General features: G+C 38.4%; 1 protein-coding gene across 1 annotated transcript; it reads left to right on the forward strand.

The window, feature by feature from the left end:
- The first annotated feature begins 8,192 nt into the window (after positions 1–8,192).
- On the forward strand, positions 8,193–32,981 carry LOC131248890 (hydroxycinnamoyltransferase-like). Its single transcript, XM_058249394.1, has 2 exons — positions 8,193–8,694; positions 31,807–32,981. Exons 1-2 carry the CDS (start codon positions 8,275–8,277, stop codon positions 32,722–32,724), a joined length of 1,338 nt encoding a protein of 445 aa, XP_058105377.1. The 5' UTR covers positions 8,193–8,274; the 3' UTR covers positions 32,725–32,981.
- Positions 32,982–72,089: the final 39,108 nt, after the last annotated feature.

Consider the following 72,089-nt stretch of genomic DNA (forward strand, 5'->3'; position numbering starts at 1 on the left):
CGGCTGCAATGGACCAGGGGGTCTCTGATGATTGGCCTTGACACGCTAGCATGTGTCACACTCGGTAACAAAACTGACATTCTAATGCTTCAACCCCACCCAAAAATACTATCTCCTCATATCACGATACATCTTCGTCGAGCCAGGGTGGATTGAAAACCGCGATCGATGTGCCTCAGTCATAAGATCTCTGTGCAACTCAGGAATATCCAGGACACACAGTCGGCCTCTGAAGCGTAGTCCACCATCAGAACCAATCTGCCAATCTGTCTGACTCTCAGATGCTGCCTTTGCTCGGTAATCCTGTAACGAATCATCTGTCCGTTGAGCCTCGATCATCCTTGCAACAAGAGAGGGTTGAATCGATAAGCTCGATAGCTGAACGATAGAAGACTGCGGACTAAAATTGAAGTCATACTCTGCTATATCCTTGAGAATCCTCTACTCCTGAATCATCATGTGTGCCACCAGGCCCCGTGGCTGACGACTGAGGGCATCCGCCACCACGTTTTCCTTGCATGGGAGGTACTAGAGGTAAAAATTATAGTCATTCAGGAGCTCCATCTAACTCCTCTGCCTCATGTTCAACTCAGACTGAGAGAATAGGTACTTCAAGCTCTTGTTGTCGGAGAAGAGCTCGAACCTAACTCCATAGAGGTAGTGCCTCCACATCTTCAATGCAAAGACGACTGATGCCAGCTCCAAATCATGCATGGGGTAGTATTCCTCTCGAACCTAACATACCTTTTCTTTTTATTCATGTTACATCTATCCTAAGAACCATAATTTGGATATTTTAACCTCAATTACTTATGTCGTGCATGTAATTTTCTGTAATTTTTAAGTGGTTGGATATCATCCATAACACCTACTCGAGATCAAAAGTTTTTAATATTGGTCCTCGAATTTGGTTACATGGAACTGTACGAGGGTTGTGATGGCGTCATAACTGATTGGGTCTGATTCAAACCATGACCACTAACCTCCGGCGTTGAGAAAAAGTGAGCTTCAGTTGTGGCTTGACCATTCATCTATTCAGCCAATTGTTGTGCACTTGTTACTTAAGCGATTGGAAAAGGTTAATGCTCTTCCTCCAAATGAGATCTTTTTTACCTTAGAGATCCAAGGACTTGCGAAGGTGCAACAATTGTATAGTTGAAACGAAAAGAAGAAAAGATGGATATAATGAGAAGGTGAGAATAAATTACCACTATGAAAGGATTGCCCATTTGGCAGAGAGCAATAGAGTGCTTTCGAGAGTAGTCTGCTGATGAGTGAAGCAAATGCAATAAAAAAATTACAACTATGGTCAGCCCAGCATAAGAGTGCAGGAAGATGGGTTCCTAAGCTATTATCTTACTTTAGATCTGGCACACAAGCGCGGATGGAAGAGAATTATAACGACTCATTAAAATCTAAGCTAGTGCAGCGCGTGCACAAGGACAGACTACACCTAATTCTCTGTTAAGGGTCTGCTGCTACTGAGCAAGGAGAGACTAAATCTAGATACATAGCATTGCACTGGATTGATAGTTGTGTTTGTTGTTGGGTTCGGAGGACTCTTCTTAGATCTGTTTGTGATATTTATTAGATTCAAAACAAAAGATGGGAGAATAATCGTCCATCCACGTAGCTTCATCATGTGTAAACATCTAGAAAAAGAGCGATTTCACTTTGTCGACAATGATTTCATTTATGAGGATGCACTTTGAAGCTGACGTGGCTAGAGCAACCGTTCATTTTTATCCGGGAGAACTAAAATGTTAAATTTGCCAAAAGTCGAGCCAATCCTTGAATCCATGCTATCTATCTTTTGAATATCTTTTATGTTACGTGGCAACATTAGTGCCATCTATCTGATACGTACGGATTTTGGTACAAATATTGCCCCCTCATATTTAAGGCTATTTGACAAAGAATAGCAAAAAATGTGGTCATGTATTGATTTTTGTGATACATGTCAGATTTTCTTCTTATAAAAATATTAGATGGCGTCGCCATCCCATCATTCTTTTTGTTATTAAGCTTCACACGTAATGTAGAGAATATATTTCCATTTCTACACTAGAACTTTCATTTCAGAATTCACTCCAATCATCATGTAATAATTAATGCTTCACATGCGGAAGCATTATATACACCATCTCTTCTTCTTTGCTAGTTTCTTTTCTAAAGCTCTAAATCTCATTTTCTTATCCCTTGCGGCTATGGTTCCAAAGACCGCGAATCTCTTTAAATAAAGTCAACCTGCAACAATCTCTTTACCTCTTCCTTGATTTTGAGGGTGACTTCCATAGTCATCCTCCGTGGGGGATGCCTAATTGGTCATAATCCTTCTTTAATCATCAATGAATGTTTGACCAACTTTCGGCTCAAAACCAGACATTTCATGATAATCTCATGCAAAGCAATCATTAGAATTTTGAAGAAGTTCGACCATTGCCATATGTTTATCTAAAGATAAACAATCACTAATGTATGTCGGTTGATAACAGTGGCATTTCCTAAATTAACTTCAACCAACAGATCTTGTACGTCTACTTATGAATCATTGAGCTTTACAGGAGCAACTATTCTTCAAAACTTATACCATTTTCAAAAATTTCATCATATTCTAGCAAACATTTGGCTATGCTATCCAAGTAACCATTACCCAATATTCTTCTCTACTTGAGCTCATTTACTTTTGGAGAATTAGGCCGCAACCTCAGCCTAGCTATATTCCTTTTTTTTTTGTTAAGGTCGTATTCATGAGGACTCGTCAACGATATAAGACTGCCCTGGCCAGAGCACAACTATTGTTCCTGGCGTAGTTATCTCCTTCTTCGCAAATGAACTTATGTCCCTTACCTTAATCATGGGATTCTTTGATAATGATGTCCCAGTCAAAATGCCAAATCGATTGCATCCAACGAAAGTCACAGGCCCGACATCTTCTTTACACAAGTATGTATCCACTGCGTTAGATCCAACATGAAAATTTTTAATGTTGGATGAAACTATTTCAATTTTTCTCTTATTCTAAAAGATCAAGGACTAATAATGAGATGAATGGATACATAAATTTGCATGAATCCAATCACGACCCGGGAGTGCATTATAATTAAAAGATGAAGGCACAACGAAAAAAGCCATCAACGCTCTCTTGCTTCCGACTATTAAAATGATTAATAAAATTTCTTTTGCATTTGTTACCCCACCGGTGAAGTCTGTAACAATTTCGGTAGGAATTAGATCGAAATAAATTTTTCTCAATTTTCTTAGCATAGTTATTGGCAAGATATTCACGACTACCCCATTATCTACCCATGTATGGGGAATAAGGCGTCCGTTTATATGAGCTGAAATAACCAATAGTTTGAGATGTTGTAATATTATCAAAGAAAGTTGATCAAAATTTACTTTCTCATCATCTACGCAGGTTCAATGGTGATAGAATACGACTCTTCGCATCGTTACTTCTTGTTGTTACTTGTTTCTTCTTTAATCTGTGTTACTCTTGCCTTCTCAACATCTCCTTCGATACTATTTAGCTAGTCTAGCTTATCCAAGAAGTTGAGAGGGAGAATAAACGCCATCTTACAATTCACCCTTATTAGGGGTAAGGTTCTAAATGTAATGGTCGTTCGTTTCTACCCAGAATCTTCTTCACTGTTCTTTGGATTTGTTTCTTACTGAAAATCGATGTCTACTTATAGAAACTTCGTGTTCGCCAATAATTCTTTGATCATCATTTTTTCCTTTACGAAATCATATTGATTCGAATCTTCTTCAGACATATCACTTAGCTTCCTACCTACAAGATTTTATTCATCCTGAACTATTTGCTGGCTTTCATGCAAATTGATTTTTTTCTACCTTATGCCTTTTGTTTAAACTATTCACCAATGTTCAATTACGACTATTATTTATTCGATCGTGCGCCGATGACCATTTATGTCGAATATGTGTAGATTTTGTTCTTCCAAGTTTCTGTAGGCTGCTCGTTACCATTACCAACGACGTTTCTACATCCTCGTCATTTCCATCATATATTGTGGAAATTTAAGATGAAGGACCCTAATCTAATGATTAATAGTATATATCATTGGTTTAACCATTCACGACCATTTTACATCATATCTGCTTTGAAATTTGTGTTGTTTTGCACTTGAATTAGCGCTCAAAGGATGAATAGCCTAGGTCCTTCGAACATTATTATAATTACCATACCTATTGCCTTGTCTTATCAGCGGATGAAATTCTTTTGTCAATCGATGTTGCTAAATATCTTCATAGCATCTTTTACACAAATGATTCTCTTTGATCACCGATTTATTACCTGAAGAACACTGCTCCTAGTGTTCCCTCTGTGATTGTTTCTTTTATCGGCATCATTCGACCGATGAACATATCGCTCTTTTGCCAGTTCAAAATCTTTTCTTTGTTTTGAGGTGTTCAAATTTCTCAGATCTACCATAGCCATGTTGATTCTCAAAGTTGGTGTGAACGGATCGACGTCAACCAACATAGCCTCATTCTCTTTATCTAGGAATTTGAGCATTCCTGAATCTATGTTATCTTGAATTATGTTCCTAAAAGTAATACAATTCCTCATGTAATGAGAACATGAGTTATGTCATTTGTAGTATTTTATCTTTTTAAATTTTCTACCAAGTCATTTGCAGTATTTTATCTTTTTAAATTTTCTACCAAATGAATTCTTTGCTTTGGTAGAAGTTTGATCAATTTAGCCGTCAGTATGAGATCAAATATCTCCCCAGCCTTCGTGATGTTAAAAGAATATTGTTTATTTTGTTTAATAATTCCTTTGAATATATCAGAACCTTGTAGAGATTGTTCATCATCATTGGTAGTTAATACCTTATAAACAAAAGGTTTATTCAGGCCGATTTCTATTAAAACAATCTCGTAATTTGGATTGCAATAATAGGTCCTTGAAGATAAGGTTTTTTTTTTTTTGGTTTTATTCTTTAAGCAACCATTCATATATGGTCGCTTGATCTGATAGATCCACCAGATCTTCAAAATTCATTCCTTTGAATTTCTTCTAGAGCTCCATATATAAACCTTTCATGGCTAGTTTTACAAATTGAGCTTCTAAAAGAAATACCCAACACCTATTTTTAGCCTTTTTAAACCAAGTGATATAATTTTCAGATGCTTCTTCAGGCAACTGTATTAGCCAAGAGAAATCGGCTACGGAAAACTTCAGTTTCAATCCGATAAAACTAAGCATGAAACACTTCTTCCATATCTTGTTAAGATTACACCGAATTCACAGGAAAATTTATATACCATGTAAATGTTGTTTCTTTCAGTGAATTCACAAACCATTTCAATTTTACATATTCATTGGTCAAAAACTCACTACATTGTACAGTGAAATGACCAATATGCACTACTATAGATTAATTTGTGTCTCCAAAAAAACAATGAAAATTCTAGTATTTTTGTTCCCCTTGGTACTCAACAAATCGATCAACCCAATCAGAGTATGGTTTACGATAAACAGGACGATTAGTACGTCGACCGTAACATTGGTCAGTTACTTCGTTTATCAAATTAATAATTTCTTCCTTGCCCGCGGGTAAAAGTATGGGGTTCACTATTGGAGGTATCTGTAAACCATGAACGTGTTGTAAAGAAGGCAGTCGCCCCGCAAGTGCATCATTATTCGGCATAAATGGCCCCACGACAAGCATGTCGTGATTAAAATCATTTTTATTGGGCCCGTTGAATAATCCATTTTGTCCATTTCTCCTAATGCCTACCGATGGTGGCATATTTTGGCCTCCCATATTTGGGTCTGGCTGCACATTACATGGAGATATCATCGGCATTTTTGGTAAGCATTGCTGAATGTATGAATTTCTTGGTTAGGTTGACAGTAATCTGATAACCTCTCATTAAGGAAAGTCACAAGCCCATTTATAACTTTGGTTTTTGTCCAAGAATATTCAGCTTATATCTTACCTTGTTCAGTTAATTCTCATAAGCTAATATTCACACTTCCCATAACTCAATTAGAGTCCACAAAGTTAGTCTGGATGTTGACCATACTTCCAGAATAGTTGGAAGTGGTGGATTAGGGACATCTGGTTTGCCTTGTATTGCAAATGCTTCAACGGCCTGATTGAGGTCCTGTTCTTCAATATTTTCACTAACTCAAGTAGATCATCTACTCATATTTTTTAAAAGTTTCAATTAACAATTGCACACTAGTCACACCGGGCACGCCAAAACGGTGTTGGTCCTTGAATTTTGCCATATGGAACATCTGTGAATGTTGCGTGCGTGCCAAAGCTATTGGCTTCGATTCAAACTATGATCACTGACCCCAGAGTTGAGATAGAGTGAGGTTTGGTCGTGACTCTACTGTTCGTCTATTCAGCTAATTATAGTGCGCTTGTTACTCAGACGACTAGCGAAGGTCAAGGCTCTTCCTCCAAATGAGCTCTTTTTTGCCTTGGAAATCCAATGACTTGTGAAGGTGCGATAATTGCATAGTTAAATGAAATGGAAAAAAGATAGATACAGTGAGAAGATGCGAAAAAATTACCACTATGAAAGGATTGTCCACCTGGTTGAGAGCAACGGGATATTTATGACAGTAGTATGTGGATAAGCGAAGCAAAAGGCAATACCGCCTAGTGTAGGAGCGTAGGTGGACGGGCTCCCGAGCAATGATAGACTGAAACTAATTCTATGGTAAGAGTCCGTTGGTGCTTAATAGGAAGAGACTAAACCTAAATACACGGTATTGTGCTACGTTGATAGTTGTGTTTATTAATGAATTCCGAGGAGACTCTTCATGTATCTTCTTATGATATTTTTAGGCTCGGGGAAAAAAGATGGGAGAATAACAGTCGATGGATGTGGATCCACGTGGCTTCCCATTTAGGAAAAGAGGAAATACACTTTATCATGGGTGATTTCATTAACGAAAATGTACTTTGAAACTGCCATGGTTGTACCAACCGTTCTACTTAGAGAATTAAAATATTAAAAATGTCTCAAGCAAACCAAGAATATATATATCTTTTGTACTACTTGAATACATAAATACAAGGTTTTTGGTAAACATTTATTTTTTTAAAAAAATGATGGTCATTAACTGAATATTTAAGCCTATGGCACACATGTTAGAGATCCCGTCAATTCATCAGGCAGAGAAAACTTTAAGCGAGCAATATATATTAAAAAAATCACGGTAGGACCATCATCATCTGAGCTTCACATGCATGTACGTTGAATTTGGATTATTGGCTTCTGTTCTAGCTGTTCAGCGGACCAACATCATTTAATGGTCGATGATACCACCGTCCCAGACATTCGCCATCCATCTAAATTCTGACCATTCACCCACTTGCATTAGGCTAGGCCTGTTTGGCCAATGGTATTAAGTTGTATTAAATGGGATTGTATTACTAATCTCAACTCAGGATTGGAAATGACATGTTTAGGAGTGTAAGATGGGATTAAAATTAATTTTATATGCTTTGAAAAATAAGAATTGTGTTGGAAAGTGTGAAAAGGAATTTACAAATTCCATGATGATAAATTTCTAAGTATAATTTGAAAGGAAGTCTCAATATTTACTTTTAATTGCATACATTCCAAACATGGTATTGAAAAATATGAGATACACCTCAATCTGGAGATAATACCTTACACATATATTTAATAAATGTTACTTTTACAGTTCGATCCACCTTAATCCAACCTAATGCAGTTGACCAAACGGCCCGTTATCCAATCGCCGCCCACAAATGAATATGAATTGACATAACTAAGCGTGACCGATGGCCTACGTGCAAAGTGCCCTAACTTGAGTACGGGGCCATCCTTCGTGCGACATGCCATTCGTGTACAACACATCAAGTTTGTGGAAATAGTAAAGTCGACCGTGAAGATCACCTGTGAAGAATTGGGCTAATTCACTGATTAGATGGGCCATACTGTTGGAATCAATATACAACCACTCATCTTATCAACATCTAGGTGTGGCCCACTACATAATCAGATTAGACAAATTTCCAAAGAAAAATGACCTTCATGGTGGGGACTATATTTTCCATGGTACTGATTTCTTAGAGAAGTGTAATGTTGGCGGTAAAGATAATACGGTACAAAAAGTTCCAGTACAGTAGTCTGTAGGTGATTTGTTCTCTAAATAAATTCAAAGCCGTCTTAACATTCGCACCATCCTTCGTCGGAAAAGCCTCTCTCTCTCTCTCTCTCTCCGGCCAACGCTAGAGTTTCTCAGCGAGGATGTCAGACGCCAACAACACGCGCGTCGCAGTACGAGCGCTGATGACGGCCGTATCCACCACACCGGTGCGGCCAGGAAAGACGCATCCGCTGTCCGCAATGGATCACCTGATGGGGGTCCACCACCTCCGGATGGTATACTACTACCGGTCCGACGCGTCGGTCGAGATGGAGAAGCTGAAGGAGTCTCTGTCGGACATGCTGTCGCACTACCCAGTCCTCACGGGCCGTTTGAGGAGAGCCGAGGGCGGAAACTGGGAGGTGAAGTGCTCTGATGCTGGGGTCAGGTTCCTGGAAGCTACGGTGGATGCCACCCTTGATGAGTGGCTGAGATCGGCACACGCGTCCGAGGAGAAAGACCTGACGCACTGGGAAAAGATGCCTGAGGATCCGTACATCTGGTCTCCCTTCCATATCAAGGTGCGGTTACCACATCTCCCATCATCTTATATCCGTTGGCGGGAATCTTGTCGTGCATTTTGAAATGGGGTTTTGAGAATTTCATTTGGAGATGGTTGTTAGATTCCCGCCAGCTATCTACGTCCGTGAAGGCGGGGAAATGAAAAACTTTGATACTCTAGGAGAGTGTGATGGTTGATAGACAGGCGTTTAAAAGATAACTTTAAAATTGCACGTGTGGCAAACAGGTAATTTAAACTAAACCGTCCAAAAACAAGATTTGGGGCATCCTGTATAATCGAGATTAGGTCTAATCTGGAATTTGGCGGGCCACATATGCCGTCCACGCACGGTTCATAATCTCTGCAGTCTGGTGAATCGTGCGCGAGGGTATGGTACGCGACACTCCAGTGCCCCGTCCAAATGTGGTGCCTGTAGTCGGAAGCTATATCAGGCCCATATAGATGCTCGCGACAAATCAACTCCGTCCATCAGTTTTGCAAGACCATAAAAGGACAGGATTCCAAAAATCAGGCAGATCCAATACTCAGGTTGGCAACACCACACGAAACAGTAGGGATTGAATGCCTATCATAGGAAACCTTGTAGGAGCCACAGAAGTTTTGTATCAGGATGATACATCTGAGTACAGTTTATCCGAGTGCTAATAATCCCATGGTTTGGATGGTATATGAACATAATGGTAGGCTTATGAAGGTTGGCCCACCTGAGTTTTGGATCTGCCTTATTTTTGGATTACTATCTATTATAGTCTTTTAAAACTAATGGACGGAGTGGATTTGTCACAGACATTTCTATTGCCCCCACATGGATTCTGACCATAAGAATTCCTGTGGCGGAGGGCCGCAGGCAAGTCTGGTCGAGCATGGGCGGATAAAATTAGGATTATCCTTAATTTGATTGGCACCATGGACTGGGATAGTGTTTGGCACCATAAAGTAGATCACCCCTGTTTCTAATTCACGGGGTTTTATAGGGTTAGAAATCTCAAAGGGAAAGCTTGGATTATATCTAAAATCCTTCTAAAGAGTGGTATATGTAACATGTGCGTCGGTAGGTTATTAATTTATTAGGCATATAGCTCACTAATGACATTCCAAAAGAATTAGATTATCAATTGCATCATTATAATTGCTTTAACATGATGATCTACACCGTCCAAATATTGTTCATGTAAATCAAGGGTTAAAAATAATTGGTTAATCACCTGTATGTGATCTTGTGCTTATGACCCATCTGAGACTTAGAATTTCATCATTTTCGCGCAAAATATATTTCAGTGGGCTTAATTTAACCATTGTATCAAACATTATATACATACACTAATTAAAGATTAAGTTAATTTATAAATAAAATTTAAATCCTTGTAAATATATTATACGTAGCTACTTTTGAATTACAAGAGATTCTATTAAAGGTGACACGAAACAGAAAATTTGAAATCCAAGGGTTCCAAATCCACGCTCCCAGAGAGGCCCAAGATTGTTCATAGAATCTGGTCTTTGGATGGTTACTTAAGACAGTGGGTTACGCATTTTATTTATTCAATTTAAGTTACTGTATGCGGGGTGTATTATTTTTAAATGCCTGGCGCGTCCAAATCAACTAACTCCTGGTGGGGAAGTTATTGCGACTCTGACCCGTGAGCTGTACTCGGAGCACTTTTTATGGGGGAGCAGATTAGGTGTTGCATTCACACCTCAGCGGGTGTTACCCTTACCATGGGCAACACCTTGATGATGCGTTGTATATACATGACCCACCTTGATGATGTGTTGTATATCCATGCCGTCCATCCATTTTCCAGCCCATTTTAGGACGTTGTCCCAAAAATTAAGTAGATCTAAATCTCAGGTGAACCACACCAAAGGAAACAGTGGTCATTGAACGAACACCCACCATTAAAAACTTCGTAAGGCCCATCGCAAGCATATCTGTAATGTTTATTTCCCATCCAATCCGTTTATAAGGTCAACCAAGCCTGGATAAAGGGATGAGACAAAGATCAGCTTGATCCAAAACTTCTCTGGCCTAAAAAAGCTTTTAATCTTCAATCACAAATTTTTCCAATGGTGTGGTCCACATGAAATTTGGATCTGCTTAATTTTTTTGGACCATGTCCTAAAATGAGTTGAAAAATGGATGGGCAGCGTGGATATACAATATATTCACCAAGGTGGGCCCCACAGGCTAAGGGTAACACGCATCAAGGTTTTACACGGTAACACCTAATACGCTCCCTAATAGGGATTAGAGAGCTTTGCCAAGCTCACACGTATAAGCAATAACATCTCATGCACATATCTCACATGCGGCATATCATGCCCAATAAGTCTCAGATCCAATCCATCCATCCAAACGGCACCACTGTATTGATGCTCCAACAAAAGAATCAGGCTGATGCACTGGTCCGGATGGCCACTGTTTGAAAAACAGATAGATATCTATGAAATGCTTGGCTGAAGTTTTCTAACCTACCCAGTCGTTTCTTGTATTGGATTCCACTCAATACAGCTCATGCACACCCACACACATGTGCTAGCATCCTACGAATGTGCAAGATCCAATCCCTTCATCAAAATGGCACCACTGTATTGATGCTCTAATCCAAGAATTTGGTTGATCCACTAGTCAAGCAGGTAACAATTTACCAAACAACTATACGGCTGTGAACAACTTCGTTGAATATTTCTAACCTACCTAATTGTTTCCTGTGTCAGGCCCACCGGCTGAGTGGAATAGATTTAGTTTTAGGGAACATGTACAAGATCGGGCCAACCTGATGGATGGACCGGATGTTACACCTACGTGTCATGCTACCACATAGCTGTATTGCGTACGCGTGTGAGCTTAGCAAAAGCTTTAGATTATTAGAAACCATATCAAATTTATATGGTCGATAAAAATGTTGGTGGGATTTGTCTGTTGGTAGGACTTAAACGGACGCAGTTTGGCTAGTGACGCTGCCACTAGCCAGCTGGTGCTACGTGGGGCCTGCCATTATGCATATGTTTTATCTATGCTGTCCATCCATTCCAGGTCATTTTAGGGTTTCATTCGAAAATGAGGGATCTAAATCTCAGGTGGACCACACCATAGGAAAACAATATGATACAATGTCCATCGTTAAAAACCTCTTAGGGCCCACCGTAATGTTTATTTGACATCCAACCTGTTGATTAGGTCATACGCTTCTGGATCAAGAGAGAAAACAAACATCATCTTGATCTAAAACTTCCGTGGCTGCCAAGAAGTTTTTAATGGTGGCTGTTCAGTCAACACTTTTTCTTGTGATGTGGTCCACTTGATGTTTGGATCTACCTCATTTTTTAGAATCATGCCATAAAATGATCCAGAAGAATGAATGGACGACGTGGATGAAATACACATCATGGAGGGGCCCACAGAACACCGATCACTAGCCATTGGCTAGCAGCAGGGTCGCTAGCCAACTGCGACCAAGTTCCGTCATGTCTTGACTATAACCCAAGTCGATGCATATGTTGTATAAAAAAAATGACACAAATTCAAATATTCTATGGACCACGTCATAGGAAACAAACAACGGTGATTAACCATTAAAAACTTTTGTGGCCTCTTATGGGCGACAAAATTTTTGAATCCAGCTGACATTTGTGTTTCCCTTCATCCAAGTCTGTGTGACCTTATTAACATGTTGGGTGGCAATTAACATTAATAGTGGGCATTCAATAATTACTGTTTACTGTGGGAGGGTCCACTTGAGATTTGGATCTGCTTTATTTTTAGGCCATGCCCTAAAATGAGCTGGCAAACAGGCGGAGGACTTGGATACACAACGCATCATTGAGGTGGGCCCCACAGTTATAACTTGTCGGAACTTGGTCATGTCCTGACCTGACTGAATCTGTGCCCAATATAAATCTTCAAAACTTCATTGTCAACCGATTCAAAGGGCATATTGCTGTAGGACCCGTGAGTGCTATGGTCGATCGATCTGAGGCCAGGTTTCATAGTCCAAACCGTTCATGTAAGGTATACAGCTGATGGGGCCGTTTTGAAAATCATGGACGTGGAATTGGTACGAATGCCTTTGGCGCGGGAAGTTCCTGTGCTGGAATTGTGAGAAATCTACCCGGTTCATCCGTTTTGTGAGCTCATTTTAGGAATTGAGACTAAAAGTTAGAAGAATCCAAGACTCAAGTGGGCCACACTAAAGGAAAAGTTGGGTAAGGAAATTCCTACCGTTGAAACCTCTCTGAGGTCGACAGTGATGTTTACATGCCATCCATACCGTTCATAACATAATTCCTACTGGGATGAACTGAAAAAAAATAAAATTAGCCAGATTCAAAACTACTGTGGCCCATGAATATTTCAACTGTGTAAGTTCAATCCTCACATTTTTGGCTCACTTGAGTATGGGATCCAATTCATTTTGGCCCCATTCCTAAAATGATCTCACAGAACGGATGGATGAGGTGGATTTCTCACAAACATCACGGTGGGCTCCACCTAAGTTTTCAGCGTAGGAACTTCCTGCCAAAGGCTTGTGCAAGAAATCAGCTTCCAAAAATCATTAAGATTAGAAGTGTTTGGCTCAAATTTTATTGTGCTTGTTCTGTGTGCCATTAAGATTAGAAGTGTTTGGCCCAAATTTTATTGTGCTTGTTGTGTGCGCCGGACGTGTTAGAGCCAAAAGCCATTCCATTCGGTTCCACTTTCAATTATTGCAACCTCATTGTGGATCAGGATTCTCCATATGGGAGCATTTAGTGTAGGAGTTATTTGATACTTCGGTATAGTGTGATGGTTGATACCATAACGCATCTTGTGTTAAGGTAAAAATGGTCAAAATTGTGGCACCAAATGTAGATAGGTCTTGATCCAAAATTTGCATTGGTTGATTGATAATAACCTTTGATTAATGTGCATGTTTCTTTTTTCCCATGAGCTAACACCTTAAATATTATTCATTTCAATTGTCCATTTAATGTCCACCAATAAACGAGTTGGATGAGAAGTGGTCATTAGAGCGGGTAGTCCAACTCTTTCAGACGCGACTTGATCCGAACCAAGTGTGTGAGTCGATCCAAACTGAGTAGACTTCATTCAATCTGAACTCAAAGTGAGTCAAGTTCGGGTCACTCAGTAACTCACTCGACTCGAGCAGAAATCCAACTTGGTACTGACTCGACTCGATTTGAAACTCGACTCACACACACACATATATAGAGTCATGATCACCTTTGAACCTATGCACGTGCGTACCTTTGCACACGTGTCATGGGTGTCTAATCCAAATGGACCATGTGATGTAGAATCCCATGAAACCCTAAGGGACAAATCTTCACCATGATCTAAAATTTTGGTGGGCCATAGCAAAGAGAAATGCAAATCAAGGGATGAAATTGTTTTCATTTTTTATGGCCCACTAAAGTTTTGGATCAAAGTAAAATTGGGCCCGGAGGGTTTTATGAGGTACTGCTTCATGTGGAATGTTCAGATTTTGGAGTCACATCATGTATGATGAGTTCTCAAAAAAGTTTGCATGAGTTCCGTGCGATTGGTGCACAACTGAGCCTTCAGATATATATATATATATATATATATATATATGGAAATGGTATTATGAGGTCGACCTCATGGGAAGTTCCCATGAGGTTGAGCTGTGTGGGCCCCACTGTGATATGTGTCGAACATCAACACTGTGCATTTGATGGGTCCTCTTCAGATTATGGGATATGCCAAAAATCAGCCGTATATGAAACTCAGGTGGGCCATGCCATTTAAAACCATGTGAAGACATGCCTAAAATATATAAAAACACTTGGTGGGGTCCACCTTAGTTTTGGATGTAGTCGAAACTTAGTCTGACCCTTCATCCAAGTGGGACACGGGTTGGATTTGTGAACCACATCTCGGTGGGCATAATAAATGATTATGAATGTTTTAATGGGAGGATAACCTCTCTCAACCGTTGTATCTGGTGTGGCCGCCCAAGTCATGGATTGACTTAATTTTTAAGCCCATGGCCCACCATGGAACGGTGCATCTGAATGATGGGGTAGATATTCCTATATATATGTGTGTGTGTGTGTGTGTGTGTGTGTGTGGAAATAGTACTATGAGGTTGACCTCATGGGAAGTTCCCATGAGGTCGAGCTGTGTGGGCCCAACCATGATATGTGTTGAAAATATACCCATATGTCAGATGCACCATTCCATGGTGGGCCATGGACACGAAAATCAAGTCAATCCATGACTTGGGTGGGCCACACCACATACAACAGTTGCAAGGGGTTACCCTCCCATTAAAACACTCATAATCATTTATTGCGCCCATCGAGATGTGGTTCACAAATCCAACCCATCCATTGGGTGTGTCCCACTTGGATAAGGGTCAAACCAAGTTTCAACCGCATCCAATACTCAGGTGGGTCCCACCAAGTACTTTTATATGTTTTAGGCATGTCTTCACATGGTTTTAGATGATATGACCTACCTGAGTTCCATATACGGCTGATTTTTGGGATATCCCATAACCTGAAGGGGACCCATCAAATTCACAGTGTTGATTTTCGACACACATCACGGTGGGGCCCACATAGCTTGATCCATGAGGTCGACCTCATATTACCATTTCCCACACACACACACACACGCGCGCGCGCAGAGAGAGAGAGAGAGAGAGAGAGAGAGAGAGAGAGAGAAATTTGACGTTTCAGATTTGAAATGCCATGTAGCTGATGAAGAGGCTGCAATTGACTGGTGCACCTATGTTTTGAGTTGTGATTTCAGCCTGTTGATACCCCGCTGCACCCAACCTGACTCGGTACTTGTGTCTGGGTCAAACTCAGTTCGGATTAGTCCAGGTCAGACCTGGACTTGGATTAGGTCAGGCATGCTACACTCGGTACTGAGTAGGATCGAATTCGGGTCAAGTCTATTTCAAAACCGGATTGAGTCAGGTCAACCCTAACTCGGTCCGACTCGGCTCAATGCCCAACTCTAATGGTCATCGATGAACAGTTCATGACACTAGTTTTATGTGGGGCCCACCTTATATATACATGACAAGAATATGATGTTTTAAGAAAAGAAAGAGCGAACTAGATGGTGCCCCACATGAATTTAGAGGTTTATGGGTGATCATCAATTGTTTTCTATGATGCGACCAACCTGATGGTTGGATTAGCTTTCTTTTGTTTATTTAGTGTTCCATCTTTATGGTGAGATGATTCTATCTGACATGTTATATGGCATGAGCACACTACACTAGATCCCAAATGTAACAAGTTGAACGAGTGTATTATCTATATCTAGTTGGTGACAAAGACTCTCTTCTTTAATCTTTGGACATTTAACTCCTTTTTCCTTTTAAGCATTGATTGAACATTTTAATCATAGTTTTGTAAGTTGCTTATGTTGTTGATGTCTTAAATCTGTAAGCAATAAGGTTTGTCGATGCCATCGACAGACCACTCGATGCCATCGAGCAGAGGTCGATGGCATCGATGTTGTCAAATCGCATGCATTCAACATGTGCTATTCGCATATGCGATCGCACAATCGCATATCCCATGGCATATTTTTTTAAAATAATAAAAATTTGAAAAAAAAGGAAAAAATTAAAAAAATTCTAAAAAAAAAAGAAGGAAAAACTTGTCTAATTAGTACACATGATTGGATTGGGTTATTTTACTTATTTCATTATAGTTTGAGTGTTTCATTAAGTGATATATTTAATTACTTATACTATATTATATTATATAAACTTTAACAAAACAATCAACAAGCCACATTAAAAGATAACTAATTATTATAAACTTCGAACAAAGAAATTTTACTGATAAATGGATAACTTGAAACAACTTACAAGTTATAACTTACAACTTAATTTACAAAAAGTAAACACAACTTATAAAATGCAAAAAATAAACATAATTGAAATAATTGTAGAGAGAAAGAGGTGTAACATAGAAAGAGTAAGAGATTTAGAGCTTTGAAGTAAAGAATAGTGACAATGGAGGGGATATGAGTACCTATTTATAAGCAAAAGTTCTCCAAATTGGAAACATAAAAAATAAAAAATAATTCTTCCGCTCTTGGCTTTTGGGAAATATGTGATCGCATATGCAGTATGCAATCGCATACTCGCATATGCGATCGCATATTGGTCGCATATAAAAGTATGCCATGGCATACTTGCCAGGATCGCATGTGCCATCATGGCATATGCGATTTAATCAACAGTAAGCGCATATGCGATCGCATTTGACAACAATGGATGGCATACAAATGCTCGATGCCATCATAAAAATCCATGTTGGTTGCTGGAATGTTTTGGTATTGTTACTTGATGTCATTGAAGGTGTTTGATGCCATTGTTAGATCGTCGATGACATCAAAATCGCATCGAGCGTGCACGTGCAATATTGCGTACTTGCGGGATTTGTTTCCTATTCCAATTGTGATACTATATATATCAGGTGTAATTAGGATTTAGGAGTAGTAGAAGAGTTCTAGAGCTTTCTATTTCGTTCCTAAGGGTTTCAAGGGCATAGTTAGGGCTTGTCAAGTAGATTCAAGGCTTGTTTGAATCGGTAACACTTTATCTCTTATAATTTATGCTTTCATAATGCATACTTGTTACTTTATGCCGTGGTTTTTTCCTGAGAGGGTTTTTCCACATAAAATTTAAATTGTTTGTATTTGAACTTGGTTGTGTGATTAGTAGTACTTTGCTTGATTCGTCTTTGTGTGCTTCCGCCGTTCCCAAACAAGTGTTATTAGAGATAACATTGGGAAACAGATCAAATCTGAAAGCAAGGTATCAATGGCATCTAACTCAAAGTTCGATGTGGAAAAATATTCTAATAAAAACAATATTGAACTATGGAAAGTCAAGATGAATGGTATCCTAGTTCGGCAAGGATTGGATGAAGTTCTCCTTAAAAAGCGACTAGAATCTATGACTAAAGGTGAATGGAACAAGATGGATAAGAAAATGAGAACCTCTATCTAATTGTGCTAACGGATGAGGTCCTCTATAATATCATGAGAGAGAACTACGGCAAGTACATGGGCAAAATTAGATAATATCTATGCGAAGAAATCTCTTGAGAATCGTTTGTATTTGAAGCTACAGTTGTTCAATCTGAAGATGGCAGAGGCCGGGGGTGATGTTGAAGCCCATATTAGTAACTTCAACAGGTTGATTTGGAAATTGTTAGATGTGGAAGAAATAATGAAAGATGAGGATTAACTATGCATTCTGTTGGATTCACTCCCATCTTCTTATGAGTCATTCAAATATTCTGTGCATCGGTAAAATGACCATTAGCATCGAGTCCGCTATCTCAGCTCTTCAATCAAAGGCGATGAGAAAGAAAAGTGGTGACGTGGGTGCTTCTACAGATGCATTGGTTACAAGGGAGAGAAATTCTGAGCAGAAAAGTAGATCTTCATGATCGAGGTCCAAATCTGAGGGTAAGGGCAAAGGCAAGTTGAAGTGCTGGAATTGTGAGATGACCGGAAGCATGAAAAATGATTGTTGAAATTCTAATTAGTGAAAGAAGAATTCAGATAGTTCTTCCTGGGAAGCCAACACTGCAGAATCCAGTGATGAAGTGAATGGTAGTGACATGCTGACCACATCAAGATCTGAGTACTTCGATGAAGAATTGATTTTGGATTCGGGGGCTTCGTACCACATGGCCCCTCATCGGAGTTGGTTCACTAGTTACAGTGAGTGCAATGATGGCCAGGTGTTTATGGGCAATGATAATGCCTGTAAAGTGGTAGGTGTTGGATTGGTGTGCATCAAGATGTTTAATGACATTGAGTATATCTTGACTGAGGGGAGACACGTTCCTGATTTGAGGAAGAGTCTGATATCTCTAGGAGCGTTAAAGGCAGTTTGGGTGAAAATTCACTGGGTTTGATCATGTTCTTAAAGTTTCAAAGGGGGCACCCATAATCATGAAAGTACAAAGGAATGGAAACCTTTACAAGTTGATCGGGAGTACATCGTTGGGTGGAGTTGCAGTGTTTATAGCGGATTCCACGTCTGCACGTATATGGCATATACGCTTAGGCCACATGAGCGAGCGGGGCATAGAGGTAATTTATGACCGTTGTTTAATTTCAATTTTTAAAAGCATTGATTTTAACATATGCGAGCATTGTATATATGGTAAACAATCAAGATTGTCTTTTAAGTCTGAAAAACATGTTTGTAAGGGTGTTCTTGATTTTGTGCATTTTGATGTACAGGGGTTGTCGCCCGTGGTTTTTGGTGGAGGGTCATCATGGTTTGTCACATTCATGGACGATTATTCTAAGAAAGTGTGAGTTTATTTCATGAAAAATAAATTTGATATTTTCATCAACTTCAAACAGTGGAAAACGATGGTGGAGAAACAGTCAGGTCGAAAGGCGAAAGTGTTGAGGACATATAATGATGGAGAATTCACTTCTGAGGAGTTTAATCGGTATTGTAAAAATGAAGGGATCGTGGGGCACAATACAGTGCACCGTACATTAGAGCAGAATGGTGTGGCAGAGCGGATGAAATAACCTCTCGTAGAGAGGACCCGATACATGATTAATAATGCTGGGTTGGGCAAGGAATTGTGAACTGAGACCATTAACACTGCTTGTTACTTGGTGAATCAGTCTCCTTTTACAACCATTGAATGTAAGATTCTAGAAGAAGTGTGGAGTGGTTACCAGGTAGATTACTCGGGACTGTGTGTATTTGGTTGCGGTGCTTACTCTCATATATCGTCAATTGAGAAAGATAAGCTGAACTAAAAGGCTAAAAAGTACATCTTTGTCGACTATGGTGGTGGTATGAAGGGCTACAGGTTTTATGACCGGGTCACACGGAAAATCATCCTTAGTTGCGGCTTCAAATTTGACAAAGGATCTTGTTCCGTAAGGATGAACACAAGGAAGCGGAAAAGTTAACTATGGATATTCAAATAGATAGAGATGAGACACATGCTGATATTGAGACGCATATAAATGTATAAGAGCATGTGGAGCAGTCAATTGTGAGAAGGAATCTGCTAAGGGATCACAGGTTACCAGTAAGATATATGGATATCTTAAAATTCGCGTTTTTCCTTATTACAGATGAGGGAGATCCATGTAGTCTTCAGGAGGCTCTTGATAAGCCATATACCCAAAAGTGGAAAGCAACGATAGATGATGAGATTGACTCCTTATACAAGAATGTGACATGGGAGTTGGTAGAGCTTCTCGTCCGCTGTAAAGCGATTGGGTGCAAGTGGATCTTCAAGAAGAAACATGGTAGGTATAAGGTAAGGTTGGTAGTGATGGGATATGCTCAAAGAGAAGGTATTGAATTCGTTGAGATATTCGCACCTGTGGGGAGGCACGTATTTATTAGATTCGTGTTGGCGCTGGTTGCCTAATACGATCTTGAGTTAGAACAAATGGATGTGAAGATTGCCTTCGCATGGGGAATTTGAAGAGTAGATTTACATGAAGCAACTAGAAGGTTTTGAAATATAACAGGCAAATAATAATGTTTGCAGGTTAAAGAGGTTGTTGTATGACCTGAAATAGTCACCTAGGGAGTGGTACAAGAAATTTGATAATTTCATGGTGAGTCAAAAGTTTAACGGGAGTGAGTATGATCATTGTGCCTATTACAAGACACTAAGTAATGTGAAGTTCATTATTTTGGTATTGTATGTTGATGACATGCTTATCGTCAGTCATAGCATGTCTGAGATTGACGTACTAAAGACTCAGTTATCGGGGACATTCGAGATGAAAGATCTGGGGGCTGTAAAGAGGGTTCTCAGCAATGACATACATAAAGATAGGAAGATGAGCATGTTATGGTTATCTCAGGCGGAATACCTGGAGAAGGTATTGATGAAGTTGGGATGGGCAAGGCAAAGCCGGTCAGCATTCCCCACGGGGCTCATTTTAATCTTTCTTCTGAACAATGTCCTAAAACAATGAAGAAAGCATGTTATGTCTCGTGTTCCTTATTTGAGCATAGTTGAAAGCTTGATCTATGCCATAGTCTGTATAAGACCAGATATTTTACATGCGCTGGGTGTTGTTAGCAAATATATGTCTAACCCCAGCAAGCAATACTGGGAGGTAATGAAATGAATACTTCAATACATTCGAGGTACGTAGGACTACATCTTATCATTTGAGAAATCAGGGGACAAGCTAATAGGCTATGTGGATTCTTATTATGGGGGCAGTGTGGATAATAAAAGGTTGACTTTCAGTTAATTGTTTGTGATAGCGGGTGGAGTGATCAATTAGATGTTGAAGCTTCAATTTGTGGTGGCTCCTTTCATAACCAAACCTGAGTATATGGCGGTGACAAAAGCATTCAAGGAAGGTATTTGGTTGAGGGAGATGATAAATCAGTTAGGGCTTCAGTAGGAGGTTGTGCTGGTTAATTGTGACAACGAAAGCATGATTAATTTGGCTAAAAATTATGTTTATCACTCACGAACTAAACATATTAATATGCATCACCATTTTATCCAATAGGTACTTGAGGAAAGAGGCATGACTTTAGAGAAGATTCACATGAGCTTGAATCTAGCTGACATGCTTACTAAGGTGGTTCCCACAAAGAAGTTCAAGTTCTGTATAAATTCTCTAGGTTTAGTGAAGGCATAAATGGAAGATAGAGTGTGTATGAGAAGCGATGGTGGAGCTACGATGCAAGACAAAATTAGAGATGAGGAAAATGAGCTATGACGAATGAAGATTGAAGACATGGTGGAGATTGTTGTTGATTTCTTAAATCTGTAATAAACAGGGTCTGTTGATGCCATCGATAAACCACTTGATGCTATTGAGTAGAGGTCGATGCCATCAACAGATTCTTAATGCCATGAAAAATCCAAAAAAAATAAAATAAATCCATGTTAGTTACTGGAACGTTTTGGTGTTGTTACTCGATGTCGAAGGTGTTTGATGCCATTGACAAATTGTCAATGACATCGAAGATCCCATCAAGCGCATGCGCATAAAATTGCGTAAATGCGAGATTTGTTTTCTATTTTGATTGTGATACTATATATATATATATATAACAGGTGTAATCATGATTTGAGAGTGGTAAAAGAGTTCTAGGGCTTTCTAATTTGTTCCTAAGGGTTTTAAGGGCATAGACAGGGCTTATGAAGTGGATTCGAGGCTTCTTTGAATCGGTAACACTCTCTCTTGTAATATCTGCTTTCATAGTGCATACTCATCGCTTTATGCCATGTTTTTTTTTTTTTTTTTTTTTTTTTTCTGCAAGGGTTTTTCCACATAAAATTTGGATTATTTGTGTTTGGATTTGGTTGTGCAATTGGTAGCAGTTTGCTCGATTCGTCAGTGTGCTTCCGCAATTCCCTAACAACTTATGTCTTCTTGTTTACATCTAATTTGACATTGGCAACATAGATGGCTTAGAAGACACCATGTGACAATAATATCTCAATTAAGATGAAGATATATATATATATATATATATATATCTTACGACCGTTAAAATGACAAAATTTGCAAGAAAGACTGACGATGGACAATGGCCATCACGATCGGAAGAAGAATGAACGTTAGTGGCCATGTTGGCCATTACCATGAAACACGTGTCATACAACAAAATAGATAAGAAAAGGTAACCACCACACACACGTAGTGAAATTGAAATTAAAAATTTAAGGATGTGATCATAGTGAGTGGAGATTGTGGAATAATAAATCCAAAATCTTTAACAAAATAATAAATGTAAAGTCTTTATTAGAATAATAAATTAAAAGTAATTGTAATATACACGTGGCAGAACATGAATGGCCATAATCTACGCAATGGCCTAAGAGAGTGTGCATAATTGTTTAGATAGTTGTAGATGATATACTTAATGATACATGAAAAAATATAATTAGCCACACTTGTTAAGTGATTGGCTAATTACATGAAAATCATGTAGAGTCATCCTGAAGATAAAAATGTAATAAGTCACAGCTACTAATTTTCAAATTAATCAAGAGAAGATTATGGAGATGGATTCTGATTATAATTTTCCAACAACTGCCTTACATGCCTATAAATAAAACAAAGAATGAAGAGCTCCAGACCCATATCAATCCAACACAACTCCTCTATAAAGTTGAACACTCTTATCCCTCGTCTCCTCATGAATGCCCTTTAAATTGGGTCCAACCCCACTGCTAGCCAACCCAATGCTATAGAAAGCATGGACCGATTATATACTTATCCCTCCATTCTACATACATGAACACACCGCTGGATCACTAGGAAGATTGCTCATTCTCAAATCAAATGTTGTAGGGCTTTCCTGGTATGTACAAGTAATTCTGTTGGTTGCCTCACCATGAAGCTTAGGTCTCTCGAATTGAAGGTTGCGAGGCTTTCCTACTACGTGCTAAGTAAGCCCCACAGTCCCGAATGGAAGGCTGTGGGGCTTTCTTGCTATGTGCCAAGTAATTTTGTTGGTTGCCTCGTCATGAAGCTTAGGTCTCTCGACCAATGTGATGAAGAAATCAAATCACAACCGTCTCACCACGAGCCTGGCTCTCGCCTTGATTTCTAACAACGTGGCACCCAACGATTGTCTTACTTACAAAGTTCGATTCTTAGCAACAAACATATAGACCTTATTTATGACTGTCTTGCCACAAAGCCTAATGAAGTGACAAATTGAAGATCTGCCTTCATTAGGCGTCTCGCCACGAAGCTAGATTCCCGTCAAGTGATAAACAAATAGCCATCATGCCCTAGACAATTGCCTCACCATGAAGCTTGGCTTCCAGTCAGGTAATGAACAGATGATCGTTTGGCCAAATTTGAATATTTATGTACATACATTATCACGAACTGATCACATTTGTTATATAAACTCAAATATTGAAAAATCTCAATATATATAATAAAAAATATATATACACGTGTTAATAACAATCTAATGAGCTACTGTAGACACCCAACCGAGAATGAGGAAAACTATTCTTGGAACTTCAGAGGGACTTCAATAAAACCATCTTTGATCGACTCAGAAACTACTTAAGCTGGTAGAAGGGCAAAAGTTCTTGGCATGTCCCAGAAATAGCTCATGGATCCAACTGGTAGATTTGAAACCTAACATATCATATCTTGGCCAATTATCTAGACAACCTAGAACCTGGAATTGTACCTCACCTGGATAAAGTTTTTTTTTCTTTTGCGACTCAAGAAGCATTGAAAATCCGAGCGGTCATGTCATAAAGATCCTTACCACGTCCCAAAAATAACCAACGAACCTAATCGATAGATCCTGAATTCAACAGATCAGATCTTAGCTGAACCACCAAACCTATAAGAACTATGTATATTTGTGGAACGTGAGGAACCTGCCTTAGAAAAGGACAAACCAAATTTTAGGCCAGCAACCAACTGACAGTTCACCTAGCTTGCTTTTGATTGTCAAAGTTGTTCCAGGTAGCATCACCATTGATCAGCCACTAACCAACGGTGGACAACTATATCTACCACACAACAACTGCCATTTTGGGGATAACAAGGGTTCCCAAGGTCCAAAGGTTTGGGTACGGACCTAATCTAATTAGGACGGTGAGTGTTTGGTATGACTCCTGCCTAATGAATGGACCTGATGTTTTTCCAAACATGATATCGAAATAATTTCATATATAAAAAAGAATAAGATAAAATAGGCAGTGACAAAACGCTTTCAAATAAAATTAAAGTTTTTGAAAATAAGTTTTTAAACTTTGTTTTTCATAAAAATATACTTTTTTTTTCAACAGTGGCAACACTCTTCAGGCTCTTAGATTTTCTGCGTTAGAAAGCAAACAATTTCACTGTTCAAGGTGGGTCACCACTTACCAAGTAAATCAACAGTTATACTTTTTTCCACTTATTCATTTGTTTTTATAGCTGTTGCCTACTCGAGGTGTGAGATGGCCTGATTTTTATGCCAAAAGATCTAAACAGTTTAGATCACCTGTTAGAAATCCGGCGCTTGTCAGCCTATACTTCCACACGCATGATTACCAAACCTCGATACAAACGTGTGTTCATCCATGCGCACACGTATGGATAAAGGTGGGTTTGATGACTTACACATACCTCATACTAAAAACATTCCTTTTCCATGGTTGCATGTCAGGGCTCAAAATTTGGAAACTGAGTGTGCATCCCAATCCTGAGTTCTGCATCACGACTTGTACACTAAGTGTACTCAAACTGGTAAAAAAGCAAGCTATTCAGAGGCAATAATCACGTATTCATGCTGTAATCTCTAAGTTCCATCCATCCATCCATCTATCATTCACACACATTAAAACAAACCAACTTTCATACATTCCTAATTATCAGAACCATTTAAGGACTCACCCATTTGGGGTTATTATACAAATGTAAATATCAATCCCCAAAACTATAAATTTCATGTTCACTAAACCAAACTAACGAAATCTCAATGAACAACATGTCTCCAAGTGATGGAATAAATAAAACGAATAACCATCCCAAAAATGTAAACAAACGTTATATCCCTAAAAATCAACGAATTAAAATAGAAATCGCTCCAATAACTTAAACAGTCTAATCCTAAATAAATAAAATGAATGAAACTAAAATCAGTCTAATGCGACAAGCTCTTCTTTGGTCAAATAGGGTCACGTATCCCGTGGATCGTTTGCCTGTTCAGCTACATATTCCTGCTCTTGTGCCAACGGTTCGCCTTATGTTACATCTGCTTATTTTTCATCAATAAAGCGTAAGCTGGTCGGGCCTAGTAAAGGTTTCCATCTTGATTCGTCCACATAAAATTAAGATAGTAAAACAGACACAGAGTGCATTTAATTTTCCTTAGTCTTGTTTATTATATGAGATGTAAGAGTGCATCATATGAGATAATCGTCCATATGCTTAGGTTTAAAATATTGTCAACCTACATCCGTCACTTAAGCAGGCTTTCACCATTCGGTAGGCATAGGCATGGCTCACATTTGGAAGCAAGGCACTAGGATAAACTTTCCATCCCGGGAGGTTCCCCAAGATAAATTATGCATGTGCTGAACAGGCACAATGCATTTATTGTGATGGATGATGATTAGGTTTCACCATTTGTTAATGGTTTACAGTTACAATGCATTTCCCAGCATATACAAGTATGAAAATTAGAGTACAAATACCATAATAAATCAAACATTTATACATGTAAACAACGGTTGGTAGATAATAACTAATTCTAACTCCAATCAAATCAAACAAGCATCGCGATAGAACATTAACCAAATACAACATGTAACATGCAACTTATCTTGATCCTAATGAAGAGGAAAACAAGTTGGGATCACTTACCTCGAAATTGGGTGAGGTTGATTTTGTGAAAATAATTGAACTAGATTTAACAATATCTAAGAATTCCCTAGATGCATCATACAAACAACAATTACTTTTCAAATTTATGTGAACTCAAATGATGAGGCCTACCTTTGATTGATCAAGATCATGATCAATTTTCCAGATTTGGTTCACAATATGATCCAATATGATTCTTTCAAATCCAACCCTTAACAAAGGGTTTGAAACCAATACTATCTAATGTGGAACCCACTTGATAAATCAAATGGGTATTTATCTTATCAAAGTGCTTTGAAACCCTATATTGACTAGCCCATCAAGTATAATCAATTATTCACTACTAATTTAAATAATCTATTAAATCAGATTCTCGCTAATCATAATAATTATCCATTTCAACCTCTATTGGTTGGACTGACTGATTGTCGGTCAGATCGACTAAGCATCGATTGTCATTTCAGCCCCTTTTACCCTCTATTGGTTGGACCGACTATGACTATCGGTCGATCTAAAACGAACTGACATGCTTCCGGTTGGAACGACAGAGTGTATGCTTTGTCAAATTCTTATTTAATTCGTTCTGTCAGACGGACCGACGATGCCGCAGGTCAAACCGACAGACTTTGGACTCGACTTTGATTTTGACGAACCAAACCAAAAATTGGGGATTTTTCTTGATCCCAATTTAGGGTCCATTTTAGGCACATAAGTCAGATCGAAACCGATCATTGGCCAGTCAACAGATATTTAAAAAAAGGCTAAACAATTAGTTTGATTCGAATCTCCTGTGTCTTACATAATTTATCAATTATACATGATTTGTTTCTAAGCTAATCCGGACCTACCATTGGTAAAGTTTATCAATTATACATGATTTGTTTCTAAGCTAATCCGGACCTACCATTGGTAAACTAGAAAAAAAGGAATTATTTACGCAACATGCATTAATCATTCAACCTAACCTAGGTTAGGAGAGTCTTTACTAGTTGGCTAACATGCTTGTTTTGTTTCTTAAGGACAAAACTAAATATTTAACAAGTTTTATTAATTAGATAGTTGAAATAAGTGTGACCTGCCTAAATACGAAATTTGTAGTTGTTACAGTGCATGTCCTCTTCATAGCTCTCCACTGTGAGGCCCACATGGTGATTAGATCAACTTGATTTTAGGTCTCACTTAATATGATTGGGTGCACTTGTGATGCAGGACATGAATATTAAATATGATATTCGAGATTTTAGGCTTAAGATCACGTTAGTTCAGAAACAATTACACAAATTCCATATCCCACATGAAAGTCCAAACATTCAATTAAGGGGAATCTATGCGGGTCCAGGCCTACACATGATAGGATTGGATCAATAAAAATTATGTACCAAACGATACTTAAAGATAAGAAATAATCATCCACACATGCATAGTAATCAGTCCCTAATCCAAGGGATTCAAAAATTCCAATTTGGGAAACCCTAGGGTAAGAAAAGGGGCATAAAATTAGATATTTGAGTAATTTAGGGTTAGGTTTAGGGATTTTGGTTGAAAGCGGAGTGAAAGAGAGGAGAGAGACGAATCAGAGAAGTACTGCCCGTGTGGACAACAACAATGCCCAAACGCACGTGCTTGTGATCTCAGCCGCACGTGTGTGGAGCCCACTATTCAGAAAAAGGCCACCTTGGCCCTATTCGGCCAGAGATGGACTCCAAAACCTCAAAATCTCAGCTCGATCCGATGTACAGTTTGTACATGGGGCTCCTTCGAAGTTTTAGCCCTCCTGTAGGGCCAAATTCTGAAATTCTGCTGTGGGGAGGAGAATTGCTGCAATAGATGATTGATTCGAAGTGTAGATGATGGGGTGAGATGAGAAGAAGGGATGGTAGAAGATGGGTAGTAGAGATGACGATGGATGGGGGTGAATCGGGATAGATGTGGCTTCACACTATGGTAGTTAACCCTTCGATGAAGGGAGGGCTTCGCACCCAATTAGGCTTCACAACTTAGAGAGTAGGAAAACGCAGAATTTTTATTAATCTTCAATCAATTAAAAAAGCTACAAGGGATGCCTATTTGTAAGAAAACCCTACATCCCAAAAACTCGCACCATGTGCGCAACCTATTACTTGGCGATGAAGTAAACTAAAATAAAAATCAAACAGAGAAATCTAAAGTGTTCATGATGTTCTAAATAATAACAATAAGCAAAACCTAAAATATGAAATCAATCCGACGAGTGGGCCACGATCATGAGATCCCAGATGGACTTTTCTTGACTATCGGGCCCACTTTTTTTGAACCAAAACTTGTCTTCTAGCTAGGAGGCCCTCCCTGGACGTCGTCATCAAGCCAGATCGATGGTGGGGGCCTCCTTCTGCGATGTACATGTGTAGGGGTGGTGGTGTGAATGCGGGTGATGTCCCCATCAACTTGATGCACAGGTTGGATCGTAAACACACATCACATGAGACCCATTTCCACTTAATACTACCATCTTAACATTTCCCATGCATGCATACATACAGATACACACAGAGATGTTCACATAGCATAAACTTTCTATAATGAATAATTCAATAATATGCAAAATTGATAAGTATGGAAGATATGAAACCCCATATAAGTAAAATAGGTCCACATTTCATCTTATGTGGTTGAACTCATGTAGGGTAGAGCATAATTTATTTAATCAAGATAAAATAAAAATAAAAAATAAAATCAGTTAGATTGCGGGGAATTGGAGTTTTTTTTTTTCTTTTCATTGTGATAACTGTGATAACTCACCTAGTTAAGGTGGGATATTTCAATGGTATTAGTGTCAAATGATAGGATATCGTATGTGTACGGTACAACTATACATAGATATGAAGGTAAACCTTTGCTTAGTTGTTGTATAATCTTGTTTAATTGCATGTATTTTGCGTATACACATTTATTGCGTCTATATTTGAAGGTATTCTAAATGGAATTGATATCCTACTTTCCACGAATTGGGGCATCAAATTTTCATGGTATCAGAGCCTTAATCCACCACCTTCAAACTATACTGTTCATAAGCTTGTAATCCAGCTTTGAAATCTGCCTTTCCAACTTGATTGGAGCTCATCTCCAAACCCATTACTACTTACTCTAGTTAAACCCATCATCATTATCATCTTTAGAGTTTTTAAATGTGATGTTGATCTTATTTCAATAACGGAACTCCATCATCGCCATTGATTTTGTCATCTTCACTGCAAGCAACATGCAATCTCCAGTGGATCTTGACAGCAACTCCACCATTACAGCCTATACCCAACATCACCTATTGACAGTAGTTCTGCTCTGGCTGTTTCATCGTCTCTCTGATCTGATCTGACATCCAGTTATCATTGGACTGTCAAATCCGAATCCTGACGTACGGTGTGTCAAAACAAATATGTATGGGAAGCAGTCCCTAATTGCTATCTGCAAACCTGTTTGGCACACCTATCATTGCAGACTGAATATCTGGTCCACAGCATCTTGATCCAATTAGTTATCCATGGATTGAATTTTCTATTTATTGATCTAATTTTACCTTTTGCTGTTCTGTCCACAAATTAGATTCCTATATCATCTCTGATTCATCTACATTGGTCTTCACCATTGATGAAACTGCCATTTTACTAAATCTTATATCATGCCAGATCTATTATAGTTGTAACCTCTAGCCCTACTTGTGACCTTGTCACGATGCCTACCTGTCAAAGCCATTACCATCCATCTGCTTGCATTTGAATCTTCCTTCGTCTCTGATCTTTGGAATCATCTTTCCTGCTACTAAAGACTGCCACTGAAATTTGTTAATTTTTTTTTTAGCCTTCCAAGCTCAAGCTACACCTTCTTAGAGCACCTTGAGTCTAAGGGGATGTTAAGGGATTGAATATAGTATGTGTATAGTAACAATTGTGCATACGTAGATGGGAAAATAGATCTTTGCTTATGGTGTGTAATCTTGCTTAGTTGTGTATATATTTTGCAGTAATTTCAATTGAATTAATATGCAAGTTTTCATAGTTACTGCTCACAATTTCATTGAGTTCATGTATATAAGTTCCATCTCAGTTTTGGGATAAAATTGGAAGTGGAAGTTTGTTGTTATCTCTACTATCTATATTGAGAATTGTTGTCAGCAAAAAAATACCGACAGGTGAGAAGAGTTTTTAAACAATTAAATGGTCAACTAGGGCCTGTTTGGGTGCCACTTCAAAATGAGTACATCTTATTTTAGTTTATTGTAGTTTTGCATTAGAGATCATGGCCGTTGGTTTTTTAATCCTTACCAGAAAGAAATATGATCCGTAATGCATAATTGTTGTTGACTAAAATGAGATTGGACTCATTTTTAAGTGGCACCCAAACAGGCCCTTAGGTAATTTCAGGTGAGGCTGCCTCATACCAAAAGAAAAGTTTTGCTAAAGTATCTGATCCTCGTCCCCACGTCATTACTAGGTATTTTATATGGGACCATAGCTATTGGATTTGGGGTCATGTTCAACCATCTAAACCTTGATCTGATGGGATAAACGGCGAGTATGGTTGCCTCATAAAGTCTTCGAGATTTCAAGATGCTAACTTTTTGTTAAATTTCCCACAAAATAACAGTTGAGGCGGTGGTTCGTTTTCAAAGGAAAAGAATTAAAATGATCAAGGGATTGAAATATTCCAATCTAAGGGCTTGAATCAGCACTACATTAAAATGATCTTATTTTAAATCTGCATGAGTTGGTGAGAAAATAACTCAGCTGCTTTACTCTTAAATGGGTTAGCTAGAGACACAACCAGCCACAAAGAGGCCCATCGTATAAACAACTTGGATCTTTCAAACATGGACCAGGTCTAATGGCTTAGTCCCGACATATCCAATACCAATCCATTGAGATATATTCTAGCATATCTCCCAAAAGAAATGCACTTTTTTCCAACCACCTCTCGCTGCTCCACTACTTGCAAAACACTTCCTCGCCGTTTGGTGAACAGATGCCAATTTTACATACTAATACAGATGGACACACACATTGGAAGGAAATGGTGTGGAGCAAGGAACGTTGATGAATGGCGGATTTCTTCCACGTTTTTAAACATGGGACCTAAGAGAATCTACATTATTTTTTAGATTATCATCACCATCATTTTAGCCTCCTCCCAACATTCATTCCTGTAATTCACAGGAAGATATGATTTCTCCCTCTTACATTAGTCTATTCCTCTAGTTGATCATAGCCCACCTATGTGATAGATTATTAATTAGTGCTTAATTGTGATAAACTTGGTCTATTAAATTATGAATATGAGAGTTTTATGCTCTCATTGCCCATCTCGAGCCCGGATGGAGGGTTGAGTTGGGTTTGCTAGCTAGCATCAAACTTACCTCATAACTCTCATCATGAATCCAAACAATATGGCATTCCAAACTCATGCTAGGGCATGTTAAGACCCTGCTAGAGTGGATTGGTGGAATAGGATTCATGTAGCCTAATCTAATCAATTAGGATAAGGAGATGATGACGATGGCGGCAACGATGGCATTAATCTATTTCTATGGTTATTAGACAAAACTCCCACAGCTGCGATGTAATAGTAAATTACATAGGTTGATTTTAAAAAAAAAAAAACGAATGTGAAACTGTTGTGAATTGAAACTACATATGGTATGTTTTTTTTTTATTACGAGCTCATTAAGACTGGAACCATGTTATTCGAAATGAACAATATGCACTTTTCCATTTGCAGATCAACGAGTTTGAAGGTGGGGGGATAGCTATCGGCCTAAGCTGCACCCACATTCTTTCTGACCCCACATGTGCTACACTTCTTGTCAAGGCATGGAGTGATGTGCATCGAGGCTCCACCATCGCCTACCCTCCCTTCTTCCACCCACCAGGACTACGAGGCCGAGACGCTCCCAACACTGACACAAAATCTGCCAAGTTTTATGCATCCAAGTCAAAAGCAAAACCTCCAGCCCCAGTGAAAATGTCGACTGCAACGTTCAGGTTCTCAGATGCAATGGTCAAGAAACACCTCTCAGAGATCCATGCCGAGTGTCCCGATGCCACCCCATTCGACATGCTCGCTGCATTGTTCTGGTCACGTGTAATGCATGCGAAGTCACCTATGCACGTCGAAACTCACTCCCTCTCAATATGCATCGACTTCAGGAAGCTTATGCATGCTCCGCTTCCGCATGGCTACTTTGGCAATGCATTGCATTTTTCAGGTGTTTCCTCCACTGCGGCAGAGATGGAGGAAGGTGGACTAGGATTCGTCGCAGGGCTCATACACCGCCATGTGTCGGGCCTCGAGGAAGAAGAGTACTGGTCTGCCATCAATTGGGTGGAGTCTCAAAAGGACGAGGGTGGCAGGTTTGCACCACCCTTTACGATGTATGGGCCGGAGCTAACTTGTGCCAACATGGAGCATGTGTTTGCTTACAGTGCCATGTTTGCGAAGGATGTGAAACCGGTGCATGTGGCGTACCATGTGGGGAACGTGGAGGGAGATGGGCTGATTTTGGTGCTACCGTCGCCGGAAGAGGGGCTTGGACGGACGGTGACGGTGACATTGCCTGTGGAGCAGACGGCGAAGTTATTGAACGATGAGGCTATCTTGTGCCTGAAACCAGCCGTGCTTTTTAGCGGGAAAGCATAAACTGCTTGAATTAACTCAGCATTGAACAAGTCTATTTAAACAAGATTTCTCCTGGAATATAATGAATAGATGGTGAAAAAGTTGGAATTTCTCCTCTCCTCTCTCTTTTCTTTTCTCTTCTTCTTCTTCTTCTTCTTCTTCTCTTAAAATTCTCTCTATTTTGGCTGGCTTTCATTTGTTCTGTTTGCAGGTGACCAAAATTAATTATATCAATTTGTTATGGCTGCTTATGGTTGAAAATAATTGTGTTATATGTTCTCTCTCTCTCTCTCTCTACTACTACTACTACTACTACTACTACTACTTTTTATTTTATTTTGTGAGGTTTCACCAAATTTGGGCTGTTTGATGGATGATATAGTGAGTTGAAAAGACTTAAGTGGAAACCTCTTACGGTTGCCTCTATTAGGCACGCAGACCGGCAGATATATGAAGGACCGGACCTGATTTTAGTGGGTCAGGTCCAATCTTTTTAGCATAGGTTAAGAAATGTGGTTAGCTGGGTGTGGTTCCATCAACTTAGACCTGGTTAGAATTTTGTTGGGTTTGGGTTAGGCCGAATTAGTTTTAACAATAATAATAGCATACTATATTATATTATAGTGAATCAATGAGGTTTTTAAGCCACAAACGTGTAAGAGATCATGTTTACGCATCAATGCATGTGTCAAAGTGGCAAATGTGTGTGCAATAATCCATCCATCAGGTGGGCCCGAACATTTAAGTGATCCTATTTGACTCAAAGCCTAGATCCAAAGACATGATAGATGCCCACACTACAAGAAATGGGACTTTTAGCGGCGGTTAAAAGCTCCAAAACCCGCCGGCAGTACTATTACTGGCCCTAGACAAGCGCCGGTAGATGGGTATGGCAACAAAACCTATGCAGATGCTAAGTGACTTTTCCCGGTGCTTGTTTGAGCGCCGGTAATTGGGTACTCTTTTTCGGCGCCCACTCTCACTTCACCGACGCTTTTGGTGGCTGCTGGTAATTCTGAAAGAAGCGCCAGTAAAAGCATGGTTTTTGGACACTTTTTCTCACGGAAAAGCGCCGATACAAGTCTACACAAGTGCCGGTAATAGTTTTTATTTAGATTTGAGAGGCCCCAGCAAGCCAGTAAATTTTTTTATTATATATAATTCAACTGAAACCTGTATTTTTTAAAATATTTGAAACATAAAAAATGATGCAGTACAATTAAAACTGAATATTAAACAAAATTTATATTACTACACAATAAAAAAAATATAATATTTATTACAATAAATTGACAATGGTCTTGAATAATTAAAAAATAAAAAATCCTCCATATGGTCTAAATTTAGGCTGAAGTGATGTAAATCCTGCACACAAGGAAAAAGAAGTCAAAAAGTAGCATTCAACAAATCGATGCATGGAAAATTCCGCGGGTATATATGTGACTGTGATGGTCTAGGGTTTAGGGTCTATGATTTGGGTTTAAAACCTGACATGAATAAGACAATAATGAATATGAGATCATTTCAAAATCGTTACATTGAAGACAAAGAACTGAGAAAATGCAACAGGCAGATAATTTACCTTCATGTTATCTTTTATATAAACCGATGATGGCAACTTCTCAGCGAAGGTTTGCTCTTTCAGAAAGCTCAAAAAATGATGGTTTCTCACCCTCTTTCATATAGAGGCCAATGTCCTGTAAATAGAAGCAACACCTTACCGTGGCCTTTAAATAAAATTCAGAACATTGTCAGTTCTCTGTCTTAGACAACATAAATGTTAGTGAGGATCATATCATAGGCCATATCTCAATTTGCAACAATTAGGACAGTGACTTTGGGCATCTTGAAATCCATATGGGTGCTCAATTCCACCAAAGTAATAGTTTGCTTGTCTCATGTCCTACTTGAAACAAGCAGAACATTGATTTTCTAGCAGAAAATGAGGAAATTTGATACTGTCAAATGAGGATTCCACTTACTCACCAAACTAATAGTTCGCTTGTCTCATGTCCTACTTGAAAGAAGCAGAACATTGATTTTCTAGCAGAAAATGAGGAAATTTGATATTGTCAATTGCGGATTCCACTTACCCTGTCCCCCAAATAACCGTCCTTTCAGTTGGGGTTGCCCTCAAAACATAACAGCTAGAAATGTGATTCTAATGTGCTTCCAAACTCTCCCTAACAGATGGCCCAGAATAGAAATCAAGCCATTCAATTCATCAGGTAGGCTGCCCCTTGCCTATAGTACATTCAATGTACACATGTGGCACACATCATGAGTGGAACAGCTTGACTTTTTATGCCGGGTCATCGGCACATTTCGCGTCACCTAATGCATGAATCAAATGTCCCGTAACTCATTAATCACATGTAATTTAATAGGATGAAGATAAATTATGAAAACCTGTTTAATACAAAATCCAGGCAGGCCACACCATATGAACTTAGTGTTTTTGGATCAATTTTACATTGTTCCCATTTGTAACATATGGCCGTTCTTATATAAGGTCCAAATAAAGGTTCTCACCTGATGGACCAAGCAGATTTTACATAATAAAAACAAAAAATTGGAGAAATTGAAATTGAAAATGTGGAAAAATTACGTGATAATTTTTCAGTAAGAAGTTCTATAAAAGAGGATCACCTGAAGTGGATAAAAGTAAAAAGATCATCTGCTACTAGAAAACAAAACCATACCAAGTTCTTATGATGAACTTTACAGAGGATGTTAAGCTCTGCCAAGAACTCTTTTGACTTTATTCTTCATCTGCTTGACAGCCACTTCCTACATAAATATAAAGATACATCATCATCACCATCATTATCATCATATCCTCACAACTATTTGGGATTGGCTTTACCATTCCTGTTTCACTAATCAATACTATGTATGGCCCTATAAGTGGCAAATATACACATATACACAAACATACATACATATATTGAACACATTAATGGAATATATACTATGATGCAGAATGACTCAATGACAGAAAAATAACCAACGTACTTACAATGCCTTTTAATCTTCCAAGATAGACAGACCCATAGGATCCCTGACCAAGCTTGTGTGATGCACTAAAGTTTGAAGTGGCATCACAAACTTCATAATATTGAAAAACAGTTGCTTTATCTGAACTGAACATACTAATGGCACTATTTCCAGATTCTGTAAGGGAAAAAAAACTTGAAAATTCATTTACAATGTAAAGAATTTATAGGGCCTGAGAATAAATCTGGAAATCAAGCTCTGGTTTGTTAACTAAGAAATAAGAAGCGTCAAAATGCAATGAACCTTTGGATGAAGAATGAAGATCTTGCAGAGAAATGCTTGCACTTGTGTTGAAAATGGAAGAAGCAAAGAAAAATGGCGAGTGTTTGATTCCACCAGCAGATGCATCCGATCGTCCAGTTAATTTCCTTCCTCTTATAACAGTATAGCCAGAGAAGTAATGCAGTTAAAACAAACATGATTGCCACAACAGCTCCAATGATTACCACAACCAAATGGCTATGAGGTTTTGATGTTTTGCTGAATTTTGGATCTGGCAGTTGGGAAGGAAAAAAAAATCCATTATGCCAGTATAGCCATAGGACAGCAAGAAAAAGGGCTTTGCAAGAAAATGGAACCATACAACATAATAGGACCATTGACATAAAAAATAATCAATTAGAGGAATGTCCAGTACATCTCTGCACCACCATATTCATCCTACCGGACATGTTAATGGTCTTATTGTCATACTGGACCATCCAATCGATAGCACCTTATACTGCTCATGGCCAAAAAACAATGATGATCAGATCAGACAAATCCTAAACATACAAAGTAGAATTTATGGACTTTGAATGTGACATACATATCTTTCTTGCAGGATCTTGATTGCATAGTCATGAATTTATGATCATCTGAATAAGTCATTTTTGGACCCTGAGTAATCCATGACTGACCCGCTAGGTGGACATTCCAGTGGCATCATATCCTGCCTGTGCAAGCCATTTCAGACTTCCACTAAGATGATCTTATGATGTGGCTGGTTCTTCAACCTGCTTTATTTTAAACATGATTTTAAAGATAGAAAACTTAGAACAGGCGTAGCAGAATCTATGAATTTTAAACATGAACACAAAAATCATAGAAAACTTACTTTAAAGATACCTGCTTTATTTCAGGTCTACTTTGAATAGCCAATTCTACTAAGCTTCCTCTGCTATTGACTTTGTGACGCTCAAGCCCTTCTCCCTCCTCCTTTACCCGGGCTTGGGACCGGCAATGCAAGTAGTTGCATTGGCAGAGTTAAAAAAGGGCTTAAGATCCATTTAGTTTGATAAAAATTTATATTCATAAAGATTGATGTGATGACCAAATGGAGCTTAAGACTTATAATACTACAAATATGCACCAAGAATAACAACAACAATACTTACATAAATGTAGTTGTTCTCCTTTGTTTGGCTTCCATCATCTAACAATGCCTCAAAAAATACAATAAAAAAGGTAAACACCCTCCTATTAATGGTGTAAAGAAACATGGAAAGAACAAGAGTTGCATTGAGTTATAAAGAAAATTGATAAGAACAAGAGTACATCATGTTGTTTGACTTGTTGATTTAGTAACCCAACCTATCATATGTATTGGATCTTAAGTCAATCCAAATTGTAAAATTAGAGTCAAACACTTTCTATCCAAAACCAATCACACATCAATCCTGAACCCATGCACAAAACATAAAACATTGACAAGAGAGAGAGAGAGAGAGAGAGAGAGAGAGAGAGAGAGAGAGATCCTTTCATTTAGCTCAATCCATCTCTCCTTGAACCTGCGAAACAAAACAATAAAAAGAAATTAATTGGTACTCACAATCTTGTATAAGAAATTCTATTGTATATGGCAAAAAATAATATAAAAAAAAATCTTACCTTACACATAATAGAGGGCCAAACAATACTCGTTCCAATAACATCCCTAATTGTTTTATGTCGTCCATAGGGCCTTAGCAAAACCTCCTCCTGTACTATTGCCACCTGAATTAATACTTCCCAAAAAACCAATTCTAAGTTCATGCCCCCCTACTTTTGTGAGCGGATCCTTGCTCAAAACAACTCCTTTAGCAATAGTAAGCCCGGGTTTCATGATACTTGTAAGAAGAACTCTAGTGACAATCTACAAAATAAAATTCACTATTTGATAAACTACATTGTATTGAATAAACGCTCATCTGTATACCACATCTAATTAAGAGCACAATAACATCAAAATATAATAAAAGAACTATTCACTTGGTATAAGGAATTACCTTGGCACTAGTGCAACTCGTGGTCTTCCCCTTATTCGTCGAGTGTTTCTGCAAATGATAAATCAATATCAATCATTATATACCAACTAAACTATATATAATCTAGGACATAGTGCATATGTAAATATATACATGTATATAATATAATTACCCGAGAGGTCACCCAATGGTTTGATGATGAGGATGTTTGGTTCATGTTAGAACTAGCTACAACACCGAATACTGTGGGTGGGTTATTGTTTGCATTATTCATAGTGGTTATCAATTTCATCAAAGTTTCTTTTAAGGAAGAAATTTTAACATATCTTGCGGATGAGATTTCAACTATAGTTTCTTTAAGGGATGACATTTCACTTTTCTTAAGGATAAGAGTGCAACTATATTTTCTTTTAGAGAGACTATTTCAGCATGTAGTTCCTCATATCTTTCACCTCTCCTCTGAGCAATGGGGGCTATCCTTTGCTGGCTGGATGTTGCGTCCCACAAATCAAATAGAGATGGTCCTAACCCCATAAGTGCAGACACGGCCATGCCTATCTTCTCTCACGACTTGAGATAATAGATCATTCCTTGTCGTTCTACTTTGTGAGGCCTTGGGTTGCTGAGATATTTCTTCATTAAGTTTTGCCTACAATAATATTTATCACATGGTAACAGTTAATGCGTAAATACTATAGTTGTTGCTACACATTTATATAGAGCTCTTATTGCATGTAAAGACATTAACATACCATTACTATTGATGAGGCCTCATCCACAGGCTTTCCATCTTTGCATGTATGAGTCAATATAAACATATCTACTCGGCTCAGACCCTCCCCATTGGCCTTTTTTCTCTATTATTATGTAAACAAGTTATATAATACAAACATACTAACATTGTTGGTCAGGTTATTAATAAAATTTACCTCTTCCTTGCATATTTACGGAAAACTCTTTGAGCCTGCCACGTGGTTAATCAGTTGTTTCTTCCGATTCTCTATATTTGTTTTAGAATAAGCTTATATGTGACACACCGACAGAGTAAATTATAAGATATCAACAAAAGATTTTGTATAATTCTATAATTAAGTGAGGCATACCTTCCCCTCTTCAGAGTTCCAAAACTGAATGAGGGTCTTCCATTGATCCACTTAGACCCACTCATCAAGGTCTGCGAGCCGCTCCTCATCATTCTCATGAGAAGAGTAGTGGAGTTTCTTTAACTTACCTTTCCATTCCCTCTATTTTTTACCAATTGACTTCAACAGTCTTAGCATCTGCGTCAAACTCTAACTTGGACTGTATCACATGTTGAAAGTAGACAAACGCAAAATGAACAAAAAATAAAAACTAAAAAAAAAAAAGCACTGTAACCATTATTGTGACAAGCCCAGAAGTTGTTATTGCAGTTCTTACATGGACATAGGATCCTCCCTATATAACTTGTATTTGTAAATGCAAAGTCTATGAATTCCATAGCTCCACTTAAGTATGTATTGCTTACTCTAAATCATTCAATGCAATTGGAGGACATATCAAATAATGCATCTTAACCATTGGGCCACAACAACTGGAAGGAGAAGTTGCTGATATACCTTAACAAATGAATCCAACTCTTATCCATCACTATGTTCCTCAGCCACTTCAACAAGTTAGTTGAAATACAACGTGGGCCCAACAAAGCTTCATAGGAGAGATAAACTAGAATGGGTATAAGAGAAATTTAAGGGAGAGTATTAAAGAGATAAATTAGAATGAAACAAGCACCATTATTGCTCACCCCACAAGCAACCACAATTTAGGCATCTAATAGAATCTCTAATGGTATCTCCAATTGACTAACTAAATTAGTTACCCATGCAAGACTGGATAAATTGTAATGCTTTTATGTTCCCAATTAAATGCCCACACCGAAATTCCGACAGCATATCCCCATGTCTCTTCGGATACGTTGATCTTGCATTTGATTCTCATGTCAAGTATCCACATAATGTGAGGATATTTAACATTAGAAATAAATATAAGAAATGTAACCAGAGAGAAAAGGATAGATACAACGCAGAACTAACATGTGCATTTAAATCAGGAAACCGAAAGCATTCTAATCTATCCAACCTTGAATTGTCCAAATATAGGACAATTTGAGAATTTTTATGCCTCCAAAAGCACACTATATCTATACTTGGCCACATAAAAATTCTCAAATGGGCGTCCTATACTTAAACAATTACATAATCAATCGCAATTGGCATTCATCGTCTAGCTAAATAATAACAGAATGCATTTTAAACTAAAGAAACAAATTTTGTTTTGATAAATTAACCTAGTAATATCTACTACATACTAGTAACATACGAGCAATATTGGGGCACCATACCATAGATTACAAGAATATCATGCCCCATTAAAAAATAAATCCTCCAAGGATAACATATATATATATATATATATATATATATATATATATATATATATATATATATATATATATATATATATATAATAAGTTGTTTATTGTCATTCTCAATGACAAGTATCATTCATCATCCAATTATTAACATCATTTACAAAAATAGGAGATATCTAACCAACTCTATATAATAACTTACAACTTAACCTGCTAGGAACCGTCATACACCGTAATATCTTACGGCAGAGCGGGTTCTGAGGAGTTACAAGTTGGGCCTCTAGGAAAGCATATAAATGAAACGAAAAAAATATAAATTAAGCAAGATCAATTATTTATGGAAGAGATTAATGAATAATACTTGGTAATTTTCTTGATTTTCTTAAAGGAACAAACTTTGCACCATTCACTAACATAATTGGAGGGCTGAATATAAAGCCCCTTGCCTCAACTCCTATAAGCATACCAAATTCAATATCAAATCTATTATATTAAGTGCCTTCATAGGTATAAGCATAAAATAAGACTACCAAATAAAAACAAACAACACTGAGCCTCTCTTTTAGACTCAACAAGCAGATTTGGTAGTTTCACACTAGGACCCTTGGGTCAGCGTGAAGGCAGGCTCCAAAGGAGCTACTACTCAGAGAGCATGGCTAGAGGTGTTACCTCTTCTACCAAATGGGCTGCTTTTCAAAAGAAATTTACTGAAATTTATTCAAACTTATGTTAATTAGTTCTATTTTATAAATGCATCGGGAAGACAAAACATGGACCAAACACTTTAACCAAATCATTAATTGGCCATAAAAGCTACACAGACAGTCAATGTGTCCATTTATGCATAAAAAACCAAACACTTTAACCAAATCATTAATTGGTCATAAAAGTGACGGTTTTGATTGGCCATGGCTTCCTTTGATAACCAACAGACACGGTTAGCTTATGAAAATAACATGGACTGCTCACAAGGCTTTTGTACTCCATCTTTACAGTGTGTCATTTCACTAAAATTGGACCACACTTCAAAAGCACACAAATCAAATATTCTAATCATCCAACAAATAGCCTATAAAATGGATGGTTAGGTACTATTTAAGTCATAGCTGCACAAATAAAGGAAATTTGTCAAACTAATGAAAAACCATCCTGTTAATACCAGCCAATAATAGAAATTATACATCACTAATGCACAACATTTTCATAACAAAGCGGAAAATCTTATATCCCAAATTGTTTAGGCTTTGACTCGGAAGACTTCTTTAGTAGTACGACCCCATGCAATCTAGATTTTTATCATAACTTGCAGGTGAAGAATGCTATGGCAGATAATTTGAAATGATAGTAGAAAATTATAAGCTACATAGCACCACCGGAAACCCAACTAATTAAAAACAGACATGTAGTAAAAGTATAAAGGCTGAAAAATCTTACGCTCTTAAGTAGGAAAGGCCAAACCTCCGCCTTGATTCTTGGGTCAACACCCTGCACCAGAAATGGTAAGAATGAGGAAAAAAATAGAATTATAGCAAATCAGGGAACAAGAGAAACTTGAGAAAACATAACATGATCAAGAATGTAGCTGTATAGATTGATTTATAGACATTACATAGTTAAGAATAAACTAACAAACTCATCTGAATGGCCAAGTACTGGAACCAACTTATCTTGATTACTCTTGAACCATTTCAACATCTATGACCATGAAGATTCTCTGTTGTTTCTGGATAAGATTTCTATTTTTATTAAGATAAACATTGCAAAATTCTACAGAAAAATATGAGATAACTCATATTTCTATTACTCCCAATTTTGTGGCTAAGATAAATGCATGCATTAATCAGTAAATTCATGTACAAAAGCTTGATAGTGTGGTTATATGGGTTATGAGTTCTGCTTTGGAAAGTTTCCAAATTGAATCGGTCATTGGTTCAAAATGATGGGATCATGTATACACTCTCCAAAGTGTAACCTTCTCTAGGCCCATCTACCTAATGATGGGATCATGCACACCTAAGCTACCCAGGCAAGGTTAGGCAGAGCAGATCATGCACTCTGGTAGGCTCAAGCCCTCCTCAATAGTCATAGGTTCTGAAAATGCCACCATGGGCTAGCTTAAGCTGAGCTTAGATTGAGCCCAATGCACATTGAGCATAGGCAGTCGGCTATCCTGGACCACTTCCATCCTTATTGCTGAAGACTAATTTCTCGGATTTCAATTACCCATATGTTAAAGCCGCGTGGGGTCCACCCATAATGAATCCAAACTGTTAATCTGGTGGGGCCCCTTATTTCCACTTTACACATAAAGAATCGTCTAGATCCATAACTCAGGTGGGACATACTTTAGGGATCCATGTAAAATCATGCCAAAAACATAGATATTCACTCTTTTTCTTGTCTAAGATTAGGAATGGTTTGAGTTTCGGTGTTTCCATTCATCCTGATGAGATGAACCTAATGAATGGGTTGGATGACATATACAAAACACGTTAGACCCCACATTCCATTTGCAAATTTCTATGGTCGGCATCTCTCTTCCTAATCTCCCCCATTTTCCCCTTTGCTGTGGCCCACCTGAGTTACCAATCAGGCTGGATTTTGGCATCCAGGCCTAACATGTTGGACAGGTTGGATGACACTCAAAATTCACGGTGGGCCCCACGCCATTTGAAGCTAGTGGATAATTCCTTATTGAACTCTTTAGAAAATCCTTGCTTACGGAGGGTAGAATTTCAATGTGGTTGGTTTTGTAATTTGAGCTGCAATGAAAGAATTCCCAAATGATGAATCGTATCCACCCATTAGGGATTCAACATAGTAAATCCCTAATTAGGGTTTCAATGTTGCAAATCCCTAATTAGGGTTTCAACATTGAAGATACTTGATCTCAAGAGAGAGATTGAGCTCAAGATTGACACACAAATAGAGAGAGAGAGAGAGAGAGAGAGAGAGAGAGAGAGATACCTGAGAGAGGGAGTCCGAGAGTGATTGTGCCACGTATGGAGGTTGCTTCACCACTCGATTGAGAGAGCTCTTGCTTGGTAGAAGGGGGGGGGGGGGAGAGAGAGAGAGAGAGAGAGAGAGAGAGAGAGAGAGAGAGTCGTGATGGGTAGCTATTGGAGTTGCAGTAGAATATAGGTCGTCGAGTTGCAGAGAGAGATCAGAGAGAGAGAGAGAGTCGGCCTCTGTCGTGGAGTTGCAGAGAGAGAGAGAGAGAGAGAGAGAGAGAGAGAGAGAGAGAGTGGGGCGGGGAGAAGGAGAGTATGGGGCTGAGAATATTACAATGATCGAGTAGGGTTTTTTAAATTTCTATTTATATAGATCGTTTGCCAGCGCCTGATTTTACCTAGCACTGGCAAATGATCCTGCCAAAGCGTCGGCTATACCCATTTTTGTTGTAGTGCCAAATCTGACCAGATGGTCTTAGAGAATGAGATGCGGAGATGGAAAGACCCTAACTTAGTTGGTGCAGATACCGTACCGTACAACCCGATTAGTTAACCTTAATATGTTGAAGTCACTTTGATTGAAAGATTATCATATGATCATGTTCTACTAAATTGATGGTCTATATGGATGATAATACAAGGGCTGAATCGTTCTAGACCTTTACACTCCTGGTCCTAATTAAATTGAATCTGTGCCTTTCCAGATTCACATTGTCTGCATCATCCTAATCATTCCACCAAAGGATAGAGGGTAGGAGAAATTATGTACCAATTAATCCTAAAAAATGGCAGAAGATTGGAAATTGGTCGGACAGCTCGCTGATGGAAGGACAACCGGACAGGATGCTTATTTGCGGAAGACTGATGGCCTAACGCAGGGATGAACGTGATGAGATTGATCATCGTCTTCTTCAGGGGGGATAACTACTTTGAATCCACGAAGCTTTTGTAGACTCCTCACAGAGACTTCTCGAATCCATGAGGAAAAATAAAAACTAAAAATAATTCTAAAAAGTCAAAATAAATTTGTTGAATATTGATAGTTGAAATAAATGAGTCTATGAAACTTTAAATAGGGATACCAAGACTTGAAATAAGTTTAGGAATTAAACTATAACTAAAACTCCCTAAATTCGTAACTTATTATAAATAGTAAATTTTGTATTTATAGTAAGTGTCCTATGTGGCTTAACCTCATATTCTCCTAATTTTTCTAAACACTTTTCATGTTGGGCACAACTCCTAAAGCCGAATGGATGAAGAGTTATAATCAAACTAAAACTTACTATTTATAATAAAATCGGAATGAAACATGCAATTCGACTGTCAATATGATGGAATCTCGCAAATTCGAAATAGGTAACCCGGCATGGCCGAGTTAGCTGGCTAAAGTAGCTCGTCCTACCCCAAAACCATATATGGTATGTCGAGTAATTCATTCCAGTTTGTGAGATATGTCTGTTTTAAGGTTCTGATGGTCTTGATGACTTCTGCCTCGGATCGGGCCTTCTCTAATTCATCTTGGACATGAGAGTGTCCGCGACCTGCCCTACATCAGTCCCTTCCACTTCAAAAGAACTCGTCCTCGAGTTCTCGTGCTGCTTCGATTCTTGATACTCAATTTAGTACGCCGTAACGATACCTAAATCAAAAGTTATTATCAATTTACAGTCACCTTCTTTTGGTCTAACCATGAGAGTATCCGCGACCTGCCTTACATTAGACCCCTCAACTTAAAAAAACTCGTCCTCGAGTTACTCAAGAAACTTGGCTCATGATACTAAGATAACTTCTGATGTGGATGTTTATTAGACCTTTTCTCGTACTTGGCATTAAGATCTTGAGCTGACACAATACATGTACTCATGCTTTCCTTGACTTGACTAGTATTGATCAGTTCCTTCACTCATACCTTCAAGATCTGACATTCTTTCTAACTCGCCTGACAATGAGGGCGGTTGGGCAAGCTAGCCCCATGGATAAGGCTGTTCACAACCCTAAGTGTAGGGTCGCGATGTAGTAATAATCTCGGTAAGATCGAGGTCGAATCCACAGGGACCGATTTTGTGCGTTTCTGAAATTAACTAGAAGTAGAACTAGAAGAAGATGTAAAACTAATTCTGATGTGACTGAGAGAGTAATTGTGAATTAAATAATTAAAACTAAGAATTTAAAGGTGGGACCTATGGTGCTAATAATCTACTTGTAAAGATAAGGGAGCCCTCTTGCTTAATTTAATTAACACAATTTGAATTGGAGTCCTATCCTATCCAATTGGAAAATATATCAATAAAACCAAATCTGAACTTCCGTTGACCTAATTCTCAATAAAGGAGAACTATGATAATTGGCAGGGATTCAATCACCAAATTATGCCCAGGAGACCATGGCAAATAACAGGATTTACCAATCCCATAATCTCAAAGTAGGAGAATTGTGAAGATTAGGAAGGATTCCATCACCCTACCATGCCCAAGGGACGATGGTGAACAACAAGACTTACTAATTCCATAATCTCAAATTAGAAAAAGAAAATACTCAAAGCTATTACAAATCTACTATAATTTGAGTCACAATAAACCATTAAAAACTGAAAGTATTCCATAAATATCAAATTAAAATCCATGGAGTTCAATATAAACATGAATCAAACCAATAGAAACATCCCAACATGCTACAAGTTTCACATCTTAGCCCTAGCTAAGAGGTTTAGCCAATTATAAACATGATTGGACCAAAATCTCTTAAGAAAAACATGAAAACAACTAAGGAAGAAAAAGAAAAACTCTTGGCGATGACTTCTCCACCCTTTTGCTCCACTCCTTAAACTCTAGAAGATGCCTAGGAACATCCTAGGGAGTCCTATTTATAGTTGTGGAACTCCAACTTTCGCACCTAGTTGGAAAACTCTAAAAACCGCCTCATATTTACGTAGTTTTCTAAAATAGACTTCACTCTGCAAGTTTTTCAAAATAGACTTCACTCTGCGCAATTTTACAAAATGACCCAGAGTTTCAAAATATTCTTTTTCAGGACGATTTCAGGATTCCTTTTCTTCACTTCAAATCTTTGATTCTCTTCATTCTTCACTTGATTTTCTTAGATCTTTAGCATGTGAATTCTTCAATCTTGGTCTCCTAAGATCCATTCCTTGCCTTGATAATTCTTAAGTATAAAATCCATGCTTTTAGCACCCTTTCCAATACAAGCTCTTAAATTCACCTTGCAATACAAACATGAGTAAAATAGAACATTAAACAATATCATGTTCATAAAACCAAGATATAAATGGGGGATAATATGCAATATTTGACCGTCAACACAATCCCCAACCAGCATTTTGGTAGTCTCGAGCAAAGTATGCAAAAAATATTTTGAGAACCATGAGATAATTTCTATAAGCTCAAGTAGTTTTAAAAAAACAATCTAGATAATAGAATTTTAAAAGACATCAATGTTGTGCATTACCTTTTCCTAAACTCTAACACTCGGTAAGTTTCATAATCAAGTTCAAAGCATTAATCCTGTAATTATAACAATTCCAAACATTGAGTTCTATGGGTGTATAATGAAGTCTAGACTTATCACAATCAAAGGTTCAATTCGTCACTTTCATGATAATATTGATAATTAAAAGAGCATTCAGGATAACCTCAAAACCTAAACCAAAACTTGCCTTACAGTTCATCTTTTAGTTCACTCTTTTATTCCTCCAACTTTTGATTTTTTCCATTGATGACTTTCATGCTATGTCACCCTTTTTAAAGATCTTTAATAGGTAGCCCTTTTCAACGGCAACTATTTTTTTAGCTGGGCATTTTTTTTATCAATTCTTTTCATCGAATATGATGGACAAATTTCCTAGGTTGGTTCCTTCATGCTAAATAATCACTAAGTTCACAATTCAATGTTAACTGAAACTTTAATGTAACTGCTAGATGTAGCATGTGAAATCATGACTCAATCAATGCTTAAAACTTCTACACATGGATTAATAACTCAAACTTAACTTTGAAATCTCCAAGTAACTGAATCCAAGGGATATAAATCATCAGCATTAAGCATCTTATACTTCTATTTTTCAAAAAATTTCCAATTTTCTACAATTTTTTTTCACAATTTTTGCTTAAAGACTAGGAGAACAACTGATTAGGTAACCTAATCCCCCATCCCCAACCTAAAATCTACATTGTCCTCAATGTAAAAGAAACAAACATGTAATGTAAGAGAGGCAACCAAAAGAAAATGGAAGTGATGAAAGGATAGTACCTAAAGAAAGAATTTTAAGGCTTTTCCAATGATCTCAGTACGAAGATGGTTAACATAAAAGACTCGAACAGATAATAAGTAAACTATCTTAAATAGTGAAAACAGTAAACTTAACTACACCTTCGTCAGAGTAGGAGGTCAATCCTGGTAAATAGGATCATATAAAGGTATGGACATGTTCTCTGAATCAAAATTTTCAACAAATGGTTTTAAACAGTGTCCGTTCACTTTGAAATCATTTCTATTGTTTGGATTCTGAATCGCGATAGCCCCATAAAGCTAGACATTAGTAACAGTGAAAGGGCCGGTCCAATGAGCTCTGAGTTTACCTGGAAAGAGATGTAATCAAGAATTGTACAGAAGGACCTTCTGACCTCGTGTGAATAATTTTCGAAGAATGTGTTGGTCATGAAACACCTTCATTCTATCCTTGTAAATTTTCAAGTTCTCGTATGCATCATTCCGAATTTCCTCAAGTTCATTCAATTGAAGTTTGGGCAGCGAGCCAGCGTTGTTCAAATTAAAGTTCAAATTTTTAATTGCCCAGTAGGCCCTATGTTCTAACTCCATAGGTAAGTGGCAAGCTTTCCCATAGATAAGTGTAAAGGGAGACATTCCAATAGGAGTCTTACATGCAGTATGGTAAGCCCATAACGCATCGATCAAGCAGATTGACCAATCCTTGCGGTTAGGGTTAATCATTTTTTTCCAGTATGTGTTTAATTTTCCTATTGAAAATCTCAGCTTTCCCACTTGTTTGTGGGAGGTATGGAGTGCTCACTTTGTGAGAGATGCCATATTTCTTCATTAAATTTACGAATGGCCTATTGCAAAACTGTGATCCTCCATCACTAATGATGGCTCAAGGTGTTCCGAATCGGGAAAGGATCTTTTCTTTTAAGAATTTAATGATGGTTTGATGGTCATTGTTTCGGCATGGGATTGCTTTGACTCATTTAGTGACATAGTCTACTGCTAGTGTTTCGAACAAGAAACAAATGCATTCAATTTGGGATATTATCTTATTCAAATATAACAGAGACAAAGTTCATTAAGAACAATCATCATATTATTAATACTGAGTTCATTTACATCCTCGGATATCCCTTAATTCTAAGATAGATTATTTAGAATACAGAATTTGACAAAGTTCCAATGTCCAAGCCAGATGTCAAATTCGGCAGCACTTCGACTCTGTTTCAGTCATCTCCATAGGAGGAATGTCATGTTGATTAACTCCTTCCCTTTTTGAGCTTGTCCTTAGGGCAATAAAAGTCAAACTGGATGAATTGGAAGATTTCAGCAGCATCCCGACCCTTTTTAGAACTGGTCACATAGTGACCTGGTTACGCAACCAGCGTAACTATCTTGCCTGTTGCGCAGTCCACGCAACCAATTAGTAAGTTGCGTGGCTCGCACAAATCATCATCTCCTTTGCTCCTCATCTTCAATCTTCTTTCAGGGCTCTGCTCCTCTTCCAGAATTCTTCCCCCTCTCTAATGAGAGGAGGAGAGGGATATTTATAGGCCTCCACACGTGTCAACCCTCGATCTTCGTGCCATGGGGTCTACTTTACATCAGATCTAATCGTTCATCCTGATTGGCCTCTGTTCCTGATTACGTGACCCGCGTAACAGTAATATTGATTGTGCTGTCCATGCAATGTGCAACCAGTTGTGCGGTTTGTGTAATGATGAGATCTATTGCTTACATTTTTAGTCTATTTGCGTTACTCGCGTAACCACTTCAATTGGTTGCGCGGTCTGCGCAACCACTACTTGTTGCGCGACCCGCACAATCTGTCAAACAAAGCACTTAGCTCTTCCTCCTTTCTTCGTTCAATGTTTGATTTCTGATCTTCAATCTTCCTTCATGATTTTTTATGCCCTAACAGATGCCCCTTTGATCCGTTCTTTGCTCTCCTAGATCAAAGAATCAGGATCAATCTTCTAAAACAAATCATGCATTCATTCAGGTCGTTGCGCGACCCGCGCAACCGACACCCGAGTTTGGCACTCGACGCAAACTTCTATAAATAGCCCATCGAACTTCATTTCTTTACTGTCTCATTTTGCAGTCAAACTCTGTTTCTCTAGTTTTTTTCCTCCATGCAACCAGCACCTGTTGTGCTACCCACGCAACGTTTTTTTCATTTGCGCAAGTACTTTGGCCATCGCGCTACCCGTGCAACCTTGAACCCGTTGCGCGACCCGCACAACCGTTGCCTTTGGGTAACTTCCTAGACTTAGCCAAATTTCCCAATTTCTCTAACATGGCCCGCACTAAAAGAGCTTTCATTGCTGTCAATTCTCCCTTTGATCAACCTTCTCACCAGGAATTACCAAACCCTAAACCCTTTCAAACCGCGACATCTCAGGTAACATAATCACCATTATCTCCAGCTTAACCCCCGCGTAAGCGATTCAAAACGACTGCTAAGCGCCTCGCTTACATAAAAGAACCAGTACTCTCCACCTTTAACTTTACCAAAAGCATCGAGACACTTTCCTCCCCCGTTCATAGAGTGATCGCGATGGGCGATCTTAAAATACCCCCAAAACACAGTCGTGAATATGACTGGGAAGAATGGCTGAAGACAACAGCGCATCACCAAACAATCAGCCAAAAGCCGCCTGCCAGAGAAGATACTCCTCCCCCCTCTAGACCAAAGAAGACTCACAGAAATAAGGCTCAAGAGTTTCAAGGGAAGATTAAAGAACATAATAGGAAGAAACTTCATAATTCCTAGGAGTCGATCCGTGCTGTTCAGGGTGTCATAAAATTTGATAACCCCTATAAGCAGGGCTTCGTATATATTACAGTCAGTATCCACCGCCATCACTCCATGCTGATCTACGAGCCCAAGGATCATCTGACCGCAGAAAGATTGGCTTACATAGAGTCTTGGTCATTCAGGGAACCAAGACTATTGGAAGGTATTCTGTAGCCGCCGAAACTAAGACAGCAAATTGGCGGCATCCATTCCATGATTTTCCTCATCCTTCCTACAACCTTCATAGTCTATATCTAACCTGCTTTTATGAAATGCTCAAGTAACGTTTCAACCATCACTGCCTCATCTGGAGCCCGGAGGAATTCAGAACAAGAGGTCTTCTGACTCGTCGCAATTACTATTCTGAATGGGCTACTGCAGTTCTGGTGAAACATGCTGGGGCTTTGTCGAAGATTAACATTTTCACCACAATTGAAGCAACGTCGCATCCCTTTTACAAAGAATCTTCTATTTTGAAGGCTTTCCTTAATTACTGGTGCCCTTCCACCAATTCTTTCCATCTCCCTGAAGGCAAAATGAGCAACACACTTTGGGATATTCACAGGATTATCAGTTTGGCAATAACCAGAAAATTCTTTGATGAATTTGTCCCTACCATGAGGAACTTGCCTTCGTCTCTTCACCTAACCGCATCCCTTCTATCTCAGAATCAACCATCGAACTTTTCAGGGTAATGTTGAAATTTTCGAACATCCATAAGATTCATCCCATGCAATGGCTGGCTCACTTTAGCAGAGCTCTAAAGTAATTTCCTTCCTCTTTAATTAACTCCTTTATTACACCTCTATATATAATCTCAATTTCATTTACTTATTATTTTCCTCTTTTTTTTCTAGGTTCAATGGCAATCACTCACGAGAGCTTGAACATCTTTGGAAGGGTATAAAAGATCATGCTGAGTATTCTCTTTATGGGGAGCTCACAGCATTCATTGCTTATTGGCTAAGCATGGTGGTCTTCTCAAGCTCTAAATCAGTAGACATTCGCCCTTCATTATTTGTCGTAGTGAGTGTTATGGCTGAGGGAGCCAAGTATTCTCTTGCTCCTCTCGTCCTTTGCTCGATCTACAGAGGCTTTGGAGAAATTGCATGCCAAGTAAAAATCCCTTATGTCGGTTCTGCTTCAACTTACATGTCGTGGCATTACTTTCTTGGTTGGCTTGGTGTCTACTTCCCCTGGACTTTCGGAGTACCGAAAAAGGCTTACGTACACCCTTCCCAAGTCCCTCTCTACTTTTTCAAAAGAGATCCATGACAAAGAGATCTTACGACTAGGAAAAAGATACCATTTCCTCTGATGCCAAGTTAAACTACTTCCATTTCAGCGTACCTCGTTACATTGTATATACAGAGAAATCAGACACGAAATCGCTCTCTTTAGCAAAAAGGGGATTTTTTCTGTCAATTAGATCATGCAGTCTCCCGCTGAGGGAAGGGACCGAGTTCTGGCGAGAACCATATTTTCCTAGCAATTTTTCCCGTCAATTCGGCTTTGATCAGGCAGTGCCAGAAGATTGTGGGCTGGTTACTCGAAGAATGCGGAGCTACGGCACTGGCCCATTTAATTGGGCAATGGTTTAGAAGCAATTATTAGGTCAGGCTAATTCTTCCTTTATTTTTCCAGGTTGCCATCGCACTCCTAGGGCGTCATACAACCATATGAGATGGTGGGTGCACTAATCATACTTGGTAAGAAAAGGTCTTCTAGTGATTAGGCCCCTATGGCTTCCTCCTCCCGGGCTCAAGGGTCGCACCATTGAAGCGGGAGTCGGTTTCATCGCAGAGACCAGTCATGCTCCTTCTGCTGGTCATAATTACGTCAAGATATCCATGGACGAATTGATTCATGAGGTGAAGCCTGATAACACTCTCAAAGGATGGATAACATATGGTGATACTCTTGAATTTGAACAAATTCCTCTCCATCGTCCATGAAGAGAAGAAATTATAGGAGACGCTTCCCTTCAGCCAGAGAATATCGTCGATCCTCAAGATTAACCATCTTCTTCTACCCATCTTTAGCAATACCTGACTTCTTCTCCAATCTCTAAGATTGTTCACCCGCAATAGCGGCCAACTTCTTCTCCTGTTTCTAGGACTGTTCACCCTCAACAGCAGCCAACTTCTTCTCCGATGATGAGGTCTCGAACACGCGCCTAAGCTTCTGCCCAGGAAGGGACCACTGCTACTGCTTCTCCAGTTTTGGCTATCGTAGATACTCAACTGGAGAGTCACTAGTCTCTTCCTTCTAAAGGAAAACAAGTTGTTGTTGAAGAGTCTAGTGAAGGGAATTTGGACAGTCAAAACTCAACTTCTTCATCTGGACGGACTATTTCCGATGAAAGCGAGACATGGAGAAAATCAAGATGATGATTACGAGGGAGAAATCGATATCAACGGTGAAGATAATATAATTGCAGAAGATGATCTTGCTAATGAGGGACATATCCTTCCTACCTCCAAGTTTGTACCTGCAAAAGCTTCACTTATTACAGGGGAAGAAGAAGAAGAACCCCTGGACTACGGGGAATATGACTATTCGTCATGTAAGAGAATCTTACTGTTGTTGCTTACTTTTGTTCTTTTCTCCTTTCTTATCTTACACATTCTATTTCAGGTGATCATGCTACTAACACGGAGGCAGATAATATTTTGCCTCTAGATTTACCCCCTATTGCACTAACAGCCTCGCCGAGATTCTCCATACCTTCGCGAGCGGTGGTATGCGAAATTGCTTTCCTAGTGGAGCCAACTGATTTACCGACTCCAACCACTAGAATTCGAGTACAGAGGCCAAAGCGCCTTCTTCCACTGACATGTTAGAGGCTGGTCCTTCTATGGTTCAGGAGATTCCTCCTCCCATTAGTCATACTTCTGTGGTAGGTATATATATATATATATATATATATATATATATATATATATATATATATTGCTTGCCTTACCAAGAGCTGTATATCTTCTAACTTTCTATTACTATTTCTGAATTCTTTCATTCTTTATACTATAGAAGCCCCTCCTCGAGTGGAGCAGTAAGTTTTGAGTCCGTGGCCACTGCATCCGAACTGTTGTCCTTCACGAAGGTCCTCGCCCACAAGATGCTTTTGATGAAGAATTCTTTGTTAGCGATAGTTCACATCTTCAAAGACCCTGAGCAATGGCCAGATCTGGACATTGTTATTGAAATTCTAGAAAGTTCTGCAAGAATGGCGAAGATCAACATCTCCACTTTGCGTGATTCCCTTCTCAAGTTTCGTGATTCAATAATCTCTTTGGCCTCAGCGGAGAATGTTACAATTGCTCCTGAAATCTTGGAATATAGAAAGCAGCTGACTTTGTCCAAAGAAAAGGCTTCTCTTATTGCTTCCGTTATTTCTGAATTCGAAAAGGAACAATTAGTTCTTTAAGAATAGCTAAAGACTTATACTGATGACAAAGTGATTATTTGAGACTGCATCGTCGCTATGAAAGAGGAGATCTTGTAGCTAGAGTTGAAGGATCACGAGAAGGAATCATCCATAAAGGAGATTGAAGAAAGGATACAAGTCAATATTCGATCTGCTAATTCTGAGAAGTCCGAACTACTCAAGAGCAAAGAGGTGATTGTATCATTGGAAGATAAATTGGCTGGTATTCCTGATCAAGCAAAGATCATTCTCAAGGAAAAGTCAAAACATGCCACAGCTCAGATGCAATTAAAGGAGGACTTATAAAAATATATGGGAATAGTAGGAATTACAGAGGAACTTTAAGCATGTAATTTCTTTTGTGTATGTGCTTTTTGAACAAGTAATTTCTTTTAACTCTCAATATATGAATTCATGATAATATTTTGAGATATTTTATTCTTCTATGCATCTCTTCGTCATAGATCATTTCATACATATTTATCTATGCAGTAATCTTGATATAATATTTAATGAGGAACTCACTATAAAACATCAACATTTTATGCTTGTTAGTGCGGGATTTGTTATATGATTTTTTATTATTGGTGGTTCTAAATTTCAATTTAGTCAGTTAGACACAGTTTAAGCTCTTGAGTAGTGGAGCCCACGCAGTTTTTTAGACTCTTGAGTAGTGGAGTCGGGTCTCATGTGATAGTTTCTATAACTCTTAGGAGTTCACTGGACTTCTCACAGCCTAGTGAGTTCACAAACCGCGATCCATCAGAGGGGCCCAGTGAAGCTACCAGAGCCGTGACCTCGGTTGGAATTACGTACAAGGTAGGCCACAGTAACTCTCTAGAGTTCACGGAGCTCACAAGGCGACCTTTGGGGTACCAAATCTAGGGCTGTTAGTCCATCAATGAGTAGATTTAAGCCCTTTCTTATGATTTAGTACTGAAATTAAGCTAAAAATCTGGGGGGTCTTACACATGGTTGGCCTATTTATGGACATGGTCAAAGAGCTCACACTACGACCTGCTTTTCCTTCGTTTGCAAGGTCGAGCCCATTCACTGAGGGCATTTTCCTCCATTCCCTGTGACGCTGCCGAAAAGCTATACAAACGGCATTGGTCTTACGCGTGACTGACCATTGAGGACTTTTTGGCTTTTTAGGCTTTTAGTCACTGGCTCCATCAGCTGCCCACATGGGTATGCATATGATGGACTTCACGGGCTTTTCAGGGCCACTGGCTTCTCATTGCTACCCGAATGACGAAAATGATAGGCCTTAAGCGTAGTTGGCCATTTTAGGGCTTGACTAGGATGCCTTAAAATACCTTAGAAGACAATAGTAGGTGTGATCATCATTGCTGCGAGAATAATAGATATCTCTGATTGAGATTGATATGTCACCACTTCTGCTGATATCTTCAATGGTATCTATTTGTGTTGTTCACAATATATCAGCTTGTGTTGTTCATAATATATCCGCTTAGTGACGATACCAATTTCAATAAAATTTTACAAAGCTCGCTTGATGATGACGATGTTCACTTTCTTTTCACAATACTTGTTGGTACATAGCCTTGATATGCTTGCAAATTTCTTCTTTATTCATTCGTCTGATTGTACATAGTCGTGGTCTTGTTTATTCTTGTCCCCTTTTGATATAGAATCATTATTCTGATAATATTCTGTATCAAAATCAGTAGCATCTTTAGGGACGATATCTTTTGATGAAGCGAGCATTGAACGGTATACTGATACCTTGTCTATCTTGATCCACGACTCTGTATGCTCCATTGGAGTACACTTCTTTTATTATGAATGGCCCATCCCATTTAGGCTCGAATTTGCCCCTTGTTCAGTGGGTGACCACTATAGGTCTTTTCAACATTAGCACCATATCCTCCTTTTTGAAAGAGAGATATTTAACTCGTTTATCAAAGGCGGCTGATATCCTTGCCTGATACGATTGTAATCACTGTTGGGCTGCCGGGCATTTCTCATCAAGAAAATCTAGTTCTTTCAGTCTTATTTTTACATTTTCATCATTTGTAATAGACTGATGTACAGCCACCCTGAGTGATGCTACTTATTTTCAATCGGGATTACTGCTTCTACACCATAGACAAGCGAGTACGGTGTCGCACTTGTTACTATCCGATGGGTAGTTTTGTATGGCCATAAAGCTTCTTGTAACCTTTCATCTCAATCACGCTTGTTTCCTTGGGATCCTTTGCCGATGATTGCATGGCTGTAACCATGTTCACTAATGACTCTACCCCTAGCCCTTAAAATTTTCTTCGTTTTTCCTAACCGACCCCGATAGGAATTTGAATTCCTCTCCCATGATTCAAGCCGGTGGGTTCTTCATAATAAAAACCCATGTTTCTCATGATCTTCTTGCTTGCTAGACTATATTTGTTGAGGTCTTGCGGCGTCAACCTACTGTGGTACACATTATTCTTGGTCTCTTCTTCTGCCTTTGCTTCCACTAAGGCGTGAGATTCTATCAGCTCCGGATATATTGCGCTAGCCTTGACCTGAAATCTTCCTGGAGTAGTCGAAAATGGCTTGTGCCTTTCAACATACAGTAGTGGTACTGTATAATTAGACTGCAAAGTTTTCAACTGCTCGGGTGACAACAGGGTTAGTGGTGGTTATCCTGGTTGTCTCAAATGCTTTGGCACAAAATAGAATTTCTTCTTGGCTTTGGCGGTCCTGGATGATTCTGCCTTCTCGTTTTCTTCTTTAATCATATTTACTTGAATGTCCTTTAGGACTTTGCTTTCATCATTCTTTCTTTCTTCTTTAGCGAACCCTTCATAGTAACTGGCGTTCGTAAAGAAGGACTTAACCTCTGTATATGGCTTTGCATCGGCCATTACTTTATATTGTATTTCGTCTTTATAGTATTTGAAACATTGATGCAGAGTAGAGGGTACAATGCTGTACTGATGGATCCATGGCCTTCCTAGGAGAAGATTGTATGTCATCACTACGTTTATAACATGGCATATGACATCAGTAGTCAGTTCTCCTATTTCCAGCATCACTGTAATCTTTTCGAGTGCGCATTGCCCATCTTGATTAAAGCCCTGTATCAGCATTCCACTATGGCGTAGATCTGAACGACAATAACCCAGTTTACTCAACATTGAGAGTGGCAAGAGGTTTACTACTGACCCAATATCTATCATAATCCGCTTGACCTTCTTCCCACGGATATGGCCTTCTATCATTAGCGGCCTGTTATGCTCCACCTTACAGATCAAATCATCATTGGAGAAGGAAATGACCAGTAGGTAATTTTCTTGCTCATTGTGCTTTTCACGTCTCATCTCTGCCAGTAAGGTTTCTCTGACATTATGATTAGATAATGCTTGGACCAAGCTCTATCGAATTCCTCTAATAACTTAAGCGCATCGTAGATGCTTAACTGAGCCGGTATGCCCTTCAAATGACTTACTACATCATAAGTTACCTTTGCCGCCTCACTCTTCTTTTCTTTCCTGTCATCATTGCTCTACCTTTCAACGACTTCTTTTCCCGTAATCCCTGCCTTCTGCTTCATAGGGCTTGTCATCTTCTTTCCTGATTACAACGTAATCACTACTATTTTTTTTTGTCATCTTTCAGTCTTCTTTGTCTTTTATTTCTCGGGCCTTTTCTCGGATTGTGAGCATATTCACCATCGCCATTGTGCCCCTTTCCTTTTCTTTACCAATTACTATTTCACCCTTATCGATCATTTGCTGTATTATACATTTAAATGTATAACAATTCTCCGTCGGATGCCCCACTAGATGATGATAGCGGTAAAAATCTCTCTCTAGTTCTTGTCACATCTTCAGGGCATTTAGGTTCTAGTAGCTCTATTGTACTGGCTTTAAGCAGTTGGTTCATCATAGGAATGACATCCTCCCTATCGAATGCGAACCCTTCGTGAGAATTGAGCATCTTGGGCCTTTTTCCGCTGTATCTATTTCTTGGCCGACTCCATTCTTCTTTTCGTTCCGGCCTCTTTTCACTAGAGTCCCTTAGATCTTTGTTTCTCTTTTCATAATCGACGGTGTTTACAAACATCCTCCTAGGTGCTCTCCTAGCTGTCTCATGGTGAAATGCTGGCATCTTACGGGTCATCAATTCCAAAGCATGAGCATTAGTGGCCAGGTCATAGAAAGTTCTGATGTTGGCGTTAGTGAGTCCAAATGCGATTCTCGTTTCCATAGAGTTTAGGCACATCTTGACCTATTCCCTTTCTTCTGGCAACTGCTTACATGAGGCTCCCAATGTCTTCCATCTGTCTATAAACTTTTCTACCGGTTCTCCTTCTCTCTGCCGTACGGAAGCCAATTCTGTAATACTAACATCACGCTCTGAACAAAAGAAGTTTGACATAAAGGCATCTTGCATTTGTTCCCAAGTGCGTATCAACCCTGGGGCCAAGATGGAATACCATCGGAATGCTTTGTGTGTCAGCGACGAGCCGAACAATAGCAAGTAATATTGTGGTATTGTAGAAAAATTCCCCATGCTAGTAATGAAGTGCATTAAGTGCTCCTCTGACAATCCTTCCCCATTAAATTTTAAAAAATCTGGGTACTTGAAGTTGGTTGGAAATGGGATATCTTCTACTTCTTTTGGATACGACGTTCAGTACCTAAAACAGCTAATATTTTCGCATTCTCTTTCTACTCTGACAACCTCTTCAACAACTTGTCTCACTTTGTCTTGTGTTACGGTCTCACGGCTGGGATAGACCCTCATGATCCTGCCCCCCGTGGTTGAAAGCCTTTGGGCTAGTTTTCTCATCTTGCGTATCATTGGTGGAGCCGCTATTTGGGCTACATTGTGTGCAAGGATCGCTAAAGCCTCTCTGAGATTTCTACATTCTTCCATTAGTGTTCTTTGCGCTTTTGCCATTGCATTCATACGATCTTTTATAGTCGGCATATCGTCTTGATTTGTCTCAGCCATATGTACTGCAATTTCTTCACTCCTTGATGAAGCCGTAGTTGGAGTGGGGCAGGAATATGTTGATGTAATAGGACTTATGAAGAGAGGATAGGATGGAGTTTCATTCGACTATATGTCCTAGAGGGGGGGGGGGGGGGTGAATGGGACAATGCCAAATAAAAAAATAATAGCGGAATTAAACAATAAGATAGCCAAATGAATTACAAATAATCAAAGGAAGCAACAACCTTAAAATTCTAGTATTGAGAGGTTGATACAAATGTTGTTCTAAGGACAACCTTACACCATAAAAACTAAGGGTTTATGGCAGGACAACCTTACTAGAACGATTTGTGTATCAAAAACTCAAACTGAAGAGGAATAAAAAGGAAATAGCAATAAAGGATATCTAAGCTAATACAACATTCCCCACAATGCTGAAATGTAAAGATTACAACATTCACATCTACAAATACATCCCACAATCTTGAACCAAAAAGAATAAAGAAAGGAAACCACAAAACCACAAAACACAAAGAAGTATAGTGATTCGCCTGTGTGTACACCAATTGTTAAACAACAGTCACACAGCTACTCCACTCCTAATATCCTCACACTGTGGATATTAGTGTTCACTATGAAAATAGGTTTTTTTAGGTTCACCTAAAACCCTCACAATTGTGTCTTTCAAGTGGGCTTACACAATTCAAAAAACCCCACACTCTGAGTTTTCTGGATCACCTCAGATAACCAAAACTGAGATTTTTCTAGCTTAATCTCAATGAAAACCAAAACAAAGGAAATTACAAAACTGTAAAATACCTGGATATTCTCTTTGATGTAGCCCGAAAGAACCAAATCGGAGTAGAAGTTTAACGTAGAAGTTCAATGTCCAATACTCACATATGAAATGGTTCTAGGTTCTAAACTGATTTTAGATTTAAAGTACCTTGGGCTAACTTGATTTGATATTGATTCCAAGAAATGAGAATACCTCAATCCCTCTTTCAAATAAAATTGGAATGCGAAAATTCAAAATCAAATACAAAGAAAGCTAATAAAAGAGAATATTAAATGAGCACAATATAGCTTAAAATAATGACGAACTTATCTCTCAGAGTCTCGAATTGATTTACCTTGAATTGAATGAAAAACTTTGAAATTCGTGCTCTATTTATAGGTAAAGAAATTGCGTTCACGACTGGTCCTATGGACACTACGACTGGTCGTAGGACTAACTGATTTTTGAAATTTTGAGTGCGATTGGATAAAGCCATTTCACGACTGGTCGTAGGCCCTCCACGATTGGTCGTGAGACCTCCACGATTGGTCGTGAGACCTCCACGATTGGTCGTGACCTGCCCACGACTGGTCGTGTGGAACCTGGAATAGTTGCTAGACTTTGAGTTGTAGCTACAGGACTGGTTGTGAATGAGTCGTGCACTGTTCACACGACCGGTCGAGCAGTCTCCAGGACTGGTCGTGGTTTAACAAAAAATTTCAAAAATTTGTAACAAATTTAGGACTGGTCGTGGAATTTCTTAGACTGGTCAAGCCAGTGCTAGGACTAATCGAACAGAATCCAAGACTAGTTGAGAAATAGACCATTTATGTATAAAATGATATAATTGAATTATGTATTAAAAATGATCTACCCTAAGGTCAATCTAAGGTCATTCATACCTTTAGTCAGGAAGTATGAACATTGAAACTTCTTTTCCTTCAGTTGATAGTTGATCTTTGAAGTTCACAAAGCTTATGATCATTACATGATGAAGCTTGAACTTGAAACCTTTTGAATATTAAATTTGTAACTTTAAGATGCTTGAATTTGAAACCTCTTTAGTCTTGAGCTCGAGGTCCAAAGAAAAAGACTTTGTCTTGAATTGGAGCTTGATCTATGAATCTTGAACTTGTTGTTGTACTTGATCATGACCATGTAAACTTGCATTTCTTGAAGTCTTTGTTCTAAAGTGATGCATAGTCTTCATTATGTAGGAGTGCTATACAAGACACAGATTCCAAGAGAGGTTTTGGTACTATAAAATTTGACAATATAAGAGCTAAAAATCATAGCACTTACAATCTTCCCCTTTATCAAATTTGTGACAAAACATTCTCTAAATAAACATAAGCATTATGCGCACAAAGAATCATGCACCAATGATCAATATAAACCAGTCAACCTGGTTAAAGAATCATGCACCAGTTATATAAAAAAGAAAGCAAGCATTTTAAGCAATTTTCTACTACTCCCCCTTACTCCTATCCTCCATCCATAATCCACATGCCGTAAGCATGTCAAAATTCTCCCCCTTTTTCTCACAATATGACAAAGGAAGAACCTAATACAAGAAACAGGATGTAGATAAGCAAGGAAGAATAAGATGAGCAATGAAGAATAAAGGAGCAAAATATGAAAATTCATAAGCAAGTAAAGTTCAAGTGTCATCAAACATCATCCAAGACCAACCAAAATCAATCCCACAAACTAAAAGGAAGCAAAGTATCAGAAGAGTTATTACAATCTAAACTCAGAAAATACTTATCAGATCCTGAAGAGGGAGCAGAAATAGATGGATCAATCTGATGTAAACCCTTATTAATGCGCCTCATATATTTACGCATATAAGCAAATTTAAAATCCTGGGTTACACAAATCTGAGCCACTTGTTCCTCAAGAGAATGCAACCTCTCAGCAAAATCAGAAGGTTGATAATCAGGGTCAGCCCCAGAATTTGATTCGAGCTCATTAAAGATATCATCCATGTTAATATCATTAGGAGGAAGATTGCCTTCTTCTTCATTTACTACTTCAGCTCCACTACCACCCATATTGACATGGCCGTTGGCTAACCTCAAATTCATCTTATTTCTATTTGAGTTGTTAAAGATGAGGTGATGAATGGGTGCCTCTCCGATAAGCATAGCCACTAATATATGAGTGGCTCACACAATCATAAGATATGCAAAAGGGATATCACTATGTCCAGGATGGAGATGAAATTATATGATGGAATGACAGATTAAAGAAGGAAGACAAACTAGAATGTAAAATTCGAACCATGAAAGAGGTGAGTTTGGTTTTGTTACCATACCAAGGATAAAGATTTGAAATAAATATCCTATGAAGGACCCTGTATTTGGGTAACAAGTACTTTGAAGCAAATGCATTCCCATTTTGGCATCATTGCACATCTATATTACACAATGCTCTAGTAAGCATACGTTTTTCTGATTTAGAAGGTTTAGCTACTAGAGTGCTAATTGGAATACCTTCATTATTAATGGGTATATCCATTAGGCCAGAAATCAAATGACGATCTACTTCAAAAGGGCCTTCTTTAATTGCTATAATAAAAGTTAAATTTTTAGTTGAGAAATCAGAAATACATGCAAACATAGCCTGTGCAGTAGACCGGTATGTCAGCCCACCCCAATGTAGAATGTTATCCCATCCTACAGATTGGAGAAGAGGAAGGAGATCAAAAGGAGCAAGATGTTCAACATGCACAGGTTGCTCAACAATAACATTGCGCAATCGTAAATCCCGCACATAGGATGGATCATCTTCAGGTGACCGAATGTGGTGCCGTGTTATTGGTGTCGATCTAGATGTTAAAGGACCACGAGTATGTTTCTTTCTATTTCTAGTATCCATTTGCAAATATGAATATAAGAAATCAAGAGGTTGAAAAAGATGAAGAGTGGTTTTCTTCAAAATCAGATTTTGGAGAAGAAAACCCCAAAAACTTCAAGGAAACAAGAAATAAATCACTCCAAGTATGAAAATGAAGTGATATTGACTTGAATCTACAAGAAAAATGGAATTAATGCACTAACCTTGAAGATCTAGGAAGGTGGGTACGACCGGTCGGGCTAAGACTCGTTGGAGAAGAAGCACAAATGAGGAAGAAAAGGATTTTCCCCCCACATTAAAGTCAAACCTACGATTCCAGGACTGGTCAAGTACGTGTTCGACCAGTCGTAGCACGACTGGTCGAGCATATACTCGACTGGTCGTGCACAGCCAAAAATATGCATTTTACTTGAAATTTAACCATTTAAAATAACAAATATATACAATATGATACAAAAATGCATGAATAATCAATTCAAATTGCACATTCCAAGATCAAATTTCAATTTAAAAAACCTGCTTTTGTCGAGCGGTTTTGTGAATATGTCAGCAAGTTGAGTGTCGGTCGGAATGTATTCCAAAGAAATTGTCTTTTCTTCCACTAATTCACGAATATAATAATATCTAATGTTAATGTGCTTGGTTCGTGAATGCTAGACTGGATTTTTAGATATATTAATTGCACTTGAATTATCATAGTATAATACCATAGTCCAGTGCAATTCCGTAATCGCTAAACATTCTTTTCATCCATACAAGATGAGTGCATGCATTTCCTGTAGCAATGTATTCAGCCTCAGCGGTAGAGAGCATTATGGAACTTTGTTTCTTACTCTGCCAAGAAACTAAATAGTTCCCGCATAAAAACAACCACCACTAGTTGATTTCCTATCATTAACATTACCAGCCCAATCAACATCAGTGTACCCAGCTAATTGAACACTAGTATCATGTGGATACCAAAGACCTAAATTAGTTGTACTTGCGACATGTCATATAATCCGCTTAACAGCAATTAAATGTGACTCTTTAGGGTCAGATTGATATCTAGCGCAAATTCCTACGCTAAACACAATATCAGGTCGGCTTGCAGTTAAATACAACAAACTACCTGTCATACTATGATACAATTTAAGATCCACTTCCTTACCTGTAGAGTCCTTTGAAAGTTTTAAAGTCATACTCATAGGAGTATTAAAATTCTTATGATTCTCAAATCTGAACTTTTTAACTAAGTTCAGAGCATATTTGGTTTGGGAGATAAAGAAACCCTCAGGTTGCTATTTAAATTGTAACCCTAAGAAATAATTCAATTCCCCAACCATACTCATTTCGAACTTAGATTTCCTCAAATCTACAAATTCAATAGTCATGTTAGACAGGTAGATCTATAAATAATATCATCAACATAAATTTATACTATTAAAATGTGATCATTATGTTTCTTTACAAATAGAGTCTTATCAACACTTCCCATTAGAAAATTACGACTTAGTAAAAATTTAGTCAACTTTTCGTACCATGCCCTGAGAGCTTATTTTAAACCATAGAGAGCCTTTTTTAGAAGGTATACATGATCAGCATTCTTCGGGTCTTCAAAACCCACTGGTTGTTCAACATATACTTCTTTATGCAAATCACCATTTAAAATAGCACTTTTTACATCCATTTGATATATTTTAAATTTTTTAAAGCAAGCAATGGATATAAATAGTCTGATTGATTCAAGACGAGCTAATGGGGCAAAGGTTTCATCATAATCAATGCCTTCAATTTGAGTGTAACCTTGTACAACCAGTCTAGCCTTATTTCGAATTATATTACCAAGTTCATTAGACTTGTTTTTAAAAATCAACTTAGTTCCGATAATATGTTTATCTTTAGGTCTAGGAACTATGTACCAAACATCATTTCTAACAAATTGATTAAGCTCTTCTTGCATCGCAACTATCCAGTTTTCGTCAGTAAGAGCTTCTTTTACATTAACCGATTTTATCTGGGATGTAAAGCACACGTAATTACACATGTCTTCTAGTTGTTTACGAGTGCGTACATCAGTGAGAGGGTTTTCAAGAATCTGAGTGGTTGGATGATCTTTAACAGTCCTCAGTTCAGAGTTATTTTAACTTGATGAAGTATCAGGTTTGTCAATTAGAAGAACTTCATCATTATTTGAACTTGAAGCAGGTGTATTCAAGTGATCATCAATGACCACATTAATGGACTCTTGAATAACACCGGTTCTCGTATTCAGTACTCGATACGCTCGACTGTTCAAAGCATATCCTAAGTATATCCCTTCATCACTTTGGTGTCAAACTTACCCATATTTTCTCAGTCATGTAAAATGTAGCACTTGCTACCAAAAACTCAAAAGTATTTGATAGTAGACTTCTTATCAAATCACATTTCATAAGTCATTTTACTATTTAATTTTCTAGTGTAAACACGGTTAATTATATAACATGCAGTATTTATGGCTTTGGCCCAAAGATTTTTAGGGAGCTTCATACTATTTAACATTACATTCACCATTTCTTAAAGCACTCTATTTTTTTCTTTCAACAATTCTATTTTGTTGTGGTGTTTCGGGTGCAAAGAATTCATGTGATATTCCTTAATTGCAACAAATTTTCTCAAAACTGCTATTATCAAATTCTGATCCATGATCACTACGGATCTTACTGACTTGAGAACTTTTTTCCATTTGGATCAATTTGAGAATCCTTTTTACTTCATCAAGGGTTTCTGATTTATCCCTTAAGAAGGCTACCCAAGTGAATTTGGTAAAATCATCTATGATTACCAGTATGTATTTTTTGCCACATCGACTCTCCATCCTGGTTGGTCCTATAAGATCCATGTGGAGAAGTTCGAGCGGTTTGGATGTGGTATTGGAGTCCACTTTTTTATGAGTACTACTAGTTTATTTTCCAATCTGGCATTCACTACATATTTTATCTATTTTTTAAAATTTGGGTCGGCCTCTTACTAACTCTCTTTTTCTCAATCTATATAAGTTGCGGTAGTGTACATGTCTAAGGCGTTTATGCCATAATTTGGTCTCATCGGTATGGACCACGTAACACGATAAATTAGATGAGCTAGAATCACTTACAATATAGCAGTTTTCAGAAGTTCTGCACCAGTTAATATTACAGAACCATTTTTATTTAAAATTTCACACCCTAGGTTAGAAAATTTTACGCTGTGGTTTTTATCGCATATTTGAGAAATGCTTAATAAGTTATATTTTAAACCTTCTACATATAAAACATTCTCAAATAAAGGGAGGTTAGAAAGTTGAACCATGCCTTGGCCAATAATCCTGCATTTGCTACCATCACCAAATGTGACTGATCCATCAGTCATGTCTTTAAGAGTGGTGAACAGACCTTTATCACCAGTCATGTGCCCGGAGCATCCACTGTCTAGGTACCACTTTGAATGGCTTGATGCTTTGAAAGCCATGTGGGCAACCAAGCAAGTAACCTTAGGAACCCATTTCATATCTATTTTGGGTTTAGGAGTATAGTTGGTCTTTTTATGATTGTAGTTGTTATAAGACCGACCCATTGAGTTAGATTTTAAGAGCTCCTTAAGTAAAGCAAAAATTTTCTCAGCTAAAGGATTATGATTCTGATTTTTATAGTTGATATGGTTGCTTTTAGGTTTTAAGGATTGAAAAGTTTTAACATTTTTAGAATAATTTTGATATAAAATTTTTCCTTTTGAGTTTGAACACTCTTCTTTTACAAACTTAGGAGGAGTATTCTTATATTTAGGAGGAGTACTTTTGTTGTAGCCCAAATTGGATCGGTCGCCACATTTTTTAGATCCGGATAATAGTTTTTCTAACTTAGGATCACCTTAGGCATACCTCCATGTATCCTTTAAACTCAAAAGTGAAGAGACTTCAAGTTTTAGTTTTTCATTTTCAGATTTTAAGAGTTTCAATAAGGGAGGTTTTGAAATCTAAATCGCATTTAGTTTTTTCAAAAGAATCTGAAATGTGGGATTTTTCTAAAACAAGTATATCAAAATTTTCTTTAAGTTTCAAAAACTTTTCTTTCTGAAGTTTAAGTTTCACTGCAATCTTACAACTTTCCTTGTGTAGGGCATTGTAAGCATCTTGAAGATCTTCTTCATTTTCATGATCACTATTCAGATTTTCTTCACTAGTTGAATCATCATGATCTGAAAAAGTGAACTTGGCTAGAGTCATAAGGGCTTTGACTTCATTACTCGACTTGGTTTTAGAATCTTCTAATTCAGAAGAGGCTTCAGAACCAAAAGATTCATCCCAAGTAGCCAACATACCTTTCCTTTTAAGTTTGTCCTTTTTCGGTGTAACATACGAATTTTTTCCCAACTTGGCAATGGACGTCCTTGGATGTAGAAATGCCCTAGGACCGTATTCTATTGTAATTAGGACATAATTTAGTTAAGTATTAATAGCTTGGATCACTTTCTATACAAACTACAAAGGCCCAAGTACCACCTCAGGCAGAAATCAAATAGGACCAAATCCTTTAGAAACTAGATTCTCTGTGCAATGGGCCCTAATCACTTTAAATACAAACTGCAAGACCAAAAACGAGTAGAATTGATACCGCTACAATATCCTAAAACTTAGGATCAATCTCTAAACCCAATTATTCTCGGGAGCACCTTGAAACTTCGTATCGGACCTGGACCGCACTTCGAAAGTCCGGTTACTGCGATACCTACGGTTAGGACCGCCTCACTGGACTTGACATCCACCTTGGAAATCAAGTCCTAATGATACCCAGAAACGCACAACTTGAGTCCAGAGCGAAGTGTGTGAGAAATGTGAATATCTTTGAAAACGAACTGAAACTTAAGTGAATTGAGTCGGTTCATTTGCAGGCCAAATCTGAGGATTCTGACCGTCAGAATCTGACCCAACTACACCCTCGAATCAGGGAAAATTTCCAACACATGTCAGTACACCTGTGGCCCTGATCGAGTACCAGTGACTGTTGAACTGAAACTGGTCCGCCACGGTCAATCTGTAAATCCGATCGGACCGAAAACTTAGCTTGACCTAGATCCAATGTCAGGGAACCTAAGTCCGACTGCACATAGAAAATGGGCCTCCAAAAGTGCTCTGTTGGACTGAAATAGCCATTATTTGGCTATAACATAAGTATACCATGGCCCTGGGGCCATTGACATCGATTCTGGGCTTATAAATAGCCCTTAAACCCCCTCACTCCCAATCCATACGAATTTCTTAGAAACCCTAGGTGAGAGAGAAAGAAAAGGAGAGAAAAGAGGAAGGAAGGAGGAGAGATTCTTGGGGATTGTTGTTGGGATCTTTTTCCACAACTCCACATGCCATTTTGCTTCTCTACTACGCTACTCAACTTGTTTTGGTTCCGATTTGGGTAAGAAAGCCTAACCCTAATCTCGTTTTAAAAATCCAAATAGAGATATCGACGAAATAGCTAATCTATTTTGTGATTCAGGTTGCCGTTGTGCCGTAGACAAAGACGTAGTGTTCAAACTGAGCTCGGTATGGGTTTACCGGCGAAAGGTGCGGACTATAAACATATAGGTTATGGTTTTCAAGGCTTTCAATGTCAGTTAATGCGATGTGGGTGCTATTTCACATGCCAAATGCAATGTTTGTTTCGTGTTTCAAATATATATGAACTATATTGAGTTTAGTGTATTCCATGTATTTGTAGAAAGGATCGTATACGTATGGAATTTGAAAATGTGTTTGCCATGATTAATCATCGTGTATTTATACTAGTTGTATGTGTAACAACTCCTTGGTGAAAGGATTTGCCCCAGTATATGTTATGGCCAACATACGTTGTGTATGTTAAAAAGGTGTAGTCTAAGTGTTCGTAAAAATGTCTGAATGAGCAAGTACTTGGCATCAGGTACTTTATATGAGTGTTGAGATAAGATTCTCAACTACCTTGACTATGTGTATGATTTCCTCCATGCAACTTATATTATATTGTCTGTTTTACTTGTAAAATGCGCATGTGTGAAATCCTATGTATGTTGTACTTCATAACATGCTCAAATGGTTGTAGGATTGGAATTATGTGTTTATTACTGCTTTGACTATTTCATATGAATACTTGTTGGAATTGGATATGTTTGGGACTACGATATAGTCCAGGCAATCGGTAACAGGCCCTGATTTGGTGGCTGAGGTTGTTTTCACCCCACAGAACGTGTTCGATGAGTCTGAGCCGTACTTTAGTTGTTGACAGTGGTTAGGCCACACGAAGTGCTTGTGCACTCCATGTCGATCAATTTGATGTGCGCTCGTACCGGTCGAGCTCATCAAGTAACCCGATTGACCTGATGTATGTTCACCATATATGGATGCTACTGCTTGAATCTAAGGTACCAAACTCACCAGTGAAAATTCCTTTAACCTTGGTATCTCGATCCACTAAGACTCATAAGTCGGGCATGGTTGTATGGGACACCGTGGTCGAGCTGTCGGCCTACGCTGGGGTGACGACTCTCCCCGTATTGTCCAGTGAGTAACACAGACTCCTGATCCGAATACGGTGGTATGAGACATTGTATTCGAGCTGTCGGCATACATTGATAAAGTGATGAGCCCTTTGTAGTGACTTCAAGCGTACGCTAAGACTGCGTAGAGGCGACGAGCCTTTCTCTAGCAACAAGTGTACAAACTAGGCCTACACTGATAAGGTGACGAGCCCTTTGTAGCGACCTAGAACCATAACATCGTATGAGATTTACTAGGATTGACGACCCTAGAATGGATCATCATTTGGGAATTGATATAAGGGAGGTACCTTAGCTTCCCAATCCTGCTATATGAAAAGGACTAATAAGAACTTGATAATCACACTCATACACCGCACTGCATGTGCCGTTTGGCGTTGAGTAGAGAGCACGAGGAAGTGACCGACATGAGCGTGCAGGCGAGGGCATGCATTATTTATACATACCATTCTTACATTAATTAGAGTACTTAGGGATGTTTGATTATATTATTTTATCATTACTGCTTGACTGAATTGAGAACATATTAACCTTTACTTTATTGTTCCATTAAGTTGATCACTCACTTCCACGTTACGGGACGGTGTTTTAAACACCAACTAGATATTATCTTAGTTGTAGATGGAGACCCGACTGATGAGGCAGAGACGGACTTCACAGACGATGAGGATGCTTTCTCATATATGTAGTATTCAGGCGGGTTTATATAGACCGCTCTGATCGACGGGGCTTACAAGGATGCTGACTAGATATCATTACACTCGTTATGATTGTATTTTGGAGCACTCATGTATATTCATTTTGTACATTTTGGGGGTCTACATGTACATGTTTAACCTAGTAACCTGATCATACTTCGGAGACTTACTACAGTTCATATATCTTATACATCTAATACAGTCTTCTGCTTGCAAAATTCACTTGTCTCTGGAGTATGATATGCTGTTTTGGTATAATCTCATTCAAGTTTAATGCACTAATATAGACAACATTTAATCATCATTATCTATGTTGCATAAGTGATGCATTGGAACTCGGGAGTCGAGTTTGTGCTCGACCCCCAATTTTCGGGGCGTTACAAGATGGTATCAGAGCATGATTTGGATTAAACTGGACCTGGGTTATGGTAACACGATGCACTCTGACGCACTCTGATTTAGAAAGGGATGATGGAATTTAGAAACCACAGTAGAATCTCATGTTTCACCGACAGGCGAGATTGAATACTGTAATTTAGTCCATAACGTATCTTCAATCACGTGAATTGACCTAAGTCGCCTCTACGCCATCAGTTGACGAGTTTGAATCATTAGTTGACAAATTCTAAACCTGGAAATAGATGTCCTTAGGCAATGGATCGATCATAACACCTTATTAACTTTTCAGAACTCAATCCCAAAGCTTAAAGTCCCTTTTTAACCCTTTTCCTTCGAAATCTCACCTTTTACTATCTATCCTTCAAATTTTTCTAAGAACATTCATAATACACACCAATCCTAGAGTATAAATGATGAAGAATAATACCAAAACTAAAACTTATCATAAATAGTAAATAAATGGATAAAATGGGTTTTTGACCCTTAACCTTTTGGAATCTAACAAAATAAATAGGTTAGTTGGATAGATTAACGTCTCCTACCCCAAAATCATATATTGCACATCAAATAAAATCATTCTGATTTATAAATTGGACCTAAAAATTCTTCACATGGACACGGGGGCCAAACGACACAAATCGGGGGGACTAGAGGTGGGTCCCGCATGTATCCGGCACCACCGGGGGGGTAGGACCTCACCCCATAGGCAACCCCTCGTCGGAAGGTCCAGAGACCAGCGAGGACCTCGTTGGTTCGGCAAGGCCTCGCCAAGTTGCGGGCTTGGCAGGGCCGCAGTGGGCCGGCGGCCCGTTTTCGACGGAAAAATTCTGCAATATACGTCTGACTTTGAAAAATCATATCTCTCTCGTTATAATCTAATTTAGGTGATTCAAAATCTAGATTGAAGCTTGATAAGTCTAGTTTTATATAAAAATAAGTGAAAATATAATAAAAATTTTAATATAGATAAATACAGGTCATTGTGACAACTGTCCTAAACAGATTAGCGTGGATAGCTGCTGCTTCTCGAATTTTTAGAATTTTTCTACAAGACAAAATCTAATGAAATTTCATAGAGATGAAGTAAACTTAATGGAGAACTATTAGAAAAATAATTAAAATAATATGCAAATTAAAAGTACCAGAAAAAGGACATAGAATTACCCTAGGATGACATTGAGTGTTGATACTCCTAGATTTCGAAAAATCTGACAGTATAGGAAATCTACTGATGTAATAACCTGAACCCTAGGACCTCCTTAGATAATATGGTAAAATGTGTAGTACTCGAGTGCAGTTAAATTCAAGTTCGGGCAACTCAATTTCAATCAGACGACTTTTGACCCTAGCGATAAAACATCTTCTTGTATTAGAAATGGTACAAAATCATCTAGCGCATGAGCATAGACTTTAGATTGGAGTATAACTACTCCCAAGTTAAGATACGATACTGGTTATACTAAGGAATATAAAAGACTGATTATGCTAAGGTAATTGAAATATAGACTTAGTTAGTTGTCATGATTAAGTTAGAGTGAGACCTCGTTCCTTCGTTGAATTCCCTTAATACTTATAGGCTTCTTTAATAACTCTTAGGAAGCTTGCTTTGATTCGAAACTAGTCACACTCTAAGAACAACTCATCGTATTGAACGTTAGGTCAAATCAACACACCCCCTAGAATTGCCTTCTCTAGGACTTGATACACTCGGGAACACGGAGTAGAGGAACTATATATGAGCGAAGTATTCACGGTTTAAATCGAATTTTCAATCTTGGTAGTTGCCCATGAACTTAATGCTCTGATCAAGCAGAAAGTTAGGATCAACTAGGATTAAGAACTGATACGACAAACTTTCTGTCATAGCTAGGCAGAAGGTCCATGTATCCGATTCAGACCCACTACACAACTTTCCTTCCATGTTAGCCCAACCACTTACAACCACAAGTTTCATACTTCGTCTTTGAGAGGTGTTGAGAATATATAACCAATAAAGATTTTTCCTTTTAGGCCTAAGAAATTTCTTAAATGAGCAACAAATAGTTAGGAATTAGATCCCGAATCA

The sequence above is a fragment of the Magnolia sinica genome, chromosome 6, assembly GCF_029962835.1.
Source record: "Magnolia sinica isolate HGM2019 chromosome 6, MsV1, whole genome shotgun sequence".
In the NCBI taxonomy this organism is placed as follows: domain Eukaryota; kingdom Viridiplantae; phylum Streptophyta; class Magnoliopsida; order Magnoliales; family Magnoliaceae; genus Magnolia; species Magnolia sinica.

Bases quoted from the DNA above. Each gene is read 5' to 3' on its own strand.
- LOC131248890 (XM_058249394.1), top strand. From the start codon at position 8,275: ATGTCAGACGCCAACAACACGCGCGTCGCAGTACGAGCGCTGATGACG. The intron at 8,695-31,806 runs GTGCGGTTACCA...TTCCATTTGCAG, and splicing joins GGTCTCCCTTCCATATCAAG to ATCAACGAGTTTGAAGGTGG.